General features: G+C 40.9%; 1 protein-coding gene across 1 annotated transcript; it reads right to left on the minus strand.

Moving 5' to 3' along the window:
* Nucleotides 1–29,919: 29,919 nt before the first annotated feature.
* Nucleotides 29,920–56,475, minus strand: LOC147663773 (indolethylamine N-methyltransferase-like). The gene is made up of 3 exons (XM_086950204.1): nucleotides 56,391–56,475; nucleotides 51,843–52,062; nucleotides 29,920–30,364 (listed from the first exon to the last, which is right to left on the minus strand). The coding sequence occupies exons 1-3, from the start codon at nucleotides 56,473–56,475 to the stop codon at nucleotides 29,920–29,922; spliced, it is 750 nt and encodes a 249-aa protein (XP_086806330.1).
* Between the last annotated feature and the right edge of the window lie 15,614 nt (nucleotides 56,476–72,089).

Raw genomic sequence — 72,089 nt, forward strand, 5'->3', positions numbered from 1 at the left:
TTTTTTTTTTTAAATTGGGGTTAGCTCCCGGTTCGCGAACCGGCGAGCGAACCGGAAAGCGAACTAAAAAAAACAGCTTGCCAGAGTGTTACACTTTCTAGCAATTTTTGTAAAAAGGGGAGGTAGTTATGAAAAGAACTTTTTTTTTTTTGTTGTTTTATATTTTTTTTTTCTTTTTTGGACATTATTGTTTTTTTTGTATTTTTTGAACACTTTTTTTTTTTTTTTCAAAGGGAAAGAACAGAAAGAGGCATTGAAAAGGGCTCAACAGGAGCAAAAAAAAATTAAAACTTCTTGCGTTTGGAGCATTGGTGCTTCTCGAAAGCCAGATTAATTAATTTCACACTCATGTTTGCGCATGAAATTAAGGTGCCACAATATAAGCATGTCAGCTTCAGATGGACAACATTTTTTTGTATTTTTGGCACTGTTTCGTTTGCCTCTGCCACTGAGAAAGAGATATCATTAGATGTTCTGGCCACCGAAGTTGGGGGGTTCTGTTGTAGTTCACGCATCTCTGCACGACTATAGTTGATTGGATGCCACCTCTGCATATGTCGGTGCATCGTGTAATTTCCAAAGCTGTATTTTTTATTAGTTCCCCTGGATAACTTATCTTGGCAGATAAGGCAGGAAGCAATGATTGCAGCCGAGATTGCCAGAGACAGTTCTCAGGACAGTCAGAGTTCTGTTTCATTGAGTCAGGATCCACTAGGAGGACCTATTATCGAAAATGAAGCTGCCACTGCTATGAATGAAGTGGAAAGAGCCATGGCACATGCTCAGGAGGATGCGGTTAACTTAGAAGACTTGGAAAAACAACTCAACGTTGAGCAGAGGAAAATATATGACGAAGTTACCAAGCAAATTGATCATGGATTAAGTCATGAGAAGAAAGAGTGCTCATGTACGTCGTTGAAGCCTGTCCGACTGTACGTGAGTGGAGAAGCGGGAACTGGAAAAAGTTTCCTTATTAAAGCAATTTCTTGTTATTTGCAGGAAAGGACTGAGTCATCGCTGTCTTGTGTTGTTACCGCTCCTACTGGACTGGCAGCACATAACATTAAAGGTATTACTTTGCATCGTCTACTGATGCTGCCAGTGGAGCATGACAACAAATTACAATACCACAAGTTATCTGGGGATGCTTGTTGTGAAGTTTCAAGAGTCTTGAGGAAAATGAAACTTCTTATCATTGATGAAGTAAGCATGGTTTCCAATGTCATGCTTGCCTTTGTGCATTTGAGAATGCAAGAAGTTCTTAAAACTGAGTATGATGTGTTATTCGGTGGCAAACACATCATTGTTTTCGGAGATCTTCTGCAGCTGACACCAGTAAAAGGACAACCTGTGTTCAAAAATACTCACGCATGAAGATACCAGGAAGTGCCTAGGGAGCATTGGCAACGTCAATATATGGTTAAACTTCAATTATGCTGAACTGCATGAAAATATGCGTCAGGCAAAGGATGAAGATTACAAGAATATTCTACAAGATATTAGAATTGGAAAAGTGACCGAGCATGGGAAAGAAGCTTTAAATGCACGATTACTGTCAAATTTAAATCCAGAACAAGACGTTGTGCCTGAGAATATTTTTCAGAAAATCACTGAGAAGAAATCCGGAATATGTTTGATGCCAACTCTTGCAGAATGTGCCATCTTCAACAACAAAATGTTGAATTTAGAAAAGCAAGAGATTGTGAAACTTGAAGCTATTGACAGAATAGAGCATATGGGATCAACAATTATTTTGTCTGAGAATTTGAAATCAAAATTGGATTCATTAGAGAAGACTATATCTAAAACAGCGTGTTTTGAAAAGACTTTGAATGTGTGTTTAAATTGCCGAATCATTTTGAGAAGGAATTTACATGTTGAAAGAGGTCTGGTAAATGGATCAATGGGTAATGTTGATTTTGAGAAATACAGAAGTAGAGATGGTATTGAATTTTTAAAAATTAAATTTGATGGCATTGAGGAAATACAGCTAATTGGTCGTTGTTCTGCTAGGTTTTTGCTTGTTAAAGACTTATATGTTCGCCGTAAACAGTTTCCTGTTTGCTTGGCATATGCGGTGACAATCCATAAATCGCAAGGTTTAAGTGTAGATAGTGCATTGATGAATATTGGAAGTTCTGTGTTCAAGGAAGGTATGGCATATGTGGCTTTGTCACGAGTTAGATCTTTATCGGGATTGTACTTGATTGACTGTGATGTCACAAACATTTGTGCGGATCTAGATTGTGTTAAGGAATACAATAGGTTAAGAAAAGAGTATGCGCCACATTTGCCTCAATATCCTTTGTTTGAGAAACGTGTGGTAGGCCGGAAACGAAGAAATATCAGTAATAGTAGGGAGGTTGTAGTAAAAAGCCCAAAAGTCGATGAACCGAAAATTGTAAGCAGAAAGAAAATGGATTCTGTTGAAGATGTTGTCGGTTTTCAATTTGAAAACAGTTCTGGTGTCAACTGCTATGCTAATGTAGTGGTTAATGTTCTCTTTTCACTAGAGACTTTAAAAGAACAGATTGTGAACAATTCGGAACAAAGTTTATGCTGTTTGTTGAATTCTGTGTTAGAGAAATGTAGTGCTGATAGAACGAGAGTAGAAAGTGTGTCTGAAGTCCGTTATGTATTAGACGAATGTTCAGGTCAAACAGACTTCTCTGAAAATATTCAGCAGGATTGTCAGGAGTTTTTAATGTATATGCTTGATGTATTGCAAGATGAGGGTGTAGATGTAGATCACCTGTTTGGGCTTTCTTATCAATGGCAGCATGACTGCGAGAACTGTATGGTATCAAGTACTACTAGTGTAGACTCAGAAAGATTTATATATTTAACTTTGCCAGACAGTAAATCAGTCTCCTTTAATAAGCTAGTAAAAGCAGCTGATCACAACATGGAGTGTAGCCAATGTAAATCTGAAATGATGTCAACATTATTTATACGAAGATATGGCCAGTATGTCATTTTAATGATCCAACGATGTAGGCCTGATGGATCAAAATTGACAACTTTAATAAAAAATGTTGTTGCTTCGCAGTTGTCAATATCAGGAAGGACTTTTGTAACTGCAGCAATTATCTATCACGATGGTCCTTCAACAACATCAGGACATTACACAGCTTATTTAAAGTCTAGAAATGGCTGGTCATTCTGCAACGATTCTGTTGTAACTTTCAAAAAGAAATTGCCGTTTGACCTTAAAAATTCTTACCTGGTGTTTTTAAAACCAAAATTTTAAGGAAAGAATCTCGGGATTTGCTCTGAGGAATTGCAAAAGGTTCATGAAGTAGAGGGAATGTAAGTCTGCAATGCTGTCTAGATTATTGGTCCAAAACTTTTAATTATAATGTCATTTTAAAAATCCAACTATATAAACCTGATGCAAGTAAGTCTGCTTCATAGTAAGCAGTATCAGTGTCATAGGAAAAGTAGAACATGAGTGAGCAAGAAGGGTAAGATATTAGTAGTCCAGGGTTGTTAAAGTAATCTTAAATGTTTTCTTTCTGAAAGTTGCGAAAATAGAAAATGACGGGATTTGATTACAAGAATTACAAGAGTTGTAAATCGCTCCAACATGATTTGGCCATGTGGAAACATGTGGTAGAATGTGAGAAGTCTTTTATTGTATGTAACATATTTTTCAAAACGATGGAGGTTTTCTTTCAGAAAGTGGCGGGCTGAAAATATTAATAGCACAACAGAGTGTACGCTGTTCATAGGACATCCTTTGATGTTATGGAAAGTAAGTTAATTTTAAGGAGTTTTGAATTCAGATTTCTTATGTTGTATGGGTTTTTGAAACACAATCATTTTGATTGTGTTTTTTTTCCCCGCTGTTACATGATGAATACCTTCAAGTCACTGATTTAAGTGAAATTTGATACATTCTGAGAACAGCAAAAATAAACCATTTAACATGTATAATTAATGTTCTACTTTTTGTACTTATGATATACATTTAGAAATGTGAGGTAGATATGGAGAAACTGAGGCTTCTGTAAGTGTCAAAGTTAATGCTTACAGTGCTGCACTTCTGGGTACTGTTTTTTTTGAAAACTGAATAAGCCTCACCTCAAACAAACCTCTTGAAAGGACACATCTTATTTGCATCCTGAAACAATCATTTAAAATGTTAGACACAATTTTATGATGGCTTTACATCTCTTTTGCACTGCTATTGCATCACTATTGTGAGACATCAGCAGTGCAAAAGATGCACCATGTTCCAAAATAGGCCTCACTTCATCAGCATCAAGATACTGTTTGTTTAATATATATATCTTTAGGATTGTGTAGGGGACGTAGAGAAGCAGAGGCTTCTGTAAATGTCAAAGTTGTTGAAAAACTGTTTGTTCTTGAACCTTTTCCCTTGTCTTTTCTAATTTTTAAATACATGTTTTAATATTTTTGAAATGTTTGTTCTCTCTTTCACAGATTGAAAGTATGAAAAAAGAATTGAAAAAGTTAACAAGAATTATAAGGTAAATGTTTTCTACTCTTTTCGTTACATTTCAATCACATTCACCTACTTTAGGGCTTCAGACTATAGAGCTTTAAACAAAGATTATTTAAATGTGCAAATTTGGAGCTGTGCCCCTGGGTTTTGGTTCAATACACAAGTGCATTGACCTAAAATGCATGTGCACATTACCAAATCGCCGTCTGTTTCCTCAGGCGTACTCCTCCCACACCTTTGAAGTGAAGTTTAGCTTCACTATAAACGCCCCGGCTGCTTTACCTTCTCACTCTACTGTCCTCGCTTTGTCCCCTCTCCTGTCTGCCGTGTGCATTTCTCCTCTCTCCCCCCCTCACAGTAACGTCACTCACACACGCAACGCCATTCACACACGCAATGCCATTCACACACGCAACGCCACTCACACACACAACGCCAATTATCCACGCAATGCCTCTCATCCACACAACGCCACTCATCCATTTGCAAAACCAAACGTACAAACTCTTCTATTGTGAAACCTATTGCATTTTCAATGCTTGATTCTTTCATTTCCTTATGTATTTTGTTTTCCACAATTATATCCTCTTCCTTCTTTTCTTAGGTAAATAAATTTATTAAACACCATTTCTGGTTTAGTCCCTATAGCTGTCTTTCTTTTTACATCACTCTCTGTTTTCTTCTCTTGTACTTACTCCTTTTTTTTTTTTTTTTTAAATTGGGGTTAGCTCCCGGTTCGCGAACCGGCGAGCGAACCGGAAAGCGAACTAAAAAAAACAGCTTGCCAGAGTGTTACACTTTCTAGCAATTTTTGTAAAAAGGGGAGGTAGTTATGAAAAGAACTTTTTTTTTTTTGTTGTTTTATATTTTTTTTTCTTTTTTGGACATTATTGTTTTTTTTGTATTTTTTGAACACTTTTTTTTTTTTTTTCAAAGGGAAAGAACAGAAAGAGGCATTGAAAAGGGCTCAACAGGAGCAAAAAAAAATTAAAACTTCTTGCGTTTGGAGCATTGGTGCTTCTCGAAAGCCAGATTAATTAATTTCACACTCATGTTTGCGCATGAAATTAAGGTGCCACAATATAAGCATGTCAGCTTCAGATGGACAACATTTTTTTGTATTTTTGGCACTGTTTCGTTTGCCTCTGCCACTGAGAAAGAGATATCATTAGATGTTCTGGCCACCGAAGTTGGGGGGTTCTGTTGTAGTTCACGCATCTCTGCACGACTATAGTTGATTGGATGCCACCTCTGCATATGTCGGTGCATCGTGTAATTTCCAAAGCTGTATTTTTTATTAGTTCCCCTGGATAACTTATCTTGGCAGATAAGGCACGTAGCATGGCGTGCATTGACTTTTTTCTCTCCTGGTGGAATGGAGAAAAATTGCCAGATAAAGCTTTCTTTGCGATGAGATACCCGGGGTAACTCTTGGACAAATCGTGGTCCCTCTTCTTCCTCTCCGTCTTCTTGTTCCTCTTCCTCCTCTGTGTTTCCAATAAACTGTGCAGGTGGTCCTCTGTTCCTATGAGGAGATGGTGGTGGTGGTGGTGGGGGTGCAGAAGCTGAAGCTACCATTGAAGCCATTTTTTAATTAGAGCAAATGATCAGGTCTTCCTTTCTCAAAGTTGAAAGTCAGAGTGAGAAAAAAGGTGGGGGCTTTCATCATTTGGGGAAAAAAAATAGTTCTAAACCAATGAAAAGTGTTATTTTTAGGTCACATGACCTAGTCTTACATCATTAGGAAACCAAAAGTGAAATGAACCAATGAAAACTTTAATAAACAAGTCACATGACCTGTTCCGCTCACGTTACGCGGAGCGCGCCGCGCCTCAAATCGCTTCCGGTTCGCGTTCCGGAGCACTTCCAGGAGCGCTAACGCGGCGCGTCATAAGACGCATTACGCGACAACGTGATATGTCGCGTTTCCACGACGCGTCACGATGTTGATTTCTGATGCGGTAGTTACGTGAACGGAACGTTTACCGGTTAGCGGACCGGGTCGCGGCATCAATTTGAGCTAACGGAAAGCTTCCCGGTTCGCGAACCAGGAGCGAACCCCAAAAATATTTTTAAAAAAAATGATCATAAACATATAAAATATAATTTGGGATATAAAGAAAAAGACATTTTACAGCTACAGATATTAGCTTTTAAAAAACCATTGAAATTCAATGAAAAAACCATAGGTTATAGACCATATATAGTTAGGAATTAGCATTTACAAAACCATATTTTACTCACACAAAACCATTGAAATTTCATATATAGTTAGTTGCCCTAACTATATATCGCGCACCCGCAATCCACTGCTGATGATGTCACATATTACATCATTCATGACATGCTCAGTGACATCACTGATGACATCACTGATGACATCTCAAATGACATCACTGATGACATCACTGATGACAACATCCAGTGACTGTGTGTTTCTGTAAAGTTAAAATATGTCTTACATATTGAAGAATGAGTGGATGTATAAGTGTCTGGATGAAGGATTTAGTAGGTGCATGACTGACTGTATGAGTGAGTGATTAAATGTGTCTCACTGAGGGCATGAGTTAGTGACTAAACTGTCTTAATTTGTACATCATTATGTCTGTTGTTCTGTAAACTGCTGCATGTGTTGATCAGGAGCTATTTGAGTAACTATATGGGTTATTGATTGGTTGCTCAAGTATTTGTATGGGAGACTGGATGTGTGTGTGGGTGGCTGGGAGGTGTATGACTCTGTGCATAGATGTGTGAGCAGTTGATTAACTAGATGTATGGGTTCAAAAGTGCATGTGGAAACAGTTGTATGGGCGGTTGACTGTGTGCATGAGTGTATTGGTGAGTGAATGGATATCTCAGTGCTACATGTCAAAGTAAGTACATATGTAAAACACAGTACATGTGAGAGTTGACATATATAAATAACTGTGCATAATGTATATATCATTGTGAGCTTGTGTCAGGGATTGTATAAGAGAGTAAATATGTGTTAGTATATGTTTGAACAAGTAAGGTGTGTATAACTGTATAGTTAAGGAAATGGAGGTGTGATTGATTCTTTGCATGATTGACTAGGTGTGTGAGTAACTCCATGGATGAGTGACAGTCTGTGAGTGTCTGTTTACACTGAGTGTATCTAAGGTTATATTAGAGTCTGAAGAGGTTCATCGTATTATCACATGAATGATGTCATCAGTGATGTGATCAGTAATGTCAAATGAGATGTCATAAGTGATGTCATCAGTGATGTCATTTGAGATGTCATCAGTGATGTCATCAGTGATGTCACTGAGCATGTCATGAATGATGTAATATGTGACATCATCAGCAGTGGATTGCGGGTGCGCGATATATAGTTAGGGCAACTAACTATATATGAAATTTCAATGGTTTTGTGTGAGTAAAATATGGTTTTGTAAAAGCTAATTCCTAACTATATATGGTCTATAACCAATGGTTTTTTCATTGAATATATATATATATATATGTATATATATTTTCACTGAAAAAACCATAGGTTATATGTTTTCAGTGAATTTTCAAGGTTTTGTAAATGCTAATCCCTAACTATATATGGTCTATAACCTATGGTTTTTTCAGTGAATTTTTTAGGTTTTGTAAATGCTAATTCCTAACTATATATGGTCTATAACCTATGTTTTTTTCAGTGAATTTCAATGGTTTTTTAATAGCAAATATCAAAAGCTGTAAAATGTATTCTTATTCTGATTCAAAAATATATTTTTTATATTTTTGTATTATAATTTTTTTATTTATATATTTATTTAATTAATTTTTTTGTTGTTTCGCTGCCGGTCCGCGAACCGGGCAGCTTCCCGTTAGCTTCAATTTGTTCCGAGGCCCGGTCCGAGAACCGGTAAACGTTCCGTTAGCGCAAGTACCGCGTTAGAAAGCAACATCGTGACGCGTTGCGTAAGCGCGACGTATTGCGTTACCGCGTAATGCGTCTTATGACGCGCTGTGTTAGCGCACCCGGAAGCGCTCCGCAACGCAAACCGAGGCGCGAAGCGCAGCGCCCTGGAAGCGATCCTGGGCGCATCGCGAAGCGCGTAACGTAAGTATAACAGGTCATGTGACTTGTTAATAAAACTTTTCATTGGTTCATTTTACTTTTGGTTTCCTAATGATGGAAGGCTTGGTCATATGACCTAAAAAGAACACTTTTCATTGGTTTAGAACATTTTTTTTTCCCAAATGATGAAAGCCCCACCTTTTTTTCTCACTCTGACTTTCATTTTTATGAGAGAAAGACCTTTTTTCAATACCAGAGAAATGGCTTCAATGATTGCTGCAGCTGGTGGAACCCCACCACCACCACAACCTCCTAGGAAGAGAGGACCACCTCCTCAGGTCATCCTAGAACAAGAGGTGCAAGAAGAGGAAGAAGAGGAAGAGGAGCAAGGGACAGGGATGTTTTTACCTGAAGAACCAAGGAAGTCCCATGTTAAAGAAAATTTTATTTGGCAATTTTTTTCATTTCCCCCACATCAAAAAAAGGTAAATGCCCGGTATGTTACCTGCCTGATTTGTAAAGATGAACTGTCCAGAGGAACAGAAAAAAATACAGTTATGGTAATTATACCATGCATCGCCATATGGAGAGGTGGCACCCGATAAATTACAGTGCTGCACAAATACGTGATCTGGTGGATAACCCCCGACCTGTGGCCAGTACATCCACCAATGAAGAGGCAGTGACGGGATCAGAGGCAAGGGAGACGGTCCCAAATATACAGATGAACTTTGGCCAAATGAAATTAACCTGTATAATTTGCGGCAAATTATTCTCCTATGGAGAGAGGAGTGTAACTCTAATCAATAGAGCTTTTGAACATCATCAATGTACAAAACGCCCCAGGAAATACATTTTCTTTTTTGTTGTTGCTCCTGTTGAGCCCTTTCTAGTAAATCATTTTTGTTCCCCCCCCAAAAAAAAACAAAAAAAATATAAAACAACAAAAATAATAAAAAAAAAGTTCTTTTCAGAACTACCTCCACTTTATAAGAAATTGCTAGAATGTTTAGCACTCTGGCAACCTCTATTTCTTTTGATTCGCTTCCCGGTTCGCGCGCCGGTACGCGAACCGGAGGCGAACTAATTTTTTTTTTTTTTAAAAAAAAGAAGAGTAAGTAAACAGAGAGTAATGTTAAAAGAAAACAAAAATAGAGGGAGTAACACACAGATACTGTTGAAAGAGGGACTGAGAAAAGGAGTGGAAGGAGTAGAATAGGTAAGTAATAGAAAAAGAAAAAAAGGAAGTAGCAAAGGCAGGAAACTGAGGGTTAAAGAAATGAAGCAGTGGAACTAATAAAAGTTAAATTTGATAGAGATGTAACGTAAAGAGTACTAAACACTTACCTTATAATTGTTGTTCACTTAGTCACTTGTTATTTTTATACATTTAATCTGTGTAAGAAAGAACAAAAATGTTTTAATTAATAGAAGGTAGTAAAAGATGAGTGAGCATGAGACAAGATGAATACATATTAAAAATCACAATTCAAAGTACAAAATTAATTATACATATTTAATGGTTTATTTTTGCTGTTCTCAGAATATATCAAATTTCACTGAAAACAGTGAGTTGAAGGTATTCATCATATAACAGCGGGGAAAAAAAACAGAATCAAAATGATTGTGTTTAAAAAACCCATAAAATATAATTAATCAGAAATAAGAACTCCTCAAAAGTAACTTACTTTCTATGACGTCAAAGGATATCCTATGAACAGCTTATACTCTGTTGTGCTGTTACTATTTTCTGCCCGCCACTTTCTGAAAGATAAACTCCATTGTTTTAAGAAAAATGAGACATACAAAGCAATTTAAAACAGCACACTAAATTACAGCAACACCGAGAATCATTATAGTCCAGTTACCTACCTTAAATTCTCACATCTAAAAACAAGTCAAAAGGCAACATTGCTTCATACTGCAGTTACAAATGTTCTTCCTGAAATCGATGACTGTGTAGCCAAAACATTTTTAATTAGACTTGACAACTTATTGTCATCCAGTTTATGTAGTTGAAATTGTAAAATGACATTTCACCCATAAGTTTCCATAAATAATGTGGACAGCATTGCAGACTTACATTTCCTCTACTCCTTGTTTTGATCTGCTGCTTGAATTAGCTTATAAACAGAAACAGTTTTCGCTCTGTGCTACACTTATCCACTAGGCCATATAGAGTAGGAGCCATTAGAACCTTTTGAAATTCCTCAGAACAAATCCCGAGATTCCTTCCCTAAAATTTTGGTTGTAAGAACACCAGGTAAGAATTTTGAAGGTGGAAAGGCAATCTTTTTTTGAAAGTTAAAACAGAATCATTGCAGAATGACCAGCCGTTTCCAGATTTTAAATAAGCTGTGTAATGTCCTGAAGTTGTTGAAGGACCGTCATGATATATAATTGCTGTAGTTACAAAAGTCCTTCCTGATATTGACATCTGCGAAGCCACAAAATTATTAATTTAAGTTGTCAATTTAGTTCCATCGGACCTACATCGTTGGAACATTAAAATGACATACTGGCCATAACTTCGTATAATTAACGTGGACAGCATTGCAGACTTACATTGGCTACACTCCATGTTTTGATCGGCTGCTTTTACTAGCTTATTGAAGGATACTGATTTACTGTCAGGCAAAGTTAAATATATAAATCTTTCTGAGTCTACACTAGTAGTACTTGATAGCCTACAGTTCTCGCAATCATTCTGCCATTGATAAGAAAGGCCAAACAGATAATCTACATCTACACCTTCATCTTGCAATACATCAAGCATATACATTAAAAACTCCTGACAATCCTGCAGAATATTTTGAGAGAATTGCGTTTGACCTGAACATTTATCTAACAGATTACGAATTTCAGACACACTTTCTACTCTTGTTCTATCAGCGCTACATTTCTCTAACACAGAATTCAATAAACAGCATAAACTTTGTTCCGAATTGATCACAATCTGTTCTTTTAAAGTCTCTAGTGAAAAGACAACATTAACCACTACATTAGCATAGCAGTTGACACCAGAACTATTTTCAAATTGAAAACCAACAACATCTTCAACAGAATTCATTTTCTTTCTGCTTACAATTTTCGGTTCATCAACTTTTGGTCTTTTTGCTACAACCTCCCTACTATTACTGATATTTCTTCATTTCCGGCCTACCACACGTTTCTCAAACAAAGGATATTGAGGCAAATGTGGCGCATACTCTCTTCTTAACCTATTGTATTCCTTAACAAAATCTAGATCCACACAAATGTTTGTGACATCACAGTCAATCAAGTACAATCCCGATAAAGTTCTGACTCGTGACAATGCTATATAAGCCATACCCTCTTTGAACACAGAACTGCCAATATTCACTAAAGCAGTGTCTACACTTAAACCTTGCGATTTATGGATTGTCACCGCATATGCCAAGCAAACAGGAAACTGCTTACGGCGAACATATAAGTCTTTTACAAGCAAAAACCTAGCTGTGCAACAACCAATTAGCTGTACTTCCTCAATGCCATCAAATTTAATTTTTAAAAATTCAATTCCATCTCTATTTCTGTATTTCTCAAAATCAACAACATTACCCATTTACCAGACCTCTTTCAACATGTAAATTCCTTCTCAAAATGATACGGCAATTTAAGCACACATTCAGAGTCTTTTCAAAACCAACAGTTTTAGATATAATCTTCTCTAATGAATCCAATTTTGTTTTTAAATTCTCAGACAAAATAATTGTTGCTCCCATATGCTCTATTCTGTAAATAGCTTCCAGTTTCACAATCTCTTGGTTTTCTAAATTCAACATTTTGTTGTTGAAGATGGAACATTCTGCAAGAGTTGGCATCAAACATATTCCAGATTTCTTCTCAGTAATTTTCTGAAAAATATCCTCTGGCAGAACGTCTTCTTCTGGAAACAAATTTGACAGTAATCGTGCATGTAAAGCTTCTTTCCCACACTCGGTCACTTTCCCGATTCTAACATCTTGTAGAATATTCTTGTAATCTTCGTCCTTCGTCTGACGCATATTTTCACGCAGCTCAGCATAATTGAAGTTTAACCATATGTTAACGTTGCCAATGCTCCCTAGGCACTTCCTGGTATCTTCATGCGTAAGCAGTTTAAACACTGGTTGTCCTTTCACTGGTGTCAGCTGCAGAAGATCACCGAAAACAATGATGTGTTTGCCACCGAATAACACATCATACTCTGTTTTAAGAACTTCCTGCATTCTCAAATGCACAAAGGCAAGCATGACATTGGAAACCATGCTTACTTCGTCAATGATAAGAAGTTTCATCTTCTTCAGGACTTTAGATACTTCACAACAATCATCTCCAGATAACTTGTGGTATTGTAATTTGTTATCATGCTCCACTGGCAGCATCAGTAGACGATGCAAAGTAATACCTTTAATGTTATGTGCTGCCAATTCAGTTGGAGCAGTGACAACACAAGACAGCGATGACTCAGTCCTTTTCTGCAGATAACATGAAATTCCTTTAATGAGGAAACGTTTTCCAGTTCCTGCTTCTCCACTCACGTACAGTCAGACAGGCTTTAACGACGTACATGAGCACTCTTTCTTCTCATGACTTAATCCATGCTCAATTTGTTTGGTAACTTCATCATATATTTTCCTCTGTTCAACGTTGAGTTGTCTTTCCAAATCTTCTAAGTTAACCGCATCCTCCTGAGCATGTACCATGGCTCTTTCCACTTCAATCATGGCAGTGGCAGCTTCATTTTCGATAACTGGTTCTCCTAGTGGATCCTGACTCAATGAAACAGAACTCTGACTGTCCTGAGAACTGTCTCTAGCAATCTCAGCTGCAATTGTTGCTTCCTGCTCGATTTCTGCATTCAACATTTCTAGATATTTTGGAAAAACAGGACATTCTATGGACTCCTTGGCTGCATTAAAAGAGTCTTCGTAACAGAGGAAATCTCCAAGCAGTTCCTCTTCTGCACGCCAAGGCTTGAAAAGTTGCAAAAGAGCTAAATAGAAAAACTCTTTTCTTTCTGGAGATTCGCAATTCAATTTTTGATGATTTACCAATTGAAATGTTCTTTGCTTGACCAGACATCCCTCACTTCCAATTACAGCATACACTCCTTTATCAATATCTTCTTTGATGTTCCTCTTGAAAATGTAATTTTGTAGAACCTCATACAGACAAACATTCTCCAGGTGACTGCTTCTATTTGGATAATATGTATCCAACATGTTGCTCTTCAAAATATCTGTACTGTTTGGCTCCTTCTCCGCCAAATACTCAATCTCCCGTACAGGTTTCAGAACTCGATTACGCGTTGCAATAAGACCAAGACTCGCCCAAACGATACTCCTAGATTTGGCATAGAGACTTGCTGAAGATAACTGGTCAGAAGATTCGTAAGCTCCGATTTCTCGATGCGACAACTTCTTCAGACTGAAACTGTACAACTTCTTAATGAGGCTCTTTTCATGGGAAATATCCTCCCACATATCCTTCAGTTCTGTCTTTTCTTTTTTTGTGATGTAAGACGTCACATACCGAGCCACAGCCATACAGTTATCAGCCACAAACTGTATATCCATGTTAGCATTCCACATGGATAAAATCACTGGGTTGTAGTCGTTAATGTACTTGGACACTTTGTTTCTTTTCAAATTGTATGTGTTTTTGGGTGATTTCCTTGTCACATTATGTTGCAGCGAAGACTTTCAAATTGTTCACTCTTCCTTTAGATATCACCGATCGTGGAAATCCAAAACGACATTTGGTGTTGTAATTGTTCTTGTTTCTGAGTACTTTCCACAACGATGGCTTTGAAACCGTAAAACTTGTTCTCTTAGACTTTTATCTTCCTTTGTCTTTGGAACAGCACATGTAGAATACTGTTCTATGAAACTCATCACTAACTCATCCGGATCTGTTCCAAATTTGGGTGCATCTTTGATCCATAGCAGCATATGTATATGAGGAGCACCTCTTGCTTGATACTCCTTTCTCCAGGAGAAATCCGAAACCTCTCCAAGAGGTGGATTTTTCTTGTTCGTGATGAAAGACATCATAGCTTCAAATCTATGATTGAAGTACCTGCATACATTCACTGGATCCAAAGAGCACAGTTCTCCGGGTGTCTTGAATTCGATATTTTCAATGTTTCCATTTGCCTCTAGTAGAAATTCAAGTAAGTCTTCCCAGCCATACTCAGCACAGCTGAGAGTGAGGAACCATGTGGGAGTTCCTAAGTTCCTCAGCATACATTTTAAGTCACCATGACGGCGGTACCAATACTCATTAGTACCACGCTGACAAGCCATGAGATTAATCAGGTGAGAATCCAAAATACTGTCTTGCACATTGACTTTATCCATAAAGTCCCTTGCCGAGATATTTCACAGTTGTACACCACTTTTCAAGATGTGGTTCACTGCATAAGACAATCCAGAGAGATCACTTTCAAACAGTAGATGAAACAAATAGGGAATGCATTGACGAAACCTAGGATCTTCTGCATACAATCGTAAAGTCCGGTATTCTGAAGCAGGAATTTGATCAGGTCGCTCATCATATCGTCCTCCTCGACCTGTGGGAAATAACTGTGGGAAACACTGAGCTTCCAAACTTTCCTCCCAAACACTAATGAGACTCCCTTTGGCTTGTTTCATTTTAAACAACTCAATAGCATTCCCCATGACTTCCTTGGAATGCAAAGGATGAACACTATAATGTTCATATATTTCTTCATTTTTAGAGGCTTCTACTTTCTCAATTTGTCCAGCACACACATCGCTGTCCTCTTCTTCACTTACTTCCTCTTCTGCAACACATACATTCTTGTAGTACTCATTGTTTTTTATCAAATACAATGTTGCCTTTTTGACTTTCCTAACATCCACTAAATCTTGCCAGATTTTCTTACTCTTTGTCGGAACACCATTAACTAAGATAACCAGAGGTTCCTCTTCCACTTTTTCTACTCCAATTGTATTAATGTTTTTCTTCAAATCTAAAGGCAAATAAACAACTCTTCCCTTTAATCCTCTCTGTAAATCTGATGGAGGCAATTTCCCTGTCTTTGGTTCCATTCGTACAATAGCCTGAAAGGGATGGAGACTTTGAATCAAAATAGATTCATAAGTATTTAAATCCTTCAATTCAGAAGAAATGTCAACCAATTCCAGATTATTATGAACCGCTCTAGCAGGCATCTGGTTTTGGTTTAATTTGTTAAAACAATAAGTACACATACGTTGGTCCGCTCCCAAATCACAATAATTTTCTACCATCAAGTATGTGGGAAAATCCTTCCATTCACTATTGTTTTCCATATCACTTTTTGCATATAAATCCACTAACTTAGTCTGATTCTTATAATAAGTCCGTCGGCAACACTCACAAGTGAAATTAGGCCTCTCACTTGATTTCAACATAAACTTGGAAATTTCCTTGTGAAACTTATCTGTACTGAAAATCTGTACACTCTCTTCCACATTACCTTCTTCTAGTGGGTCAATTTCAACATTGTTCTCTTTACCAGCAAAGTAACAGAACTCAATTTCTTGACAAATATTCTTCACATCTACTTCAGAACCATGCAAAAGAGCACTGCTTAATTGTTTAAGCATAATTGCTGGACTCTTTATTATGATGCACTGCTAGCATCCTGAAATGATGAAATACACTCTGGCATACTCTCCTGGAAAGACAAGCCAGTGAATGACCATGCAAACCTGTCACTTCTCTCACTCTGCAAGGATCTAATTCTTGCAACAACTTTATTTTTTGTTTTAAACTTTTCTTATTAAATGTCCGTACAAAATCACAAAGCAAATTGATGGAATCCTGTCGCACACTGCAAATAGAACTACACTTCCAGATGTACACTGGTCCCTTAGGACGTCTCCCTAAAACCTCATCACTTAACACCTCTTCTGCATCTGCAGACACAAGTTTTTCTTTTTCAACGGGACGACCATCTTTTACCTCATATGCTCGACCACTGGTGTCAACTGCATGCACCAAATCATTGTCCTGAAAATAACTCTCCTCGTTAAAAAATGCCTCACAACTTGAACTATGCATCCATTCTCCTAAGAAAACTTCACAAAAATTACTTCGATTAACTACTCTCTTCCATCTACTATTTGATTTGAAATCAGAAATTACCTTGTTTAGTTTCCTAATTCTATTGATTACCAAAATAAATAACTTTCGCTTAATTTCGAAAGCCTGATCAATAATTTTCTCTACATTTTTCTTTTTCTTATAAAATGCCACTTTCTTAAAAAATTTTAACAAATTGACAATTATCCTGTTGCGGAACATTCGCCTACGAATGTCCCTGAATTGATTTACCCTTCTACTGCCATGCACAGAGTTATCTCCTGCTCTACCAGTAACATTTTTGATTGGCCTTTCCTTTCCGTTTAAATTGGCTCTCTTGTTCTGGACTAAAACTTGTTCTGTAGTTATACTTTTGTTTCTACAAATGTTTCTAAGGAATGATTTTGTTCTCTTACCCGGAGCTTTCTTCCTGATTTGACGAGATTTTATTGTAGAGGACTGCTGCAAGCATTTAGTAATCTGCTGTCTTTGACGTTGTGTAGCATTTCGGATTCTATCCTTAGACGGCATTGTCTCATTTCTAAATAATCTGCAGTTGAATCTGTGGTAAAATATAATAAAAAATGTTATTAACCACTATTACCAAACAGTAAATCAATAACAGTAAGGATTTGATTCAGCAATGCCATAAAGATGATTCAGTGAAATCTTCTTAATTTTACTGTGTTAGTTTACAGGGCTTTCATGCAAATGACTGCCCACCCTGCAACAAAACGCCCACATGAAACCTGACGCACGTTAAATTGTGTATTTACCTGCAATAATCCATATGCCAGTGTTTAGGTCCCTCCACCCTGCCCCTTCCCCTCCCTGCCTCCCTGCCCCACTGTAACTCCCTCCACTGCCCGCGGCTGCTATCTTGCAACATGGTACATCTTGTAAATCACTGCTGCATTATAAAAGTGACGCAACAGCAGCACAAAAGAGGCACACAGCCATCATAAATCTGCCCCTAACACTTTAAATGATTGATTCAGGATGACGAAAAGGTGTGGACACCCTATCAGTACTTAAATTAGCCAAGCACACATGGGGGCGTATTTACAAGGACCTTGCACCAATGGGAAATGTCTTAAATTAAAATGGGAAAAATAACATCAAAGGGACTCAAAAGCCTTGTAAATATGTTATGTTATGTTATGTTATGTTATTATTCATTTATAAAGCGCTATATCACCCCGAGGTATCTAAGCGCTCACAATGGACACATAACACTGGCAAGAACACATAACCTCTCACTACGATGAACCCCAAGCTTCCAAGAAGAGCAGCGTCTTCAGGTGCTTTCTAAAAATGAGGAGATTAGTTTCTTTCCTCAAACTGACTGGAAGCAGATTCCATACTCGGGGGGCCATGCTGGAATAGGCTCTGCCACCCTTGGATACTAAACTGAACTTCGGGCATGTCAAATTACATGCGTCAGCAGACCGAAGGGTCCTATTTGGCACATATTTAGTCAGTCGATCCTTGATATAGATGGGGGCTGAGCCATGGACCGCTTTATGAGCGATGCATAGACTCTTGAATTTCACTCTCTGAGCTATTGGCAGCCAGTGTAGATCCTGAAGTAAAGGCGTTGCCCTAGTGCGCCGAGGCTTATTAAAGATCAGCCTGGCCGCATCGTTCATCACTACTTGGAGTCTGGCTAAAAGATTGTTAGGCAGGCCCAGATACAAGGAGTTACCGTAATCCAGCCGTGCTAGAATATAGAATGCTAGAAATATGCCCCAAACAACCTATGAAACACTAGCAGTACATATCAAGAATCCTAATTGATTTCAAAAAACGTTTTTAAACCTTTTATGTAAAACAATTATATACCTACATTCATGGGGAAGTGACTTAAAATGCCCTAATACACATGAAAACGTTTTTTTAAGGCCCTTGCACCTTTTTTTTCCATCACTTTTAACATGGCTATGTAACTCAAACAATCAAAATCAAAATTTGCCAAGAACACATGGGGGCGTATTTACAAGGACCTTGCACCACAGGGAAAGTGACTAGAAATGGCCAAACACACATGGGGACGTATTTACAAGGCCCTTGCACCAGGGGGAAGTGACTTGAAATGGCCAAGCACACATGGGGACGTATTTACAAGGACCTTGCACCAGGGGGAAGTGACTTGAAATGGCGAAGCACACATGAGGGCGTATTTACAAGGCCCTGGCCTTGCACCAGAGGGAAGTAACTTGAAATGGCCAAGCACACATGACGGCGTATTTACAAAGATATTCCACCAGAGAGAAGTGACTTAAAATTGCAAAGCACACATGAGGACATATTTAGAAGACCCTTTCCCCAGGGGGAAGTGACTTAAAATGACCAAGCACACATAGGGGTGTATTTACAAGGCCCTTGCACCACTTATGCATCTCTTTTAACATGTACACTGTGGAGCACCTTGGGGCAAAAACAACACAAATGCATCATGCATCTGTTCCGCAAAAGCGATGCATTGCAGGAGTCACATCGCAAATAAAGAAATTCTCATAAATTGAAAAAGCATTCCTTTTCCTTAAAAACGATTTTCTGGTCATAATTTGAAAACACAGCACAGCTCCTATGTACTAGCACACCTTCTCAGTACTAATACTTCACATTATCTACAATTACAATTTGTAAAAGCAGCAAAATCTTTTTGGAAATTATAATGCAAACACTTGACACAAAACATCATTTTAAATGCACAGCTGGCTTCCTTATTTTCTCCAAAAAGCATACTAGTCTCTTTCTAAAGTAAAGGAACCATATCTCACCTTAGCAAATGCTTTTTGAATTTCAAAACAGTCTCAGAAACACACCAATTTTTCTTTAGTCCTATTAAATTCTATTAAAAATATTTATATAGCGCACTATCACCGTCGGTTTCTTGGCGCTCTTGATAAAGATAGCGGAGATCCAGGGGGGGGGGATTAATCATATGCAGCTTGAAAGAGCAGAGTTTTTAGAAGAGTACGGAAGCTATCGTACTTAGTACAAAGACGGAGAGTTAGGGGTAAGGCGTTCCAAGTAGAGGGAGCCAAAACAGAGAAGCTCAGGCCTCCGTGCCTTTTTCTTTTAAATCTGGGGACCTCGAGGAGGTTCAGAGAGGCAGAGCGCAGAGCTCTGGCAGGAATATGACGGGACAGGGCAGATGAAATGAACTTAGGGGCTGCGTCATCTAGGGCCTTAAAGGTGGTGCATGCCAGTTTAAAAATACACCGTTTTGAAACAGGGAGCCAATGTAAACTGCGGAGTAGGGGGGTAACGTGTTGGTATCTGGGCTGGCAGAAGATCAAGCGGGCAGCTTGGTTCTGCACCAACTGAAGTCGATGAAGGTGACATGCGGGAATTCCTGCGTACAAGATATTGGCGTAGTCGAGCCTGGAGGTGATGAGGGCAATGACTACTTGAGTCAGGGCTTCTTTGTTCAGAAACCTATTAATCTTGCGAATACGCCTGAGATGGAAGAAGCAGGCAGAAGTTACCGCATTGATGTGGGGTCTCATAGAGAGATCTTGGGAGATGGTCACCCCCAGGCTTTTGACAGAGCTCACAGGAGTTGGTGCCATCCCCAGAGGTGTTGGCCAAAAGGAAGCGTTCCATGGATGATTGGGGCCACCCACCAAGACGAGCTCAGTTTTGGTGGGGTTTAGTTTTAAGTGACTATGGTACATCCACTCAGCTATGGTTAGCATAGTGGACTGAAAGTTGGTGCAAGAGGAGGGGAGGGAGTCAACAGGGAAAATTAACTGCAGATCATCAGCATAATTGTAAGTTGTGACCGGGAAATTGCGGAGAGTGACAAGCAGTGGTTGGAGATATAAATTAAAAAGAAGAGGGGATAGGGATTAGCAGGGCAAAAGGTATGCACTCCAGAGGCTGCAACCGAGAAAGGCACAAAAATGCTGATATTCATGACACATATCTCTCATGTCACCCAATCAAAACTCTTCCCTCACTTTTTTCAAATCAACACCCTTCCCCCCTCTGCCCTTTCTGCCCTTTTTCCATAGCAACTAGCTCCTGACAGACCTCTCATGTTTACAAGTTCACACAACAATGTTTCAAATGAACTCTGAACTCTCAGTACACCTGCTAATCCACTGCAGTGTTTCTTAAAATCATTTTTTATTAACCATTCAAATTACATCTTTCAAAGAACACATCCGTGCACCCTAAATTTCTGTTTTCAGCAATGGAAATCCACCAATCACTGCTAATGAATCATTAGCACTCAAACTCCATCGTTTTTTTTCTTTACAAACTCCTACTGTTTCAACTGCCATTTCATTCACACACTTCATCTGACTGCAACAGAACCTCCTCTCACCATGTTTTCTGTCTGGATCCTTGGACATAGCTACATCCACTGGGCTCACAGGTATGCTGATAACAGAAATTTACACAACCTCAATTTACAAAATGTGGAAATCAAATGGATTGGGCAAAAAGGATTGAGATGTCACCAATTGATACCATTGGTGAAAACCTTTTTTCATTTGCCAAAACCTGACCTCATAATAGTGCACTGTGGAGGAAAAGATTTGGGCACTTTGACTGGGGTAGGTCTGGAAATGCTCTTAAAGGACACCTTTGAGCAATTGATGGCACTTTTTCCTCAAACTGCCTTGGTATATTCCAATATATGCCAAAGACAAAAATGGAGGTGGTCCAATCAATTTTGTCCACAAATTGAGAAATCGAGGAAGCATGTAAATAAGTCTGTTTCAGCTTACATGAGAGACCATGGAATGGGCTGCATCTACAACAATAACTTGCGTTACTACATGCAAGATATCTACAGATGAGATGGCGTGCTCTTCTCAGATGAGGGGAACAGAGTTTTCATACAAAATTTAAGACTGTGTATTGGTACCTACTTATAAGTACCTAGAACTTACACAGAACCCAAAAGCTCTTTTCAGAGCTACCTTAACTATAATTACTCTCTAAAAATTTCAAATGTACCTTTTTTCACTAATTTTCACTTATGTTCGCTTCCCGGTTCGCTACCCGGTTCGCGTACCGGCAGCTAACCGCGTGAAATATTAAAAAAAACATTTCTTTTTTTTCGCACATATGGGCCTCCTCAGCCACCCTCAGAAAACCTAGGGGGTCAGGATACGTCTACCGTGCCCCCTTCTACCCATTCTGAACATTATTTACCCTCCATCTTGTATCTCAATTCTACCGAAACACAAAATGGAGGACTCCCGTAACGCTGCAGGTTCGCGTACCGGGGCACGCACTGAGAAGCGCTCGCTTAAAAAAGGTGGGAAAGTAATTTACAGAAAAACCACTGGAGACACTTTCACCAAATATACATTAGCTCATACTACATACCAATCCCTACCATTTTCACAAATTTGGTTGGACTTCCATTTAGCCATTTAGCATGTAGACCTCTCTAAATTCCCTGACGTAAATTACTTCACAAAACACATCTGAAGTGTTGGAATTGACAACCAATTAAAATGTTACTTTCATTTTCTACTTTTTTTACCTGACATTTGATTGATTATGTACCTGAATATATATAAAGAAAGAGAAAAAACACAGCCATTTTGACTACTACTTCCTGAAGTACATTGCAAGAGCATTTTCACTGACAACTTAAACTTGTTTTCAAAAGGTAAGATGTTATTTTATAAATTTGACAGGAGAACTATGTTATGCTATTTAAATTATTTTGGAAAACATTTTCAGATAGTTATATACTATCCCTCTGTAAGAGTTAGACATTGAGAACAGCTTGTTTATTATAATTATGGATTGATTTACGTTTCTGTGTTATAATTATGAATTTACTTAGGCTTTTTCGCAGGCACTTTTTAATAGTACTACTTCACGCCTGAAACCATACAGTGCCCATAGATAACTTCTCTGTTATAAACTCACAAGTACCTCTCTGAACTAAAACCCAACAGTGCCCTATCTCTACTGATATATTTATTTTTTATGCAAATTTCAGCACAAAAATGGAAGGAGAACAGAACGTTTCCTTTGAAATTGCCCTAGAGATGAACAATGAGGAAATCATTGAACGCATTGACTGGGAATTCATGGACGAATCACGAGACCAAGAACTTCTACAATGTGTAGAATCTGTGGATTTGTTACTTCATTATGAGGACGATAAAATGTGGGAAGTTATGTTCACTCAACAAGAGGACATTTCGGACAGTCAAATGTTAGACAGTCTATTACATTTTGAAAAAGAATCAGAAAAATCAGAAGAATAAATGTATATTTAATAATCAAAAATTGTTCGAGTCTTTAATCATTTTTATATGTAATTCATAAACTAGTACCAAATTGATTATAATGTAAAGTCAGACTTATAGTATACTGTGCAACTTTTTATGTTACACAGTAATTTTGCTCATAGTTACTTCCTTTCTCCAACTATATTATCTCCAATGTGTATTTAACATCTCTTTATCATCTCCTGCCTCCATATTGTTTCGACTTTCCTGACACACTATGGTATGAATTCCATATTCCACAATAACTTCTGAAACAACATGCAAGATATCTACAAAGGAGACGGTGTATATTCATTTTTTGACTCTGCATTGGTACCTACATATTGCTACTTAAATAAAAAACAACAAAAAACAACAAAACGAACAATCAATAAACATACAATATTTAAAAAGTCTATCATTCTTGTTTCCTCATAGTACGCTCCGGGGACCGCTTTCCGGTGCGCGTACCGGGCGCACCCCACGCAAAAAAAAAAGTTTTTTTTTTCTTTGCCCCGCGGGGCCCTTTTAAAGCCTCCACATCAAACCTAGGCCGCTCCGGACTGTTTAGAATGTTGACAGACACCGGAGAGCCAATCAGCTTCGCTTCGCGAAGTTCCGTTACGCGTCAAGTACGCGAACCGGAGCGCTACCCGGAGCGCTGTCACAGATATATCTGTTTTTTAAAACTTTAATTTCTCAAAATCCACTGAAGCACATATATTGAGACATAGCAAAGGCACATCGGGCTAACAGTCCCTACAATTTTGCCAAGTTTCGTGTAAATCCATTCAGCCGTTCGAGCTAAAAGGGAGGCCAACCGCCCTGTGGAAAACTCAATGTTAAAAACGCATTTTGGGACCCCACTTTTTTCTCGGCCCCCCCTTGACGAAACCCCCCCAAATTTTCAGGGGCTGCTCAGAAACAAAATGTGCCATTTTCCTTCAAATTTCAGCCAATTACGTCCACAAACGCCAAAGTTATTAGACATAGAATTTTCAAAAATCCCATAGGGAAAAATCCTAACTATATATACCTACTGGCGACCGCCAGTAGGTTATATATATATATATATATGTATATATATAGTCAACACTTTGTGTAGCAAGAGACTTTCTTCAGACACACTCTGTCAATGCTCTCACAGCTGCTGCATTTAATTAAAAACATGTGTTCCTGTTTTGCCAAATGCCTATTGTCTTTTCATTTTGTTAAGGTAAATTCCTATCTGAGCAACATGGCCAATCACTCACCCATATAGCCATCCATGAACTCAGTCACTCACCTATATACTACTCATTCACTAAATCACACATGTACCTCTATTGCACTCACTCACTTACATATACATGCATTAACTCACTGACCCATACACACACTCATGCACTCAATAATGTACCCATACAACAATCATATACTCAACCACCCATACATACACTCAGGCACTCACTCGATCACCCATAGATGACTCATGCATTCAATCACCCACAAACCACTGATTCACTCATTCACTCACCCATGCATAAGTCATACACTTACTATCTCACCTCCACACACACTCAATCAATCAACCATATACAAACTCATGTACTCACTCACTCACTGACATACATACTAAAGTTCTCTCTTACTCACACATACACCATTCTTGCATTCACTCACTCACCTATACACCACTCATGTACTCAGTCAATCACCCATATACCACTGATGCGCTCACTCATTCACAGATACATGAACTCATGCTCTAACTCACTGACCCATACGTGCATTCATGCTCTCTCTCACTCACTAGTATTAACGTGCCTTTGTGAATACCAAAAAGTAGTAAACGTTGACTTAAGTGTAAATTCTGTACTCTCTGGTATTCACAAATATAAATTAAAACTAGTAACCTTATTACAAGTAAAGTTACTATTAATACAGTAACTAGTATTACAGTTACTACTAGTAGAATAAATAATAGTAAAGTCACCACTAATAAACTTACTATTAGCAAGTACTTGTGGATACCAAAAAGAAGTAAACATACACATACATAATATTTGTTTAATTTTTCAATAAATAATTGTTTGGAAATGTTACCTAAATATAGGGAAGTTCAGAATCCATTTTGCACTGCCAAATTTATAGACATTTATAACCACTTATATGTGTTGTCTTATAGTATTGGTAAAGGTTACATGACCTTATGTTGTTTTTCAAAAATCATTCTTTACTTCAATCTTCCAATACTGTAGTTTAGTTCCTAATTTCCCTATAGGCCCTGCGCATCGGAATAACATAAACAGCAGTGTAGACGTAGGACTGAGGTCCTCTAGGTCTCTACTGACTATGTTAGACTTAATTTAGGTTTGCGGCAGCTAGCTCAGAGGTCACTGGAAACTTTCTTGACTGAATAGGAAGGGATCAGCTTCCCTGGCTCAGACAAGAAGGGATTCAGCTTCTGACAACCATATAACATGACAACTTTGCTCCCTCAGAATAAGAGTAAATCTCTAGAGTCGTGTGAAAACAATAGACAGTTATTTCACTCAGTCAGATGTGTATTCTTAGTTTCACCAGAGTGCAGAGAATAGAGAGACGGGCGTTTTCAATAAAAGGTATTATTTATTGAGCAGTCTTCTTTCTCATGCAAGAGAAATGAATTGGCACAATTGCAATACTTAATATAAAGTAAAGTACGTACAGTAAAAGGAGTATTATGAAATAATACTGTAAAAGCATTGACATGGTTTCTTAGCCATGAGACACTTTAAAATGGATAACATATATATATATACATATATACATTAGCTAACATGCTCAACTGGTGCTTCTAAAATACGCCTACCCCAGTGTACCTGACCTAAGCCTAATACGTGTGGAAGGAGTAAGTAAGTAGCAGTTAAAGTAAAGTAGGTTTTTGCCAAAAATCTGACTCAAGAATTCTCTCTAAGGGTTTAGTCAGCACTGTACCTTGGGAATAGAATGTAGGAGGTCTGGTATCTCTTTCTCAGGACTCGATATCCCAGTCACCCGCAAGGGTAGGCTGGAAACGCCGGAGCTGGATTTTCTCGGCAGGAGAAAAGACAACGTCTTTCTCAGCGCGTCAAAGAGGAGGGGCAGCGTCTGTGGGCTTCTCGCATCTGCTGGGCTCTCGGCAAGTAGATAGCTGCTCTGCTCCAAAACCACCACCGTGTGTTTGCTTAAGGCAACGTTGGTATATTTATACCTGAAAGGTGCCGAGTTTGACATAAGGTTTGGACATAAGACGTCAATAAAGATGTCACTAAGAACTGGCCGTTCTTACAGTGCTCGCAGGAGTTCTATTACAAATCAAAACAAAGCACATGGGGATTTCCCTGGTTGCTGGAGGTTTGGTGTGTCGAAAGAACTCGTTGTGCTTTCTAGGAATCTAAGGAAGTAGCTTTTGCCATGCCTTGGACTGCAAAGGCGATTTACTGAAATATGGATCTGATTCTTATGCCATTATATGGATATTATTGATTATAGCCTTGTAAGGGCATAAAATGGTAATATTGATTCTGGTTCCTAGATAAAAACACAATAATACCAACTCAAGATAAATCAATAAGTAAACTATGAATTGTATTAAACAATAGATTATTTTGTTCAAAAAAGTAAACCTATACAGAAAATATTAAAACATTATGTAACAAATATATTTTCAGACAATGAATTAATATGTATGATGGATTTAAATTATCCGGGTAACGATAGTAGTTTGGAGTCCATGTTTGCAGTAGATCTTTTCACCCAGAGACAATGATGTGGAATACATTTACCCAAGAGTAAATGCTAGTGCCTCACTGAATAAAAGTTGGTATTGCTCTTCTTGGTGGTGGTTTTGTCGGAATCATCTCCCACTGATCCAGCCAAATTACCCCTGCTGAGTGAGACTGTTGAATCCACAGTTTCAAAGTTTGAGGTTATGACAGTTGTCTCCAGGGGTTGAAGAGCCTCCCTCTCTGCGTAGGAACATAGATGAGTGATAGCTCATGTTGAAGGTCTATGGAAAGTGGCACATGAATCTCTAATAGCCATACTGATGCCCTCAAACCATCCTGCACCAGCCAATTAAGGAAGCACAGACTGACATCTATCTCACTATAAGGTCATTGCACTCCCTATACAACTAGTATTTTTGCTCCCCAAGAAACTGATTGTTTGTTTTGAGGATCCCAATTACCTTGTCCACCTGGACTTCATGTCTGGAGACTGGTCCATGATATTGTGTCCCACAGTTTCATGAAAGCAGTCGGCATCAGTGGCCATGCTCTGCTGTCTCAATATTAGCCTAACCCGGTATCACAATACCCTGTGGCCTTTGAGCAGTGTGTACAGTAACAGTGGGTCCTGATTCAAGATGTTTCACCACAGGGAGCAGAGACAGTTATAATATCTGGAGAAGAAGCAGGTTGTAGGAGTTAAAGGGTAAGTGAGGCTCAACCTATCAACCTGCCCGGACATGCCTGACAGACCGGACTGCTCCTTATAATGATCCAGACGAGCAGGAGTTGTGTCTCCACTGAAGGCTTATACAGAAGATTGGGATATTTTGAGCAGATTTTTTAACTTAACTTATGGCTGATTCATACAATGTAAAGAAGAAGAAGAAGAAGTACTATCACTTCTTGAATATTAATTGATTCAAGAACATTTATCAATCTGACCCTTAGTTTTGAATGCTTTTGTATCCATAGTTATATCACAGAATCATGTATGTGTTCCTAATGAAGAAATTAAAAAACATATTTTTCCACTTTAGATAAACACTACTTTAGTGTGACTAAGATGAGGTTCAACAACACAAACATTATATGATTACCAAGAAGTAAGATGGGAAGAATAGATATGACTTCAAACTAGTAAGTCATTAAACAATGCATGTATGCATGCTTAAGTATTCAATGTGAGTACATTAGTTCATTGATTTACCTATGAGTCTTCACTAATGTCCAACACAAAGTCAGATGTATTGTTTGAGTGACACGTTACTCCTTCTTTTAAATCAATATGTTGGACACCTAGATGTTGCTGTTGTTTTCAAATAAAGTTGTGTATATTTAACATAATTGTAAAAATGGCAGATGCATGTGGACCATACTACACACAACAATTTCCATTGCAAAATGTATCCTCAGTATTATTACTTACTTGAACAAAATAACTGATCTGACTAAATTGTGAATTGTGACCTCAAGTAACCTAAGAGTGATTGCATCCTTATAAGGTCACAGAGATAGTTACTAATATGTTAACAACTGTGCTGTGCTTCAGCCAGATAAGAGTGATTAAACATGCATCTTCCCCATTACAATATTACTCCATATTGTCTTAATATTTGTATGACATCAAACATTATCTTGAAAGGCTAGAGAAAACCTGAGAATTCATTGGTAAGTGGATTAACCTATAAACACCATGGAACATTGATTATGTATAAATAAAATTGAGAGACAGAGACAACAGACTAAATTAACATATTGTTCAGTATAGTTATATAGATTAGCACAGTACATGTATGGAGCTGGTGTTAGTGGAAAATGTAGCGTAATGTGGTTTAAAATACAATACAAGCACTTTAACTAGCATGAAGCATTAAGGGAGATGTACTCAATTACCACTAATGCTGTTAAAGTAGTCAATTGCTTGCCAATGCGTTTCATCCCTCTTGGGACTTGTTCAGGGCTTGTTCAAGTTCTGTTTCTGATGTTGATGGTAAGTATGGCTCCAAGCCAATCTTAACTGCAACGTTGGTGAAACTGTGTATTGGTATTGGTCTGAACTTTGTCGATAATATATCATTATTTCTCTCTAGACACCAGAAAGTCGATCCTATATTAAAATGATTATTAAGGTAATCATTATTTGTAATTGTGTGACCACTTATGATTTAGTTTCGATAATCTGAGGTAAAAGACCACACGTATTTCACATACTCCCTATTATAAAAATGATGAAAATTTGCACGTTATCCGTATTACATCTGTGTGTTTAGCGGCTTTTTTCATACAACTGTATCATCATGTGGCCGGGTAATTCAAGTAACCGCAAAGTATTATTAATGCAGTGTTGCATCCTCGGCACAGCCACGATCAACTGGTATCTCCAAACTATGATTATCAAAACAAAATCATAAGTGGTCGCACAATTACATATGTATTATGTGGTAGAAACAGAACTTGAACAAGCCCAGAAGAAACAAGAGGGATGAAACGTATTGGCAAGCAATTGTGTGGTGATTTTAAAAAGGACAAGTTATTTACAATAAAAGAATTACTATAAATACAATCAATATACACTTGAATGAGTTGTGTTAGGTTAATTATTACATTTTTATTTACTCTTCTCGGGTGCAGGGTCAATTTGTAGCTGTGGGTGACGGGGGTTTCTAACAACCTGTTTGGGATGCATGTGGGTCACATGCCAGACATTTTGCACTGAGGTTTAGTGCTAATCTAAGAGGCATATTAAGTAGTTACATCTGGTGCTGCAATGTTCAAAGCTCTAACCCTGTCTCTTTTGGTAATATATTTAAATACTATAAACTACACATTCAGAATTCATAGATAGTGAAAAGAGGGCTATATCCTTTTCTCCAAGGAAAAATAGCCACTATATATCTCAAACATCTATTTATGGGCATTAATGGACACACAAAGATACATAAGAGGTAGAGCATTGCAGAACAAAACACACACGATTTAAATTCTTCGAGAAAATTGACCATCATTTTATTGTAAGATTTAAATAATCGTTACAGCTGCAAATGGAAACAAATGCATTATCAAATCATCACTCCTCCCAGCAGTTATTGACTGAGCAACAATCCATTTGATTTTTCAGTAAAGGACAAGAGGATATTAATTAAATCAGAAACTTGCAGAGCCAAGGGAAAGTGGTCTCAGCAAAAGCATAGGCCTGTGGTCAAGAAGTAAGGAGACAGAGAGAAGAGCATCACTGGTGTCAGCAGCAATAGGTCCAACAAAGGAGGAAACAGAAGGGATTTGATTTCCTATTCCTTTCCTCTCTGTGGATATTATGTCAATCAATTAGGATCCCTAAGTACATTCAACAGGTGTGTTTTTTTTAGCATGAACAAGTATTAAGCTGCTGTAATCTACCACATCATACAATTGATTAAGTGTTCTAGGAAACACCTGCAGCTTCTTGATAACATAGTTAGCATCCCCAAGCGCTTGTCTTATAAAACTCTCATCCATACATACATGGGGAAACTTAAAGCCCCCAACCATGAAATAAGTGGTATCGAGGCCCGCTATCAGGATTAAATGCCCGCCATCCTTTACCAGTGATGATACATTTTGTAAAGCACTGCAGAACCCATCTTTATTTGTCACGTGGGTCTCCAAACAATGAGGCAAAATCAGACAGTCAGCCTGAGGCAGGATGGTGGGAGACAGTGGGTTATTTTTGTTGGCATCATATTTAAGAACATGCCTGATTTTTCTTTGTACCATATTTTGCTTCTCAGGCCATGCGTCACTAAAAAATAAAATACAAAGTTAAATGTATTATTGATTAAAACATGTTATTTTCTCACAAGTTATGGCATATTTTTCAAAACTGTGAAGGACTATATATATATATATATATATTCAATGAAAAAACCATTGGTTTTAGGCCATATATAGTTAGGAATTAGCATTTACAAAACCTTATTTTACTCGCATAAAACCATTGAAATTCCATATATAGTTAGAAGCGCTAACTATATATCGCGCACCCGCAATCCACTGCTGATGATGTCACATATTACATCATTCATGACATGGTCAGTGACATCACTGATGACATCACTGATGACATCTCAAATGACATCACTGATGACATCACTGATCACAACATCCAGTGATTGTATGTGTCTGTAAAGTTTAAATATGTTTCACATATTGAAGAATGAGTGGATGTATAAGTGTCTGGATGAAGAATTTAGTAGGTGCATGACTGACTGTATGAGTGAGTGATTAAATGTGTCTCACTGAGTGCATGGGTTAGTGACTAAACTGTCTTAATTTGTGCATCAGTATGTTTGTTGTTGTGTAAGCTGCTGCATGTGTTGATCAGTAGCTATAAGAGTGGCCATATGGGTTATTGATTGGTTGCCCAAGTATTTGAATAGGAGGCTGAGTGTGTGTGTGGGTGGCTGGGAGGTGCGTGACTCTGTGCATAGATGTGTAAGCAGTTGATTCACTAGGAGTATGAGTTCAAGAGTGCATGTGGAAACAGCTATATGGGCGGTTGACTATGCATGGGTGTGTTGGTGAGTGAATTGATTTCTCATTGCTACATGTGCAAGTAAGTACGTATGTAAAACACAATACATGTGAGAGTTGAGATATATAAATAACTGAACATAAGAGCCAGTGAATGTGTGAGTGGCTGTATCGATCACTGTGAGCTTGTATCAGGGATTATATAAGAGAATAAATATGTGTTATTATATGTTTGAATAAGTAAGATGTGTATAACTTTATAGTTGAGGAAATGGAGGTGTGATTGATTCTTTGCATGACTGACTAGGTGTGTGAGTAACTCCATGGATGAGTGACAGTCTGTGAGTGTCTGTTTATACTGAGTGTATGTAAGGTTATATTAGAGTCTGAAGAGGTTCATTGTATTATCACATGAGTGATGTGATCAGTGATGACAAATGAGATGTCATCAGTGATGTCATTTGAGTTGTCATCAGTGATGTCATCAGTGATGTCATTTGAGATGTCATCAGTGATGTCATTTGAGTTGTCATCAGTGATGTCATTTGAGATGTCATCAGTGATGTCATCAGTGATGTCACTGACCATGTCATGAATGATGTAATATGTGACATCATCAGCAGTGGATTGCGGGTGCGCGATATATAGTTAGCGCTTCTAACTATATATGGAATTTCAATAGTTTTATGCGAGTAAAATAAGGTTTTGTAAATGCTAATTCCTAACTATATATGGCCTAAAACCAATGGTTTTTTCATTGAATTTTCAAGGTTTTGTAAATGCAAATTCCTAACTATATATCCACTATAACCTATGGTTTTTTCTGTGAATTTCATTGGTTTTTTAATAGCAAATATGAAAAGCTTTAAAATGTCAAGTACGTGATAGATAAAAACATTTTCGTATTTATGCACGCTGATGTGCTTTGAACGCTGCACCCCCCCCCCCCTCCCCTCTTTTGTCTTAGTAGTACTCTCTCTTTGCAGATACTGAAGGGTAGTTAACGCAGGCCTTTACCCCCGTTGTAATCCGTCGTGCCTCCTTGTCTCTCCATTTCATTGATTGTTGTCCAAGCATTTCCTGTTTTAGAATTGGTTCTCTTTGGATCATTCTCTATTTACAAACAAGCACAAAGTCGCAATACTCTGTTTAGTCTTTGCAGATAGTGAAAAATCGTGTAAAAAAATAAAAGTAATCGAGCAAAATCAGTAGGCCACTAATTGGATCTCTTTTTGACCTCGCTAAAATAGAAATATTAGGAACAACCCTTCATGAGAAATACGAAAATAGTGAGATGAACTGAGCTCCACACCATGAGGGCTGCAAGACAGCTCGGCTCCATCACCCATCCCGCACAAAATAACGACAAACCCTATGCAAATATTAAAAATATAGACAACACACCAGCAAAGAAACAGGGTAAAACATTTTATTAAAAAACTATTTACATAACGTTGGTTTATAAGATGATGTCAGTAGTGGACCGATGTGTGAATAGATCGAAAACAGCACAAGGCTCCAAGATCCGGATGGCAAGCTCCTGGATGTTGGGTGCCATAGTTTAGAGTTCTGAATTTCAGCCTTTTTCAATGCCTGTGCTTTGTTGAATCAAAATGGCGGCTTGACACAAAGCTGACTCAAGCGTTGCTACTGATGCTATGCAGACCAAAACTGGTTTTCAGTTTGTACATTTTTCTAGATTTTTCAATCCAAGTTTGGTTGACTTTGTAGAACGATGGCTTCAGATTTTCAACATACGGTGTGGTGGCGCTGACTGGGAGGGGGCGCTTCGCTCCTGCCCCCTCCCCAAGTAAGATTTTCATACGTGAAAGTACGTTAATGGTTTTGGTCCCTGAGATGCTTCGATGTCACTACCATTCTCAAATAGCATAAGTTCTGGATGTTGGGTGCCATAGTTAAGAGTTCTGAGCAGTGCTTGTAACACTGTCTGAAGCTTATTTCCACCTACTGCAGCTTCACTATTCTCAAAGTAAGTGAGTGTCGTTTGTGGACCTGACTGCATTAGAAAACAATGTGATATGTTACCTTCCTAAACAGCTTGACGGAGGCCCCTGAGGGGCGGTGTGATGGCCATGGACTCGGAGAAGATGCTTGGCTCCGACACCCTCCCCAAGTCTTATAGCACTGGTGTAGCCTGAGATCGCCCCCGACATAGGCGGCCGGCTCCCGGGGTCCGGCGGAACTTTTTGCCTTTTGATGACTCTTCAATTCTGGACCTTGTCCCACAATCCGTTTGACCTGAAGACAAGCTGTAGTGGGGCGCCCCTTTATCGTTTTAGTTGCCATTCCGCCCGCTTTTGCTACACTGTGCCTCTTCCGCCATTCAGCTGTTTACCGCCTGCTCTTGCGACTACAGCGTCTCGCTCACCATGTAGTTGAGATGCGCCCGCTCTTGCGGTGCAGCGATAGGCGGCTGCCACAGGACTCTCAAAATGGCGGCCGGCTCTTCGGTTTTGGGCCTGGTCCACTAAAATGGCCCTGGGACACCTTGGAACTCGGACGCTTGTCTGCTAGGGCTTGGGTCCCATTCTCGAAAAGCGTCCCCTCAGCCGTGAAGATTCTCCAAAAGTCTTGGGGGCCTCCGACTCCCGCAGGCTTCTGGTGGGGAGCGGCTGCCATGATTGCTCGTGGAATGGCCACGACGGAGCTACGAGATGGTAGTGGTCTCATGCTGACGCCAGCTTTAGTCTGAAACATTCAGAAACACTATAGACTACCAATTCGATCAGTTCCGGTAGCGCCCCAACATGACCCGGAAGAGAAGAACTTGCCCTCCCCTCTTTGACTGATGGTTCTTGTTGCCTGTCCCCTCTGTTGTCATTTAACAGAACTTTTTGGACTGCTGAAAGGGGTTCTGTTCTGAACGCTGGTTGGTGGAGACATTTAGACTATATTCTTGACCTACGTTGTCGCGTAATGCGTTTTATGACACGCCGCGTTAGCGCACCCGGAAGTGATCCGAGGCGCGGCGCGCAGCGCGTAACGTAAGCATAACAGGTCATGTGACTTGTTAATAAAACTTTTCATTGGTTCATTTTACTTTTGTTAATTTAATGATGAAAAGCTTGGTCATATGACCTAAAAATTACGCTTTTTATTATTTTCGAACAATATTTTTTTTTCAAACATATGTTATAATATTCCAGGCTAATGTACTTTCCCGGAAAATTTACAACTGTCTTGCAAGTAAATTATATTCCTTTTTCGAGAAAAAGGGCGTTTCTTCCTTCCATGACGGAGCCGTTGAGTAAAAGAGATTCGGCCTGCTGTCTTAGTCGCCGATACGCCTGATTATCAGATTCTTATCGATCACTTTATGTTGCAGACATGAAAAACACAACTGCCCTTGACCATTTATCTTTACTGCGTTCCTACATATTATACCTTTTATCCGTCATGTAATTGGACTGCTTTATTTCACTTGCCTTTTACTGATTCGAAAACAGTCACTAAAAGTAAAAACTTTACAAATGTAAATACTACTACCGTGTTTTGTTTTAAAAACCTTTATTGTGAAAATGTCAGTATACAAATACGGGCCTATAACCACGTGGGCCGGCCACGGAGCAAACTGAAATCGTATATGATGAGGAGACATTTACACTGTAGAAGAACGTAACGAGCGGGCCATTAGGTGACAAGAACAAAGGTGTCTAACAGTTGCGGAATCGGTGGACGTACATTTTGTAATTAAAATACGACAGGGCCACTTACAATAACATTTTCTAGATATACATTTGCGGGCAAGGAGTTACGAGTCCCATTTATACCGGCGCCATTTTGGGCGAGGCCGGGCAGGTCCAAGATATAGTCAAATTGTCTCCACCAACCATCGGCCAGACCAGAACCCCTTTCGGCCCTTTATGCTACAAGATGGTGTCTTCCATTCAGAAAATATTGGTGGCAGCATTTTGAAAGGAAACAGAAACAGCCGTTCTCCTAGTGAGTTTCACATTGTTACATTTAGGAAGAATGTTGAAGAGTAGTATGTGGAAAATCTGAAGCCATTTTTCTACAAACTCTCAATCAGACTTGGATGGAAAAAAAAAACCTGAAGAATGTACAAACTGAAAACCAATTTTTGTCTGTATAGCACCAACAGTAACGCTTGAGTCAGCTTTGTGTCAAGCCGCCATTTTCATTCAATCAATAGCGTCCCCCTGCACACATTCAGGGACCTGGTCGTGTCTTCAGATGAAACGCATTGTAGGAAAAGAAGCAGAAAGGAAAAGGAAAAAAGTTCCGCCGGACCTAGTGAAGCTGCAGCAGGTGCAAATAAGCTTCAGACAGTCTTACAAGCACTGCTCAGAACTCTCAACTGAGGCACTCAACATCCAGGACTTGCCATTCGGATCTTGGCGCCTTGTGCTGGTTCCGACCTATTCACACATCAGTCCACTACTGACATCACCTCATAAGCCAACGGGGCACCCCACGCCAACTTTCGGCGCAGCATTGTAGGATGGCCACACCAGTGCGGCCACTTGCTGGACACCACCTCGGTGCCATCCGGATCTCGGCGCGTTTGAGTCACTGTGCCGGAAGAGTGACCGGAACTCAGCTGAACACGCCGTCTTTCGGCGCAGCATTGTAGGATGGCCACACCAGTGCAGCAACTTGCTCGACACCAACAAGTGCCATCCGGATCTCGGCGCGCTGTGCTGCCTTCGGCCTATTCGCACATCGGTCCGCTACTGACGCCGCCTCACGTGCCAACGGATTTTCTACGCTTTTTGTAGCCCTATGCCGCATAACAGGTCATGTGACTTGTTTATAAAACTTTTCATTGGTTCATTTTACTTTTGGTTTCCTAAAGATGGAAGGCTTGGTCATATGACCTAAAAATAACACTTTTCATTGGTTTACAACATTTTTTTTTCCCAAACGATGAAAGCCCCACCTTGTTTCTGGATCATTCAGACTGAAGCTGGTGTCAGCATGAGAGCACCACCATCTCGTGGCTCCGTCGTGGTCATTCCGCGAGCAATCATGGCAGCCGCTCCCCACCGGAAGCCTGCGGGAGTCGGGGGCCCCCAAGACTTTTATACAATCTTCACGGCTGAGGGGACGCTTTTCGAGAATGGAGCCCAAGCCCTAGCAGGCAAGCGTCCGAGTTCCAAAGTGTCCCAGGGCCATTTCAGTGGACCAGGCCTAAAACCGAGGAGCTGTCCGCCATTTTAAGAGCCATGTGGCAGCCGCCTATCGCTGCACTGCAAGAGTGGGAGCAACTCAACAACATGGTGAGCGAGACGCTGTGGCCGCAAGAGCGAGCGCAACTCAGCTAGATGGCCGCCACCTGGGGAGGCCCGTTCACGCCGGCTCCCCCACGCCCCCCCCCGGGCCGCCGCACGCCAATTTTCGGAGCAGCATTGTAGGATACCAAAACCAGTGCGGCAGTTTACTGGACATCACCTGGGTGCCTGTCGTACATGTTGTGTCAGCCATGTGACACTGGACACAGACCGCTACTGACGAGGCCTCCCCCCGCACCACCCGGGACGCCCCACGCTGTTTTTCTGTGCTGCATTGTAGGATCCCTAAACCAGTGCGGCACCCAGGCGACATCACCTGGGTGCCGTCCAGAACTCTGCACGTTGTGCTGCCTTGGGACTATTCGCACAACAGACCGCTACTGACGAGGCCTCCCCCCGCCCCACCCGGGACGCCCCACGCCAATTTTCGGAGCAGCATTGTAGGATCCCTAAACCAGTGCGGCACCCAGGCGACATCACCTGGGTGCCGTCCAGAACTCTGCACGTTGTGCTGCCTTGGGACTATTCGCACAAAAGACAGCTTCTAACCATTGTTGCTTTTTGTGTTGAGAAATGTTTAAATGTTTTTAGTTTTTGTTCCGTTCGTTAAAGTTAGTAGTTAATAAAGTTTTATAACCTTACTTTGTTGGAGTGTTATCTATTTTTTTAAAAACGGGTGAATGGGGCCTTGAATCGGGTTATTGTCATGTGTGTGCTTTGGAAGTGTGCTGCTGCAGGATCGGACATTTCAAACTCAAATGCACGTTCTTTTTCTTACCTTTCCGAAGCATGGAGCGCAATAGCAGGCAGAGAAAGGGTGATGCACGTGTTGAACACTACCTGACCTGGCAAGTTGCTGGCAGTGCCCCCCCGCCCGCTCCTGAAAGAGGGCACACACACACCGCCGCCCCGAATACTTCACAAATCTTTAAAAGACCATGCGCTTGTTCATGAGGCTTAAATGGTTTATCACCTCTTCTAGAACCCCTGCATCGACCCTCTGACGTTTCATGGAAAAATTACCATGTAACACAATACCAAGCCCTGTCAGCTGAAACCCCCAAGGAATCGTGGGGCATATTATCAAGGGGGTTTATCTCCGCTTTTTTGGCTTTAAAAGCCATGAAAGCGGAGATAAAATTATTTCCCTATTACCAAGCTGTCGCTAACACCAGTTAGTGACAGCTAAAAGGAGATAGCGACCATCTTGGGCCCCGCTTTGCATGTCAGTGATACTTATCACTAATGACATGCAAAGTGGCGTGCCAAGATGTTAGCGACTGGAAACAGTCCCTAACATCGCTACCTTCTATTACCAACTTTTGGAGATATTCGCGCTAAGCGCGAATATCTCCAAAATCTAACACCTGCCCTGAGCAGTTCTTAGCCATGTTATCCAATGGGAGGTGGATAACATGGCTAAGAGCATTAGGTCGATAATACATGAATATCGCTGACTTTTCTGCGATAATAGCAAGGTTTATCTGCGATAAAAATCGCCGATGTGCGGCGATAATTTTTGTCTCTAAACAAGTTAGAGACAAAAATTATCGCTAGTTGTTCGTAATATGCCCCCGGGTTTTTGCTTGCAGAAATCGGGAGGCGGGAGACTACCACTGAAATCAGTAGTCACACGCCTGAATCAGGAGGATTGGCATGTCTGAATTCTCTACAGCTGGGGCCATAAACTACATCCGCAGGGTTAGGTGATAGCCTGGGACCAGCCTGGCATCTAAAATGGCTGCCGTGCACGACAAAATTGTGGCATTCGAAAAAAGGCAAGATGGCGCAGCCGCTGGAAGAGATGTATCAACATATATCAGCCTCCTCAGCCACCCTCAGGAAACATAGGGCATTAGGATACGTCTCCCGCACCCCCTTATACCTAGTACTTTAATTAACGAAGCACAAAATGGCGAATTCCCGTTTCGCTACCAGTTTGCGGCCCAGTTCGCGGCCCGTGAAGCGCTTCTACCGTGAAAAATCATTTTTTTTTATTTTCCCCACGGGACCCTTTAATAACCCCAACAACATTCCTAGGGGGTCAAGAGGGGGATACCTTGCCCCCTTTCATTAAATTCCCCCTTAGTTTTTCACCTTTTCTTCTCTCTCGATCCTACCGAGAGACAAGATGGCGGCCGCTCCGGACTGTCACGCAGCAAAAAAAAAAAAAAGCTCACGCACAGCCGCTGGAAGAGATGTATCAACATATATCAGCCTCCTCAGCCACCCTCAGGAAACATAGGGGATTAGGATACGTCTCCCGCACCCACTTATAACTAGTAATTTAATTAACGAAGCACAAAATGGCGAATTCCCGTTTCGCTACCTGTTCGCGGCCGCGCTTCTACCGTGAAAAATCATTTTTTTTTTATTTTCCCCACGGGACCCTTTAATAACCCCAACAACATTCCTAGGGGGTCAAGAGGGGGATACCTTGCCCCCTTTCATTAAATTCCCCTTTCGTTTTTCACCTCTTCTTCTCTCTCGATCCTACCGAGAGACAAGATGGCGGCTGCTCCGGACTGTTTAGAATGTTGACAGACACCGGAGAGCCAATCAGCTTTCTGCGCGCAAAGTTCCGTTTCGCGAAAAGTAAGCGGACCGGATCGCTGCCCAGAGCGCTGTTACAGATATATATCTTGATTTGAACATTAATTTCTCAAAATCCACTGAAGCACATATATTGAGACCTAGCAAAGGCACATCGGGCTAACAGTCCCTACAATTTTGCCAAGTTTCGTGCAAATCCATTCAGCCGTTCGAGCTAAAAGTGAGTCCAACCGCCCTATGGAAAACTCAATGCAAAAAACGCGTTTTGGGACCCCCTTTTTTCTCAGCCCCCCCTTGACGAAACCCCACCAAATTTTCAGGGGCTGCTCAGAAACAAAATGTGCCATTTTCCTGAAAATTTCAGCCGATTCCGTCCACAAACGCCAAAGTTATTAGACATAGAATTTTCAGAAATCCCATAGGGAATTAATCCTAACTATATATACCTACTGGCGATAGCCAGTAGGTAATATATATATATATATATACAGCTTTTGAAAAAACAATATTTAAAATATTGTAAAATAGAAAGGACTGCGAGAGGTTCTGTCCCTATAGTGTATTTCACTATAACCAAAATGGGATTTGTATGATATAGACATTAAACAACATTGTGACTGCTCCAGTCTTCATAGCATGTGCTCCAAAAAGACAGGCACAAACACATGCATCATATACATGTGTACACACACACAAAAGCGTTCTGAAAGGTGTTTGTGTTTTACTGACACATTATTTTCTAGGCTTAGCAAATATCAGTTTATAATTGCATTACTGCCCTTCTGCATCTCTATATCTAGATTGTAGTTTTACCCCGGGAACACCATATCTGCTTGTTATGCTCACCTCCCTTTTAAATGATTGCATATCTTCAGCAGATCCACAGTCAAACCTTAGGAACTACCACTTCTCTCTCCTGATCATAGTAATCAATATACAATTTTTGAGTGATCAATATATTTTCCAAACCCTTCTCTCTTGGAGTAACCAGGTATCAACCAGCCTGGTTCCTGCCCAGAAGTCAGAGTAAAGAATCTCCCTTATAGAGAATTATCACAATGAGGTAATACCATCTTCCACATATATGTATGTATTATTTACAGTTAGACTTTCCAGAGGCTGGACTTCCTAAGATATTTGTCTGTTAATTAATTTCTTTCAATTTGACGACTCACTACGAAACTTAGAAGACCTATAGCTTTTACTACAGCAGCAGAGTGTTGTGGTGATTAGTCAACCAGGCGCAAAGAAGAAAGAGGGGGCCCAAAACGTCTTTTTACTTTATTGAACTTTACATAGAAATGTGTATTGCAGGTAGTGTTAAAAAACCAGCTGAACAGATGTTAATGAAACTTGAGAACAATATAGATTATGGTGTGCAGATGATCCTTTTGGGTAGTAGAGGTAAGTCGTATTTTAAAACTCATAAGGCATTTAAACTTGGAGATATCTGTGGCCAAAGTAATGTATTTGTCTGTTTTATGAGTTAGGTGCATAGATTTAGGTACTTTATTAAAGTGATAATAGGAAGGCAAAAATTATATAAAGTTTCTATATATATTTTATCTTTTTTTCTATAAATTCACAGACTACTATGTCTGAAGTAACAAAAAGTTAAATATGCAGAAAAAGGAAAAAAACAATCTAATACACTGACACGTGCTTCGATTTTCTACATATTCAAAAGTATTTTGTACATAGTACTGTGAAACCTGCATCCCATTCTAATACACTTACTTCGCGTTATGGTGTGTATGACACTTTGCCCAACTCTGGGCCACTCTATAACACTCTGCTCCATGCTGCCCTACTCTACAACATTATACTCTACACAACTCCACACTGCAACACTCTACTACACTCTATATCACTATGAGATATTCTACTACGGTATGCCCCATAACACCACTGTATGCCACTGTAGGGCACTCTACTTCACTCTAGGACACACAACAACACAAATCCTTCAATACCTCTACACCCCACTGTACTCTACTATTCCACTGCATGCCACTCCACTAAATCCAGTATTTGCAGAGCGCACAGCCACCCGCAGGCCATCAGGAACATTAAGAGAGCTATTGCCCAGAGTCACATGTTGCTGGGCTGACCTGCCGCCGGTGCCAGGGATCAAACCGTGAGCCCCAGCATCCGGTGTTAGTCACTTCTTCCCTCACACTATATGCCCTCTATGCCAATCATCTCTACAACTTTATACAACACTCTACTCTACCACACTCTTTAACACTGTACTGTTCACTGCTCCTTTCAACAACACTGTTCTGTATGCCACTCCACACTCTGACACTTTCCAAAACTCTATAACCTGCCAATCAACTCTAGAGTACCCCACATCATGGTTGTCTACTCTATAACACTCAACTATACACCACTTAACTCTATACTACTCTACTCTATGCTACTCTGTTCTATGCCATTCCACTCTACCCAACTCCACCCCACACCACACCACTCCCCTCAACTCTACTTCACTTAACAACACTCAAAGCCATTTCACTATACCACCCATGATTCCTCTCTATAGTACTCTACTTTCTTACCTCTGCAATAAGGACTCTTTAGAACTCCACTTTCTAACATTTTCAATAAGGACTCCAATCTACGGGACTCCACTTTCTTACATTTGCAATTCACACTGGGGGACACTGAAGTAAATGGGTGATGTCTGTTTTTCGTTGACATAGTTTTACTCAGGCAAGCAAAGTTTTGTTAGAAAGGCAAACACTGAGCATTAACCACAGATCAGAACACCAGACCTGTGAAGTATGATGGGCAGGTATGTGTAAGGAAAGTATGAAAAGGCAGGAAGGAAATTAAAAAAAAAAGGATCAGGAGTGTATGGAGACAGCAGCCTACAAATAATACAATAGAGCAAACATGAATGTAAAATTCAAGTGCAGCACCCAGGGAACGGGACAACAATACCAAACTATACTGTACTTTAACCACTTTTATAAACCCACTATCCCACACCCTACAACATCTCCCAGATATGTACAATGACAAGAATAAGTGTACAGCAATCAGCCAGAAAATAAGAGACTTCTCAAGTAGCAATACACTGGAAGCTGAGGATCATATAATCAGATTGAAGAATATGAAACAGTCAAAGCAATATAAGACACTCACCAGTAATAAACATAATTGGTGCAAAAGGCTAAGGATGTGTCAAGATGATGCAGTATTTTAAATAGTGCAGCTAGGTTTCGTTAACTCCGCTTGTCATAGGTTGGTTAGCTCCTGTTAAAAATAGGATAGCTACAACCCATTTGTTCAAAGGGCATCTCAAATGTACAGATCTTTAAATATACTCTGGAGCAGATAGACAGCCAATGAGGAGGTTTTAATGCTAGTGAAATTATATATACATACATTTAGAAATATATATTACCTACTGGCGGTCGCCAGTAGGTATATATAGTTAGGATTTTTTTGAATAGGGATTTCTGAAAATTCTATGTTGAATAACTTTGGCGTTGATGTACGGAATTGGCTGAAATTTTCAGGAAAATGGCACATTTTGTTTCTGAGCGTCCCCTGAAAGTTTGGGGGGGTTTTGTCAAGCGGGGGCCGAGAAAAAAGGGGGGTCCCAAAACGTGTTTTTAACATTGAGTTTTCCATAGGGCGGTTGGACTCACTTTTAGCTCGAACGGCTGAATGGATTTCCTCAAAACTTGGCATAATTGTAGGGACTGGTAGCCCGATGTGCCTTTGCTATGTCTCAAGATATATGCTCCAGTGGTTTTTACGAAAATTAACTTTGAAAAATATATATTGGGCTACATTGGGCTATATATATGTTAGAGCCCAAATGTAGCCCAATGTAGCCCAATGTAGCCTAAAGATGGCCACCAGAGACAAAAAAAACCAAATGTAGCCCAAATATCAGCCAGATGTAGCCCAACTATAGCCCAGTGACAGAATGTCCCAGAGTGTTCTAAAGAACAACTAGAGCGCTAAAAGTCTTACTTATGACAAAAGTATGGCACACCTGAAGTCATCTTGATTGGAATAAAGTGTTAACACTTAAAACATTTAATTTGCAAAGGAACAAAATGAGGGGTTTCATTTTGCCAAAGAAATGTTATATATATATATATATGTTGAATAACTTTGGCGTTGATGGATGGAATTGGCTGACACTTTCAGGAAAATGGCACATTTTGTTTCTGAGCGTCCCCTGAAAGTTTGGAGGGGTTTCGTCAAGCGGGGGCCGAGAAAAAAAGGGGGGTCCCAAAACTTTTAGCTCGAACGGCTGAATGGATTTCTATGAAACTTGGCAAAATTGTAGAGACTGTTTGCCCGATGTGCCTTTGCTAGGTCTCAAGATATGTGCTCCAGTGGATTTTGAGAAATTAACTTTCAAAAAAATATATATATCTGTGACAGCGTCCCGGTTAGCGCCCCGGTTCGCGCACCAGACGCGTAACGGAACTTCGCGAGGAGAAGCGGATTGGCTCTCCAGTGACTCTCAACATTCTAAACAGTCCGGAGCAGCCGCCATCTTGTCTCTCGGTAGGATCGAGAGACAAGAGGTGGAAATAAACGAAGGGGGGAATGAATGAAAGGGGCAAGGTAGACCCCTCCTGACCCCCTAGGATTGATGTATGGGCTATTAAAGGGCCCCGCGGGGCAAAAAAATAAAATACATTTTACGCATTTTGTGTGAGTAAAATAAGGTTTTGTAAATGCTAATTCCTAACTATATATGGTCTATAACCTATGGTTTTTTCAGAGAATATATATATATATATATACATTCACACACACACACACATATATAAAAATATATGTATATATTGGACTACCAATCCCAGGATACATTGTTGATACTCACCTGAGTTTGATTGTAAGCAAAAGTAAAGGGTATTTATTGGTAAGTCACGTGTTGGCACTTCTTTGTTGCAGCAAACCTCTGATGAAGGGCGGAGCCAGAAACGCGTCAGGTGCTGCGGGCACAGGTTGTGTGAGAGACCTTCCCTGACCCTATGAACGCCTAATGTGAGTGCACCCTGCAAGTGGCAGTTTGTGGACCTTAATCTATTCCAGCCAGCCAGGTCGGGGGGGAGCACTGCCGCACAACATGCGGTTCTGTGGCTGTCTTTGGTGATAGCACAACAGGACTACCAGGCGAGTGGCAGAATGGGGGAAGCCACCTTTGACACACCCGTGTAAGATAAACTTTATTGAACAAGGAAGTGCTGCCAGCTCACTTGAGTTTGATTTGGACTACCAATCCCAGGATACATTGTTGATACTCACCTGAGTTTGATTGTAAGCAAAAGTAAAGTGTATTTATTGGCAAGTCACGTGTTGGCACTTCTTTGTTGCAGCAAACCTCTGATGAAGGGCGGAGCCAGAAACGCGTCAGGTGCTGCGGGCGCAGGTTGTGTGAAAGACCTACCCTGACCCTATGAACGCCTAATGTGAGTGTACCCTGCAAGTGGCAGTTTGTGGACCTTAATCTATTCCGGCCAGCCAGGTCGGGGGGGAGCACCGCCGCACAACATGCGGTTCTGTGGCTGTCTTTGGTGATAGCACAACGGGACTACCAGGCGAATGGCAGAATGGGGGAAGCCACCTTTGACACACCCGTGTAAGATAAACTTTATTGAACACAGAAGTGCTGCCAGATCACTTGAGTTTGATTTGGACTACCAATCCCAGGATACATTGTTGATACTCACCTGAGTTTGATTGTAAGCAAAAGTAAAGGGTATTTATTTGCAAGTCACGTGTTGGCACTTCTTTGTTGGAGCAAACCTCTGATGAAGGGCGGAGCCAGAAACGCGTCAGGTGCTGCGGGCGCAGGTTGTGTGAAAGACCTTCCCTGACCCTATGAACGCCTAATGTGAGTGCACCCTGCAAGTGGCAGTTTGTGGACCTTAATCTATTCCGGCCAGCCAGGTCGGGGGGGAGCACCGCCGCACAACATGCGGTTCTGTGGCTGTCTTTGGTGATAGCACAACGGGACTACCAGGCGAGTAGCAGAATGGGGGAAGCCACCTTTGACACACCCGTGTAAGATAAACTTTATTGAACAAGAAAGTGCTGCCAGCTCACTTGAGTTTGATTTGGACTACCAATCCCAGGATACATTGTTGATACTCACCTGAGTTTGATTGTAAGCAAAAGTAAAGGGTATTTATTGGCAAGTCACGTGTTGGCACTTCTTTGTTGCAGCAAACCTCTGATGAAGGGCGGAGCCAGAAACGCGTCAGGTGCTGCGGGCGCAGGTTGTGTGAAAGACCTTCCCTGACCCTATGAATGCCTAATGTGAGTGCACCCTGCAAGTGGCAGTTTGTGGACCTTAATATATAGATATGTATACAAATATATATTTATATCTATATAGAGATAGATTTTTTCTAATGTATTCTAGGGTGTCCCAATCCCTGATTTACGTATATGTAGACACATGGTTCCAACGCAGTGGATCCATGAAACCACACTCCAACACAAATGCTGTGATTGGCTGGCTGCAATCTGAGAGGAAAGTTACAGCCGCAATTTTGTGAATTAGGACACAGTTCTCTGGGAGGGGGAAGTAAAGGAAATGATAGGATACAAGTTCTCAGGAAACAGTTTTTCTAACCCCATGGAAATGATTGAGGGGTCTGTGAAGGATATCTTGTGGGCAAGAAAATATTGTCATTTTTTTTGCATGCACAATATAGACTCACACACCTAAACAGTAACTCACACATGCACTCACAGACACAGATAACTACCCATAAACCCACACAGGCCTCACACTGCTATGTACATACCTATACAGCTACTTACACACATGCCCACATACCAACACAGCCACTTATACAAACACTAACACATGTATATATCACAAACCCACTGACACACCCACTCACATACTCTCAGAGTCTCACACAGCCACTTACACGCCCACTCATACACCCACCCATAACACACTAATATGCCTACTTACACATCCACACAACCACTCACACACCAACTCAGACACCCATACAGCCACTGACACACCCAGCAAATCATGCATGCACCAACTCACTTCCTGGTTGAATTGTTGGCAGCCAATCAATTTTCAGTAGTGTTTCCGTATGATTTTGGGCTTCCAGATATCTATATGATTTAAACCTACTGAATAGATCTACACCAAATCACAAACAGCACACTATATGAATCATCATCTAGCTTTCTGACAAATTTGGTATAATTCCGTGGAGCAGTTTGGGCTGTAGTAATGTTGAAAAACTGAAAAATCTCAATAGATATAACTTGGGGAAAACACACTTTGGGACCCCCCTTTTTCTCAGCCCTTACTTGCCAATTTACCACAAAACTTTCAACACAGCAGCTGAACCAAATGTTTTGTGAAACGTTTCCGGATATTCGTCCACTGGTGCCAATTTTATTGGCAAAATAAAAAAAAATGCATCTTCTATTGAATCTTTGGTCCTAACTATAACTATCCACTTTCACCTGTGAATGTTGGAACATTCTTAGACTTATCATGGGTGGTAGACTGTAGAATGCGTCAAAATGCTGCGCCTCACCAGATAAGGCATTACAGGAGAAATATCTTCATTTTTCCTTGTATTTTCTCTTTCCTTGTGTGCTGTATTCTGCAGCACACACAGACAGAGAAATGCCTCTGAAGATTGTGTTTGTGCAGGAAGGTGTGTCTTTCTGCACAAAAATAAATCTGCCTACAGCGCAGGTACCCGTGATGGAAAGGAGCCTTATTTCTCACCAGGCAGCCAAAATTGCAACAGCGCTAGAAAAGGACAAGAATGTGCTAATGAAAAAGTTAAATATGGCCCACATTCATATTTGACCTGTCTAGACGTATAGTATGCATCTCCTCAGAGCAGCAAGCAAAAACGTTGTCACTCTGCCTTGGGCTCTCACCTTGGTGGAAGTCCACAAATGTTCTCTTGAAAGTCCAAAAAAGACTGGAATAGGGTTTTACTCACTCCTTTTTCATGCGGGGCTTGATCTGGTTACACCACGTCCACTACAGTAATGCATCATTTACATTTCATGCAACAGAGCAAGCTGGCTTGTACCCTTGGTATATCTTTTATTGTCATTTAGTCTGAATTATGCAAGTGGCAATAATATGGCCAATCTCTGTCCTCAGTGCTCTTCATTGGCTGCCTATCTGCTCCAGAGTTAGTTTGAAAGCCTGTTAATGTGTCCGTCAGTGCGGTTACTGACATGCACATCTATACCCTATGCTCCAAATTGGTCCTTGTGCTCAGCCAACCAGTTGTGGCTTACTTGCCTTAAGCCTAAACAGAGCTGTGTATTTCTCTCCTATTGACCCTCGGTGCAACTTAGCTATCTTTAGGAAAGTAATGTATAGTTTGACCTTATTTAGATTACAATGGACAGGCAATTTTTGCACTAGGATGATGGAATAAATTAGTCTATCGCTCTGGTGGTGGTACCACACTAAAGATTCATAATTTTCACCGACAGGTGGTCATTCATAAAGCATTGGCAGGAACCACGGTCCTAGCAGTTTCCTTCAAAGTCTTTCGATGTTAAATGCAGACTGTTCCAGTAGCAGGACCAAAGAGTATTTGTCTTTATTTAAAAAAAATCCTTTGCAATTAATCAAATAATGCCTCCCCCTCCATGGGAGTCATTTCCAATGTGGTGGGAATATTTTTTTTTCCTTTACCACCAGGGTGTGCCTGGCAGTGACTTACAGTAAAAAAACAGCTATATGTCCACCAATCCTAATTCGATGGATGGACATATAGCCAATTCTCCACCAACACTTCCTTCTTTGGGCAATTGGAGACATTTGGTCATGCTAGTCATGGTATAATCACTGATGTGGTTAGACTCAATGTCCACCTGCATGTAAATTGAGTGGGGTAGACCACAAGGTTGGTAGGGTGGGAACTCTTTCACCTTTACAACAGAGTTCCTGCCCCACCAACATATAAATCAGGCTCTTTACTTTGTAATCAGTCATTCTTCTTTTTCTAGCACCTACTTGTGATCTATCTTACTCATCTTTTTCAATGTGTTAGTGCAATCTAAATAAAATAGCTTAACTTGACACTTTATCTCGATATATTGACACCGTATCAAACCCCAGTTACCCACAATCCTGCATTTGACATTTGGAATAAGATACTACTGCTGTTTACATTTATTCAAACATGGGCCTAAGGAAGTTTGCTCACAAAACCAATTATGAAACAACTGAAGACATTGAGGTCCTCCTTGTATTCTTTTGTCTAGCATATTTTTTTAGAAGAAATGCAAGTGTCTAAAAATATAGGATTGCTTTTTGTATTTGCAAATCTAATATGTCTGCCATTCTATTCTTGACTGTCTTTCTCTTCTAGCATTCAGCTTGGTAAATAAGAAATCAGCTTTTGTTAATCTTCTCCTGACCATCAATTAGTTTGACATTAAGTAATCAGGGCCTGATTAGAATTGGTTAAATGGAATATTCTGTCTGTCGTATTACAAGGATATATTATACTGCGATAATGGGGACAGGATACTCTGTCATATTTGTGAAAGAACATTCATCTGCCAGAGTCTAAATCAGACTCCAAGTCATAGAATTATTCACAAGAACTGATTGAGCCTGCAGCCCTTTCTCTGAAACTGTGGAATTCCGAACTGCGATAGCCGACTTAGATTTTAGACTCATTGTTGCTTTGTAAATGTCCTCAAGTGTATCTTTTCACAAAGGGTCTATTCACAATGGTAAAGTTACATGTGAGAAAATCTGCATAGGAAAGCTTACTCATACACTATTGAGTAACTTTGCTACTTTTGGATATCACCATTCACTTAATAATTATTAAAAATTATGTATAGAATTAATTAAAACAATTAATTAAAAATAATTGGATTATAATTGTACAAAACGTAATAATGTTACATTCATTTCTCATTTAAAAAACATATAAGAACATATTAAAATGTGATAAAAATATATTTACTTTTAGATACATTTTTAAACAATAAAATACTTGTGTTCCTATATTCAAATAATTTAAATATTTAGTTCCATTTCATTTTATTTTCCATGGGGGTTTATTTGAAGTTATTAGCTGGATTATTTTCCATGGGAGGGTCGTACATTATCAGTTGTTAGCCATGTGTGGGCTGGACTTACACTACCTCTGATGAGGAGTACATATCCAATTATAACTTTAGAATTGCACTTTGTGAAAGGTAATGTTGGTACTCCTTCATTAACCCCTCCCCTTCAGCAGTTAATATTTCCCTTTGCAACAACTCCTCCCTGTCTCACCCATATTTGCAAAACAAATGCATTCTGGAGACTCCATAGCAGGGGTGGAGACCTCTGCACAAACACATATTTGGGAGGCACAGATGGAACCATCGCATGAATGTTTGTGAATAGCATTTTGTAGTTTGTTCGTAGTACTATTGAAGTAGAAATAAACATACTACAAAAGCATTTTGTGAATAGGCACCTGAACATTTACATTTGTAATATATCATCAGGTGCAGAATACATACTAAGTATGGGCGAATTTTGCGAATTTGCGGTCCGCGAAATCTCGCGAAATGGCAAAAAAATCATCGAGTTTGCGGAAAAATCAGTGAACTCGCGGATTTGCACAAATATACTAGAACACTATTTCTACTGGCTAATCAGTAAGTGCTAGCTCGTTGGTTAAATGTATAGTGCTTTTCCTACACTACAGCTGCGTAAAGGACCAGAAGATTTTTCTCCAGTGACCATGTGTGGCTTTAACTTTGCCACAGCGGCAAAAGGTGCAGAGGTCCCCTGAGTGAGCTGTCCATCATAGTTGGGAAAGGGTGGGAAGACGTTTCATAGCGCTAATGAGTGGTGAGCGGGGCCAAACGGGCGGGACTTCTATGCAAGTTCACATGCCTCTTGTTTATAAAGGGTCAGAAACCTAGCAGGGCAGCAGATGAGGAGAAAGCAGCCTCCTGGTCACAGAAACTACAGGGGTGGCGCTCGAGAAACTCATGGATGCAAAGACCACCCTCAATGATTACAGCTAATTTTCAATGGCAGATATGAGGATAAAGCACACTTGCCCAGCCTCGACCTTGCTCACTAAAACAGGGGGGTGGCGCTCGATAAAATCATTGATGCAAAGACCTCCCTCAAGGATTACAGCTAATTTTCTATGGCTGATATGGGGATAAAGCACACTTGCCCAGCCTCTACCTTGCTCGCTAATTTTTAGGGCTGACTAATACATTACTGCATTTGAGTTTTAACTCGGGCACCTGCTTTATTTATATCTGTAAGTGCTTCCTTTTGAGGTTTAATTTTTGTGACAGGAGCATCGTGCCAGAATGAATCCTGCCCTGCATATTTGTTCACGAAGATGCCACTGTTTTGATCAATACCTCTACTCAACTGGAGTACTTTTTACTGGATAATCAGTAAGTGCTACCACGTTGGGTAAATGTATAGTGCTTTTCCCACACTGCAGCTGCGTAAAGGGCCAGAAGATTTGTCTCCAGTGACCATGTGTGCCTGTCCTTTGAGTGAGCTGTCCATCATAGTGGGGAAAGGGCGGGGAGACTTTTCAAACCGCTAGTGTGTGGTGGGCGAGGCCAAACGGGCGGGACTTCTATGCGAGTTCACATGCCTCTTGTTTATAAAGGGTCAGAGACCAAGCAGAGAAGCAGATGAGGAGAAATCAGCCTCCTGGTGACAGCACTGCAGGGGGATGGCGCTCAAGAAACTCATGGATGCAAAGACCTACCTCAAGGATTACAGCTAATTTTTGAAGGCAGATATGGGGATAAAGGACACTTGCCCAGCCTCAACCGTGCTCACTAATTTTTAGCGGTACAAAAGGGGGTGGTGATGGACGGAGCATCTGAATCAATCAAAGACTCACACCCAGTTAAAAGATCTGGGTTTAATCCATTGCATATAGCCATGTCTGAACTGAGGTGGCAGAGTGGGCTAAAGAACGGTGATGGATTAAACCCAGATCTTTTGACTTGGTGTGAGTGTTTGATTGGTTCAGATGCTCCGTCCATTACCACCCCCTTTTGTACCACTTTTGGCCGCCATAAGTGTGGCAAGGTTATGCTCAGACGTGAGTCCCTTGCTCACTTTGCCACTGGATTCAAGCAAGCTGGGCTGAAGACGGCTGGAATGCCAGAAACCGGTCCTTGGAAACTTGTTTCCGGTCCAGGGAAGGCATGGCGTGGTAGTTCGGGCTGGACTGTTCCCATGGGGCACAGGGTCAGACTGATTTGCATATAGCCATGTCTGAACTGGGGTGGCAGAGTGGGCTAAAGAACGGTGATGGAATAAACCCAGATCTTTTTACTTGGTGTGAGTGTTTGATTGGTTCAGATGCTCCATCCATTACCACCCCCTTTTGTACCGCGTTTGGCCACCATAAGTGTGGCTGGGTATGCTCAGACGTGAGTCCCTTGCTCACATTGCCTCTGGATTCAAGCAAGCCGGGCTGAAGATGGCTGGAATGACAGAAACCGGTCCTCGGAAGCTTGTTTCGGTCCAGGGAAGGCAAGGCTTGGCAGTTCGGGCTGGACTGTTCCCATGAGGCACAGGGTCAGACTGATTTGCATATAGCCATGTCTGAACTGGGGTGGCAGAGTGGGCTAAAGAACAGTGATGGATTAAACCCAGATCTTTTGACTTGGTGTGAGTGTTAGATTGGTTCAGATGCTCCATCCATTACCACCCCCTTTTGTACCACACTAATTTTTTGGGCTGATTAAAACTGTACTGAATTTGAGCTTCAACTCGGGCATGTGCAAAACAAAATTAAAAATCCGCCTGCAAGTGGATTTGCGCATTTTTGGGCAATTTCTCAAGATCGCAGATCGCGAAATTGCCAAAAATTTTCAAATTCCGCGAGCGAAACAGATTTTCCACCCACACTTAATTCATACCTGTTGCCCTGGTGCTCACATACTGCCTTTGCTACATGACTCCAGTCCAGAGCTCCAGGTTCATTTCTCCACCACTTCTCTATCACTTCAACACATTGATCAGTTGAGCCACCAAGAACGATGTCTGAAAAATAGTCGCAGGCTGGAAAGGTCCAATGGAAGTAAGGACCGTAGGACAGCTCCATCAGGTGCTCCCCTTTCACAGCACCTGGTGAAAAAAATGTACAGAAATGGACTATTGATTACGATTTTAGAAGTCAATAGATTATATTAACCTCTGCTCCCCTGGTAACTTGGCACATATCAATCAGGTTTATTTTTAGAGGCAGCGTGCAAATTATTTGTGCAACACCTCAAACAGTAATCAGTGAAAACACCACACCAAAAGATACCACACCTGTTTAGACAAATATAGTTTGATTTCATGAACTAAATTAGACAACAGCTACACTAATCCAAAAAGGAGAAATTGAGTCATGAATTTTTAAATAATAAACTGAAATGTAGTGCTTAAAAGCATACTTTGCCAACCAGGGCTATCTGGTCATACTTCACAGAAATGATCAGTGGATGGTGATATGTAAAAACTGTGTTGTAAGTGCATGCGTTGTAAATGTATGCATTGTAACATCATACATTCATCCTTGAGCAGCACATCAATTCTTATTCCTGCCAGACTATCCACAGGTCAAGAAATATACTGAGTTGGTGAGGTCAGAAGTCTAGTTCTTATACCCAGTGGTGACTTTGAAGTAGGCAAGTGTTGGACTTGGACCTTTTTGCAGGTTCATTCCTGAACTTTTTTTGCCTTCCTCCTATATTTTTTCTGACCTGTTCCTGGCTGTTGTATGACTGTAGGCACTTTACTACTGTTGATCAGTGCTAAAGTGCATATGCTCTCTATTGTAAATTGATGTATGGATTAGTGACTTGTTTGGTGTATTTGGCTTACTTGTCAGACCCCAGTACAGTGTACTGCATGTGCCCATGTGCCTAGGGCTTGTAAATCAAATGCTGCTGGGGTGAATATTTTGCCATTGTGCAATATTCCGTCCATCATCTTGTGTTTTTTGCTGTTCACCCTATGTGGGAGGGTATGCCCAGATGAGGGTCCCGTGCTCACTAAGTCACTGGAGTCAAGCTATCCTGGCTCAAGACGGCTGATAGCCAGAAACTGGTCCTAGGATGCTTGATTCCGGTCCAGGGTAGACAGGGCTTGGCAGTTCGGGCTGGAATGTTCCCATGAGGCACAGGGTCAAGACTGATTTGCATATGGCCGGGTCTGAACTGGGGTGGCTTGGTGAGCAAAATAACAATGGATTAAACCCAGATCTGTGACTGGGGGGTGAATGTTTTCACATTGTGCAACATTCCATCCATCATCTTGTGTGTTTTGTAGGTGGGCTTGCAGCACTGATTGTGCCACCCACCGGAGCAACTTGTAAAGTGTGTCTTAGGCCTGCCATTGCTGAACCTGTGTGCAGTCTGGCACTGCCATGTTGACTTGGCAAGTGCACCAATTTGCCACTCCCTAAACCATCCCTTTTCTATGTATTAGTCATCCCTAAGGTAGGCCCAAGGGCAGGGTACATTGTTTGTAAAAGGTAGGACATGCCCTGATGAGTGTGGCATGTCCTGATAGCGAGTGATACTATTGACTGCTATTGACTGCCTGTCAACCCAGAAACACTTCTCAAGTTGCCTCATTTCATTCTGAATACAACCTAGCAAGACGGAAATAGGAGAGTCCTGAGGGAGGAGATTTGGGCTAAACTCGGGCGATAGCAGAGAGTTCTGGGAGATAATCAACTCACCCTATTTTAAAACTAACCAGGACCCTTCTTTAGACACTAATGTGAAGAGGAATGGGTGGATCACTTTGTAAACATCTCTTACCCCTCCATTTCCCCTCGTTCACCTCCCGCTATTATCCATTCCAGCAATCAGGATACATTATTCTGCTAGCTTGCAGAAGTGAGAAGTGGCTTAACGGCAGGTAGTATCGGGAAGGCCCCAGGCCCCGATCAGGTGCTGATTGACTTTTTTCAAAACAGTGTAGATATCTGGTTCCCTTTATTGACCAAAGTTTTTAATAACATATCCTTAGTAGGTCCCCCTCCCTCCTGGAAAACATGTAATCTTCCCGATACATACAAAAGGTGATCCTAGGGAATCTCGCTTTTAGATACAATAGTCAAACTGATGGGCCAACTTCTCTTATCTAGGCTGGAGTCCTGGGCGCAGGAGAGAAACATCCTAATGTAGCCACAATACGTGTTTCAGAGGGGAGAAAATACAGTAGATGATTGTTTGAACATTCTCATTAATTATCAACAAATATACAAGAGCGAATGGTGGGAAAATCTATCTTGCATTCATGGATCTCTCAGCAGCATTGCACTGCGTGTCCCACTCCAAGCTCTGGTGTATAATGGAAGAGATGGGGTTCAAAACGGCCATAATTGATTTTATTCACCAATGTTTCCTCATGCTCCCGCAACGGGAAAAATGGGAAAGGCACCTGCCCCTTTAAGTGCTCAAGAGGGTGTAAGGTGGGTTGCGTTCTCACCCCTTTTCTTTTGTCTATTTATATGAATGGCAATGAAAAGACGCTCAGGCTAAATCCTGGATGGTCCTGTGTCCGATTCCCAACAGCTACCTATTCTGGCCTATGCTGACGATGCCGTAATGATCTCCATATAGCATAGGGATACAGTGACCCTAACCCAAATATAATAAGAGACTGCCTAAGATTGGAGGACTATAGCAGGATCAGATGGCTGAACTATGTAGAACAGGAGCTGACTCCAATGGGAAAGGCAAAAGTTCTTAAGGACCCAACAGCCAAGGCAGAGCCTGGTTGACATATTTATGCAGAGGGCCCAATATATCCGAAGGGAGATGAATTATAATAAACAGTTGGTCCTTGCCTATCAATTAACTCCACTCATGCTAGAGGGAGGGTACTTTTACACAGCAGATATCCCAACAATTCATCACAAAATTTATTTTATTGAGATTCCACTTGAACTCGCTACCACTGATATTAGGGTTTATGGGGAAAAGAGTTTAAGCACTCAGAACTGTCACAGTGTCCATGTGACACACAATCTCCCGAGACTCATCTTCACCTATAATTTTTTTGCGGGTTATATCAGAAGGAAAGAAAGGAATATATTGCTCTGATTTTAAAGCAGTATAATTTTAAATATTGTCTGGATGCACTATATTGCCTAAAATCATTGTGTGACCCTTTAGTCTGTTTTGCGGTAATGACATTTTTGTGGGCATGTATGAAAAAAAGAAAGCAGTTGTGCTCATAATTGGCTATGGTGCTTCTTGCAAATTTGCAGCCATAATTTTAATATTAGATACATTATATTTAACCTTATATTCTAAGTGGTTGTGTGTGCATATGTATCTGGAATTTATATAATGAACTTTTGACTTGGGCTTTCTTGAATCAACATGAATCAGGATTGTATGAGGACTGCTGCAGTCTTTTGGCAGTTTTCTGTTTTTATGTACTTTCATGATCTTAAGTGGAAAGATTAAATAACGTTTCTAAAGTAAATTAAAGACCAACTGTTTGCTTACCTGCTTACCTGCATCACCTGCACCACCTATATTACTTATTATTATTAGACTGTCTGAACAGAAGGCGGGCCAGACTAGGGCCAGTCTAGAGGAACCTTCGTAGCCATGTATGTTATTAGAAATTTGAACAAGGGAACTTGAGGTCGTCCCACAGCAGACTCAGACTTGGATTGACTTTTTCATTTTAAACACATTTTTTTCTGGCCCTTTTATGATATGATATGATATGGCTTTTATAGAGCGCGACTTACACTCCACGGAGCATCTTGGCACTAGTAGTAGAGTGTCACAGAGGAGGGGAGAAAAGGGAAATGTACGAAGCGACCAGAAGGGGGGAGGGATTGGTGGACCTGATAATGAATTGAGATAAATTAAATTAATGCTAGAACGAGGGTGTCAGAGGCATTAAAGATCCAGGTTTTGAGGGCCTTACGAAACAGGTTTTCTGAGGGGATCAGGCGCATCTGGGTGGGGAGCCTGTTCCAGGCTCTGGCTCCCAAAAATCCTAGGGATTTTCCTCCTTTCGTTGAGAGTCTGAATCTAGGGACCACCAGTAGGTTAAGGTTGGAGGACCTGAGTGAACGAGAGGGGGTGTATCTTCCAAACCTTTGGGACAGATAGGTGGGACCCGACTGGTGATAGGCTCTGAAAGTGATAAGTAGGATTTTAAATAGCACTCTCTTGTGGATAGGCAGCCAGTGCAGGGTTCTGAGTGCTGCTGAGGCAGATGACTTCCTGGGCAGTCTCAGTACTAGGCGGGCTGTGGCGTTCTGCACCATCTGTAGTTTGTGCAGAACACTTTTATTGGAGCCTGCGTAGATGCTGTTGCAGTAATCCAGGCGGGATGTGATGAGGGCCACTGCTACTGTCTTCCTAGCTGTCAGGGGGAGGAGGTCGAAAAACCTTCTCAAGCCCTTGATGATGTTAAAGCAGGACCCTGCCACAGTGCCTGCTTGTTGCTTGAAGGATAGAGCTTCATCAAACCTGATCCCGAGGTTGCGGGCTGATTTGATGGTGTTTGGCAGGACCTCAGCATCTTGGGGCCACCACTGTTTGGGGCAGAAAAGGTTGTCCTGACCAAAAGGAAGGATTTCCGTTTTCCCTGAATTACACTTGAGGTGGTGAGTTCTCATCCAAGTGTCTGGGATGGATTATTAACTGGCTGTATGGATTGTCAGTTACGTATAGTGTAATTCTAACATTGAGTATTGTAGGATTCAAAATGGGGAAGAAAAACTCAGTAAAAAAGGTAATGTCCAACACCCTAACTTTCAAATGTACCTCTGGAGATAGCAATGCTCAAAAGGGCAATAGGGCACGTTAGGACTGAGATAGTATGATCCGAGAGGAGGGTTGTCACTAAATTTAAGATCCCTCCTCTGGTCTCAAATCCCTCCTTAGAACACCTAGAACTTCACTTGGACCTTGATCCAGAAGTTGTTTCATCCCAGGGTTTGTGCTTAGCTCTAGCCCAGAAATACTAACTCAGCCACAAAAGTGCAACGATTGATAACAACTCTGGGATTCACTACCACCCACTCCAAAATTATTAGTTACCCAAATCAGACCACTAGGAGTGGGAAATGTCTAGTCCCTGAGTCTCCCAAACACCCAACTCCACAACTGGATAAATGTTCACAGTGTAGTGATCTGGTTTCCAAGTCACAGCCCTTAGTGGCAATCAAGGTTTCTCAATAGCTGCAATCACAGCTTTTATCTAAACTGCTGGAAAGTTATGTAGATATATGGCAGAGCTATCCCCTTAGTGGCACACCTTGGTGTGCTGGATGCCAAAAAAGAGGCCCCCTAACTTTGTTCCCTCCAACTAATGTATTTCAAACCCACATTGTGGAACCATCTCCCCACTGGCCAAATCCACATCGGTTGATGCAATTAAAATACGTTCATTGAACATTATAGAAGCTGCAGCGGACTGGATGGAATATATAGACCAATTCAAAATATACCTGTTTCAGGAGCCCTAGGCAATATGACCTTTGTATAAGCCTGGATATGTCACCTATTTCGTTAAAGCCTTGCTATCTGTTTGTGTTAGGGCATCAGGAGGTATTATAATTTAGGTTAAAATAGACTTAAACCTACAAATTGAAACTTTAAGCATTGACTCTCAGGAAATTGAAGGGTTAAAATTTGAATTGTGGAGGGAAATTGGATGTATTTGTTCAATGTCTATTGTAGACCCAGAAGTAGGAGTGTGAAATCAACCACTCGGACCATCTTGTAAAATGTTGTTCATTTGATTATTTGAAATGAATTCGTCATTATTGGTGGTGGTTTTAAACGTAAATACAGCAATGATTTGAAGGTGGAGGATGAGGATGAAAGCCGGGTCACCAACATTTGGGAAGGGCCCAATAATATAAAAAAATGTATTACAACTTGATTAAGGCTGATTTGGGATAACATGAAGGATTTCAAAAGAGTGATTGTACATCAACCTCTATGTCTTAACTTCTTTGGCTACCGTTTGAATATGCATTCCATCAGTAAGGCACGCCAAATCTTGCCAATAATGGGAAACAATTGCAGGTCAAATAAGTGGCCTTCAATAGTGGGGAATGTGGGCACAATTACCAAAATATGCGATCTATTTGTGAAGGTCTTGTCCCCAGTAAATGCTTTGAAAACCCCACAGATCTCCATCTGTGAAATCCACTCAAATTTGGTAGCACTACTAGAACCAATCTTGACCCACCCATCAAAAGGAAACCTCCTATTAACATGCAGCTTCAGAAGGACCACGACCCACCATCACCAGCAACAGGTTGCACGCAGAAGCTGGAACAAGATCACAGCCGACCAGGTCGCGACCGCCCTGAGCAAGAACCCACCCACCAGCGCAACGAACCCCAGCCAAGTGGCCACCAACCTCATGAAGTGGATCAGCGACTGCGCAGACAACCTCACCCCTCTGAAGACCCCGCCTAGCAGACCCGGTAGCAAGAAAGCCCCATGGTTCACCAACGAACTCAAGAGCTCCAAGAAGAACTGCCGAGCCCTCGAGAGAACCTGGCGCAGAGACCCAACACCGGACAACATGACTGCCCTCGAGCTCGCCACCCGTAAACACCACCAACTCATCTGCACCACCAAGAAAACCGCATTCAAGGAACGACTGGACAACAACGCACACAACAGCAAGGAAATCTTCAACATTGTTAAAGAGCTCTCCAACCCCAACGCCGGAAACAACGACATCACCCCTTCGCAAGACCTCTGCAACTCCCTCGCCTCCTACTTCCACAACAAGATCGCGGACATACACAACAGCTTCAGCTCCCAACCAACGCACGCCACGACCGAACCACCGGCCCCCACCACCACCCTCCGCGCCTGGACCCCGATCAGCACCGAAGACACCGTCGGCACAATGAACTCCATCCACTCCGGATCTCCTACCGACCCCTGCCCTCACCACGTCTTCAACAAGGCCGAAGCTGTCATCGCACCCCACCTGCGGGACATCATCAACACCTCCTTCGACACCACTGCCTTCCCGGAGAGCTGGAAGCACACCGAACTCAGCGCTCTACTAAAGAAGCCATCAGCCGACCCCACCGACCTCAAGAACTACCGCCCCATCTCGCTGCTCCTGTTTCCTGCAAAAGTCATCGAGAAGACCGTCAACAAGCAGATGGCCGCCTTCCTCGAGACGAACGGATCCCTCAACCTCTCGCAGTCTGGCTTCCGGGCCAACCACAGCACCGAGACCGCCCTGATCGCAGCCACCGATGACATCCGAGCTCTGCTTGACAACGGAGAAACAGCGGCCCTCATCCTCCTAGACCTCTCCGCGGCCTTCGACACTGTCTGCCACCGTACACTAGTGCAGCGACTCAGCAATGTCGGAATCCGGGAGAAGGCACTGGAGTGGATCATCTCCTTCCTCGCCGGTAGGACACAGAGAGTCCGCCTCCCCCCGTTCAGATCTGAAGCCACCGAAGTCATCTGCGGCGTCCCTCAAGGCTCCTCGCTCAGCCCAACCCTCTTCAACGTGTACATGAGCCCCCTCGCAGACATTGCACGCCAGCACAACCTCAACATCATCTCCTACGCCGACGACACCCAGCTGATTCTCTCCCTCACCAACGACCCCGCCACCGCCAGAGCCAACCTCCACGAAGGGATGAAAGAGGTAGCCGAATGGATGAAGAACAGCCGCCTGAAACTGAATTCGGACAAGACGGAAGTCCTCATCCTGGGAGCCTCACCCTCCGCCTGGGACGACTCCTGGTGGCCCCCCGCCCTAGGCAACGCACCCAAACCAACAGACCACGCACGCAACCTGGGCTTCATCCTGGACTCCTCCCTCTCCATGACCAGACAAGTCAGCGCCGTCTCCTCGTCGTGCTTCAACATCCAGCGCATGCTACGAAAGATCTACCGGTGGATCCCCACCGAGACCAGGAAGACGGTCACCCAGGCCCTCGTCACCAGCCGTCTGGACTACGGCAACTCCCTCTTAGCCGGCACCATCGCCAAACTCCAGAAAAGACTTCAGCGGATCCAGAACGCCTCAGCACGACTCATCCTGGACATCCCCCGCCGCAGCCACATCTCCGGACACCTGAGAGACCTGCAATGGCTCCCGGTCAACAAAAGAATCACCTTCCGACTCCTCACCCACGCACACAAAGCCCTACACAACCAAGGACCAGGATACCTCAACAGCCGCCTGAACTTCTACGCTCCCAAACGCCAGCTTCGATCGACCGGCCAACCCCTCGCCACCGTCCCCCGCATCCGAAGAGCCACCACAGGGGGACAATCCTTCTCCTACCTCGCCGCCAAGACATGGAACTCCCTCCCGACCCACCTCCGCCTGACCCAGGACCACCTCGCCTTCAGGAAGCAACTCAAGACCTGGCTGTTCGAGCAGTAGCGGACCCCCCTCCCCTAGCGCCTTGAGACCCTCTGGGTGAGTAGTACGCTATATAAATGCTTTGATTGATTGATTGATTGATTGATTGATTGCATAGTGCAGATAGTATTCGCTGGTTCTCATAGGATTGTAGAATGGCAAAAAAGGTCCTGATAAATACAATAAAAAGTGAAAAGTCCCCTACGATTCATACAGCAAGAGAACTGTATAAAACAACACTAAAAAGAGAATGAGACAACTGTGGGAAGCCAGCTGCTGTGATCCTGTAGTAGCTGAATGGTCCAGCAAAAAAAGGTCATTTTGATAAAGAATTTCCCATGGGTGCAGGTGTACTAACTTGATTATAGCAAACACAAGGAGATGATGGATGGAGTGCCATGTCCTGGAACCCTATCCCAACAAATCTATCCCTCCTCCTCCCTTCTTTAATTCCACAAGATGCTGAAGACGTGGCAATATAATTAGTCAGGACCATCATGGTGGTCTGTATTCAGGCCCAGCATTACCACATGACTACACTCACCTCAGCACCGGGATACCCTCACGGATGACAGGCAGCACAGTACAAATCGACCTTACATGTTTAGCGTATTATCAATAATCTTTAAAGTAGTCCACCTGGTAATGGCATTGAGGAATAAACGGAGTTCAAGCAGACTTAAACATTGCTAGGAGAAATATCTGAGCAATATCTTCATTGCTTCTGATGATGTCCTCTTTCCACATGTCATTCATTTAAAAGCTTGTGTAGGAAGTGGTAAATGCCTGTAGAGTTAAAATGTGTGCATGTCGGTATTCATTCATTATTCTAAAGCAACCCAGACCCATAGCACAAGCACCCTATCAATATGAAGCAAGGGTGCATGCATTGGTGCTAGGCTGAGCACAGTGAGCCAGTGCAGGGAGAGACATATTATGGAACAAATATTTAACAATATTAAGTATGTTATGTCTCTACCTTTGATCCATTCTACACAGTTTAATGACTTGCTGCCCTCCGTGTATAAAATGTGTTTTAGGTGCCTATTTATGTAATATTCATCAAGAGACATCCCAGCATGATGAGATAGCAATGTATTTCACGTTATCAGGTATATTGATGTGTGGCCCACCAATCATATGAAAATAGCAGTGGATACAGCAAATGCTGGCTTCACATAAGTAAATGGTATGCACACACATTCATACACCATTTGGCCAATATGTATGTATTGATATTTGATGATGCTCAATGCTAGCAAGGCCCCGAAAGTTCCACGTATGTAGCTCACCTATGAGTTGCTAGTAGACGTGGACAACCATTACCACTATGTAATATTTTAGGTCCTGATTCACAACAGTTATCTGAGACAATATCTTAACTTTATGACTTTCAGTAATCACAAAGAGCATTTATTAGTACTATAGTTAAGATTCCTAACTTTAGTACTCCTAAAAGCATGTTGTGAATACCAAAAGTTGTAGAGTTAGGATTTTGTCTCAGATTCCTTTTGTGAATTGGGGCCTTTGTGTTTATGAAACTCCAAAACAAATGTAGATTACTATAATCAATATATAAACTTTTACAATGTCTTTTGTACAGCTGTTATGAATGTGGATGAAAGGAATATGTCTGCTTCCTGCAAAGCATGATATGGAAGTCTTAAGAATGTGGCAAGAGGGTTTAGAAAGATCACATGGGCAACATTTGCTACACCAAAACTGCCTATAAAATCAACTGGCACAGCCAAAACCCATGGCCATCTCCCAACCTCAACAGGCACCAGCCCAAAAACTGGATTGAACAAAAACCCACAAAAATTTGGGCAAGAAGCGGCTCTCACTAGTCGACATTATATCAAAGTACCAACGCAGTGTGGACACCATTACTGCCCAGATTAACAAGATCAATCACCTTACGTTGGACAACAAATGATTGCTTCATGATTGCACAGATGTCATTTCCCTGGACACTCCCTCCTTTTCCTCCCTGTCACCAGGTGAATAGCAATTTATATTTTTCTTTTTATTTAGATAGTTAATTGTATTTTGTTATTAGATTTATCTTACGTGTAGGGTAAGATATAGTTACTGTTATGTTTTACATTAATACTGTGTAAGATAAGTTAGTTAGTGGGGGTTGATGTTAGGATTGTAGATTATATGTGTTGGAATATATGTTTACATCTGTTGATGTTTAACATTCAGTATATGTATGTGTTATTTTTTTTATATATATTACAGGGATTGGGGACTGATTTTTAAGATATGTTGTGTTAGATATAGATAAGTAGTAGTACATTTTAGTACAGACAGAGCTATTAAAATAAGTAGATATGTTTTAGATAGTCATAGTCAGGATTTTAATAATGTGATATGATTTTGTTTTATTTTTTAATTTTTTACCTTGAGTGCTTGATGTGCTATGGTGCAACCTACGCAATACCCATATCATTAGATTATCATGTTTATTGAAACAAATAATTTAGCAGTTCTATATTTATTTATCTACCTATTTATTTAAAAAGTTTTATAGAGCGCAATTTTCTTCAGTGTGTTGAGTTTGAAATTTGCTCTCCTAATAGTAATAATGATGTGTGTCTGCATGTTTTGATGTTTATCCAATTGGATATCTAAAGATTTGGCAGGGTCTATAATGTGAGAGGTGCAGTTCAGAGCAGTTAAGTGTTTAAACCAGTCAATGGTAGGAGCTGAGAGATTAGGGGGGGTGATCAAAGGACATTTTGTTGTGAGTGTATTTAATATAAGATGGTTCTTTGCTAGCCATTGTTGAATTTGGGCTAGTGTGGCATTTAAAGTTGTTATGTCCTATTGCAAGGAGATCTTCAGGTACATTTGCGTGTCATCTGCATACATGTGGGATTGGATGTTTTCTCTGTTCAGAATGACCGCAAGAGGCTCCATGAATAGGTTGAAGAGAGTGGGAATGGGTTCTGAACGCCAGTGTATGATAAACTTTGATCCTTTGCGTGGGGTTGTTAAGGAAGGAGGCAAATCAATTTAGGACCAGGCCCAACAATCCCATCCTATGTTGTAGGAGATCAATCGCGTTTTCGTGTTTGATGGTATCGAAGGCTTAGGACAGATAGGATCAGAAGACAAGTGACATTTTTGTCAAGGGCTCTCAAGGCGTCACCAACGATGTGAGTTAGTGCCATTTCAGTGCTGTGTCCTGCTCTGAACCCTGACTGATGAGGATCCAGGAGTTGATATTTTTCAATTTGTTTGCAGAGTTGCGAGTGAACGTATTGCAATTAATTTCGCTTGAGTCATGCTGCTGGTAATGGGACAGAAGTTTTTTGGATCTGATAGGTCAGTTTTGGGCTTCCTAGGAATGGGAGTAACTTGCCTAACTTTTAGGTAGTCTGGAATCTTTCCCTGTGAGAGGGATTCATGAATGATCCTGGACCAGATAGGTATAATGGATGAGATTAAATCTTTACATAGCTTGGCGGGTAGATGATCACCAAAGTGGTTGGATGGTTTGATGGATGTCATGTTGCTACGTATCTCAGTGCAGTCTGGTAGGAGAGACCTGCTCCAAGAGGCATTGTTTTTGAGTCCCAGAGGTGAGTGCATTGTCGTGGATTCTGCCGCTTCCCTAATCCTGCGGGTTGACTCTTGGATAGCAGAGTTATGGTGCTGGGTAATAGCTCCAGCTCTATTTTCATTGTTTTTTCAGCCAAGGGAGCTGTACAATCATCACTAATAGGGAGCAGGGATAATGGAGTAGAGATTTGGTTAGAAGATGGGCTATCTGTTATATTGCTGCTCAACATGATGTTTACATATGGATGAACTCACTCTGACATTGGACACATTCCCGTACATATTATTAATGTAGGGTAAAATAGTGTTAGTGTTAAGATTTACATTTATATTTAGTAAGATACATTCGTTAGTGGGGGGTGATGTTAAGATTGTAGATTATATGTGTAGGAATATATGTATAAATTAGTTGATGTTTACCATTCAGTATGTGCATGTGTTGTATTTGGGGATTGATGTTCGAGATATGTTGTGTTAGATATTGATACGTACATTTGACACATGTCCATACTATGCAGATTGTTATACATCACCGTCTCAGGGTGATGTGCAGCAATGTGTGAATGGTAGAAGGGAACACATAGACTTACAATATAGACATGTTTAAATCTAAATTCTACTTCCATTCCGCTGACTCATTATATGATGTTCTTACTACAGTTCCACATCAGTTTTCACAGTAAAACTGCTGGTTAATAGGTCTGCAAACTGGAGTATGAGGAGGGGCTACCCTTTACTTTCAAACCTCTCTCTCAAATAACAACTATGCATAGTAGGGCATGCACAGAGACTGAAGTATTTGCTGAGACCCCTCTCTTGCAAGCCCAGTGTATATAGCAGGGTGTATCTTGGGGCTGTCCTTTCCTTTCAGGACTCTCTCTTAGATGACAGGTGTTCACTGTTGGATATGTGGATGAAGTAAACTCTCCTTGAAACTTCTTTCATATAATGCTGGTGTGCGTAGTAGTGAGTGGGGGGACTGCAATTCCCTCCAAGACCTCTTTCTGAGGTGACAGATGTATGTAATAGTGAGTGGAGAGGGACAGCTATCTCCTACTAGACCTCTCTCTCAGATTAGAGGTATGTGTGGTACAGTATATGGAGAGAGACTGGCCTTTCTATTGAGACCTCTCTCTCAGATGATAGGTATGCATAGTAGGTTGTGTGAATGGACTTGCAATTCTTTACAGAGCTCTGTCTCAGATGACGGAAGTGAATGGTAGTGTGTGGGGAATAACGGTCTGCCCTTTCATACCATTCTCTCAGATGACAGCTGTGCATAGTAGTGCATGGAAAGGGATTGGCCTCTCCTGTCAGACCTCTCACTCAGATGGCGGATGTCTATAGTAGGGTGAGGGAATTGCTTGGCTACTCTTTTCTGACCTCTCTCTCAGATGACAGGTATGCATGTTAGGATGTGTGATGGACAGGCCGTTCCTGTCAGACCTCTATCTCAAATTATGTGTGTGGGTAGAAGTGTGCAGACAATGACTAGGAAATCCATCTAAACCTCTCTCAGTTGATGTGTGTGCTGTCACACCTCTCTCGGGTATGTATAGTAGGGTGTATTACGAGAGACTGGCCTCGCTGCTGGTTCCTCTCTCAGATGACAGGTGTGTGGAGTAGTAGGCAGAGAGAGATTGTTCAGCTTGCTAACACCCCACTCTCTGATAATAGGTGTGCATAGTAAAGTGTGGAAAGAGATTGTACTTTACTCACAACTTTTACCAAGCCAATGGGTATAAACAGTGGATACTGATTAACATCATATCCAGTAAGACTCCTTCCTACAGTAATAACTGTACCAGAGTGCAATCAAACATCACGCTATTCCTTCCTGCTTTTCACTTTCCCACAGGAGTCTTGCACGATTTTAACTCATTTTTCTCATCATCACAGTACTTATCTCTTACTCACTTCCTCTCAAAACAAGGACCACAAAAAGCAGTCCTACTAATAGTGTATTGAGAACTCATGTACTCATTTTTACCATTCATAATCCTGTAAGATGTCCTCTGAGATTGTAAAAATTAAAATATACATTTATTTTTTTCACAGTAGTTATCCATTAGACACCTCTTCTATACATCTATAGGGGGGTGAGCATAACTTTCTGCTGGGTTGGTCTATTGCTTTTTTAACTTAATTTTCTCAACAATTCTACTGTTTCATTTTTGTAAAACGTTTTTTAAAGTAATAAAATATTTAATTACCAAATGTTAATCCAACCACCACCGTGCAAGGTCTCCGGGTTTGTGTGGTGGGGCATTGGCCGCAGGGCCTGGCCTATGACCATGCCATGCAGCCACAAAGCTCTGTGGCCAACCGACTGAAGGAAGACAACACACATGCCCCGTTGCAAGGCTGCTTTTGGTCACAGGGACCCCAACCCTTAGGTCCTAGCAACATTTGTAAAAGGGAGTGGGCACTTGGTCCTTTGCCCTGGAAGATTTTAGCCCCATCTACGCCATTCCCCAGACCGGGCTTCCGATGTGAGAGGAAGCAGGGCACACAGTGTATTCCCATGCAGCTCAAATGGTTTTGGACACATTCTCACATTTACCAACAGTGTTACACCTGGCCATGGACCAACAGATATGCTTCCTCAGGGGAGGCGTTGAGGAGAACTATATTTATTTATCCCTGTTACTTCCCATTTCTATGTGTGTAGCAATTTGAGGATTGCTTTTGTGCATGAAGGTACCATTTCCTGCACAAAAGCAATCCTGCATGCAACACAGGCACCCTGGTTTAATGGTGACTGCAAAGGCACTAGCTAACCAAAATGCCACCAATATGACATATTCTTGCCATTTCCCTATAATGTAGCCCTAAGTGGCTAAGGGGCACTTGCTCACTGTGCCCCTGGAACCAACCCACACCCAACTGACAAGGCCCAATCTGGCTGAACCCCTTCTTGGATGTTCATGTTTCATTGCTGGGAGGGCTTGTCTTGGCAATTTGGCATGAACTTTTCATTTTGAAGCAGTGCCAAGAATAATTTGCAGATAGCTAAGACTGGACTGATCTGAGGTGGCATGGTAAGCAAAAGAGCAAAGGCTCAGAATAGTACCCTGAGTGATTGCCAGTGGGTACACTAACTGCAAAACTCCTCTCATTGTCTTTTGTGTGTCTGCTGAGTCATTATTGTGCCTGCAGCCTTTTGGGAGAACTTGATCCATTGCTCAGTGTCCACAGGTCCCATGAATGCCAGAATCTTCAGAGCATCATACACAGCGGTGTCCCTGGAGCATAGCAAAAACACTTAACCCTGTATCCAGGGAGTGTTTCTACTGGGTGTGAGGTCAATATTTCTATCCACACCAGGTTTTACCTGGATGTGGGAAACAGAATAAGGACTCAGGCAGTATGCTCTAAGTTTGACGGGCTGTGTAAGGTGCTACCTGAAACAGCTCCAATTACATTGGGTGATCAGAGGTTGCTTTCCATCAATGTAGGGCTTGGTCAACAGAAATCTGGTAGTCCTCCCGACACTTAATAGGGTAGGCAGGCAATCAGATAGTCAAATATATTCAAATACATGAGCATTATGTTTCTGAAGTATACAGGACAAAAAAAAATTCTCACACCGAATAAATATTGTATTTATTATTATGTCACCTTAAAAATAAAATGATAAAATGCTGTTAAAATAATTTATCATAAATGATGTTTTTTTGATAATTTTTAACCATTAAACAAGATTATTTAAATGTTACTTTTATTTTAAGTAAATATGTTTTTTTAAAGTTACAACTATCATTATTTTTTATGGGAAGGTATTCAGTTTCAGTGGTGGGCCATGTATGGTGCTGGACTTACTACTGTTCCTTTCTGACTGTATTAACTTTTCACTTATAAATGTGTCTCTTCCCCCTGTTTCAAGGGTGATGGAAAAGTAAGACTATATTTTTGAATAACTTTACAGTCCGATTTTGTTATTACCCAAAAACAATAAATACAGAAAATTGTAGGAATATGTTCTACTAGTAGTTAATTTACCTTTCTGAACAGTGCCAAAGGTTCCCAATATATCGGCTGAAGAGCGGAGTGATTCGATTGTGGACTGTCTAGGCTGGAATAAGTACGTACAAAATCAAAATAGGAATGGTGCCTCCCAGACCATCAATCAAAATTCACTCTTGTAGAAGAAACCAAAAAGTTGTTCCTTCTATGGACTTTGATTTGACCCACTATTATTTAAATATTCAGCCCAAGTTATACACTCATATGTATCACACCTTTATATGTGACTTGTCTATTATTGGTTTGTCATGATTCACTGAAGCTTTTCATAAATCATAGCATTTTTTCCTTGCTTAATTTGGGTAGAAACAGACATTTGTAAGGAAAACATCATAACATTTACAGACATAATAACAAGAGACAAAACTTATATGAATAACTGCCATCACAACATTTCTTGGATACATGTACAGGGTTAATTCTAAAGATACTTAATATCTTAAATCTTTAATTTAAATACAGTTCATGACTTGATTGATTGGTGGGTATTTGCACGGGCACTGAAAGGTAACACTTTAAGGAGGGTGATTTCTACGCGACCCTATTCTGCAGCCCTGCATGTTTGTTGCGACACAATGTATGTTATAAGGTGTCATCTCTAACTCATTTTGTGTGGTAGATTCAATGTGATGGTACTATTAACATTAGCTCAACACGTTTACCTTCAATTCAACTTAGAAGAGGTTTAATGCCCAATCTAACACAGTATCCAAATATAACACAACATGTAAATATGTTTAAAACCACTGCCACCTCCAGAAAGGTGGCAGGCTGAGATACCTTTGAATGCCTGTGATGTTGAGTCTAGTTTACATAATCTATGGAGAGAGTCCGACTAGCATTAAATCAGAAACAGGACCGCCGGACTAGGAGTCGGTAGTCCTCCTTCCACTATTATGATGCTGCCACCTTAACACTGGTCTGAGAGCATATCATTTCTTTTGAGGCCTAAGTTGCAAGTTGCAGCACAGGCCTCAATAGAACATATACACTTTTATACCATCCATGGACCATATGGCAGACACCATGCAGTGCCTGCCATATGCTGGAGGATGTATGGTGCCCCCCAGACCTCATAGCAGAGAGCTATGAAAGGGCAGGTACAAAGTGACATCATAATCCCAACGGCAGAGCCAAAGCCTGCTCCACTGTCATTTTGGGTTTACTGTTCCTCCCGCCGCCCCAACAGGCTCTGTGAGCCCTTCAGAAGCAGAGTGAAATCCCCCTGTGGACGGAAAGCCTGCGACAACCTGTTTGATGGCTTTCTGCTCGACATAACTATCGCGCCCTTAAAGTATAACCTTTTGCGTGATATCTTATTCACACAAAATCTGATAAATGTGCCAAGTCGGGAATCATTACATTGTGAATATTTATTTAAAAATAGGGTTACTAATTGGGAAGGGTTACTCATACCAACACAAAAAACTCTCTTTGGGTATATCAAAACAGCGTTCTGTGAGAATTTCCAATAAGCCCCTTGTAGCTATAGTACACACAGCCAGCTGGCTTATATGAAATGTGTGCTATGTTGAAGCAGCACCAACAATTTTAAAGCAAAAAACAAATCCAGTCAAACTTTTTACCTTTTCACATTGTCCATTAGGCTTCTTCAAAGTTTTTTGCAACTTCATCAAGATGTGCTGTCGTGGGGCTGAGCCTTACACTCACACAGTGTTAAGTTAGCATTGCTTTATTAGAAGCTTAAACACCATTTTTACTTTCCTGCTCTGCTTTGCACACGACACACACTTGCGATATTGTTTAGAGAAGGCTGAATATATTGCTTCACATGAGAAGAGCTTGTTATGCTACATTTCTAAACTGCCTTGCTAGTTTAGTCTGTACAGTGAACGCCTGGGCCGTCAACGTTATCATGGACACTGTGTCTGTTATTCGGAATGATCAGCGCACGTTCTAGCCATAACACATATGCAGGTGTGGCCACCCCTGATACTGGCCCGTTTAATAAGGCACTGTGCAGGCATGATCAGACACACTTGGAGAACATTCGTATGCAGACAGCTTGTGCAGAACTCGATGTAATTTGGACTGGTGTAAGATTGTAACAAAAGAGTGCTCTTGTTTTCCACCTTACCTGAGGTAACCTAAGTCGCATGTTCTGGGTTGACTAATCATTGGTGTTTTTGCTATAGGACGAAGAACCAATGAGTCACTAATTGCTAGTCTGTTAGGGGGTTTGCGTACTAATGGGGGTTTTGGTACACCCTAATTCACTGAGGTCCTAAGTCTCTATGCACAGTTCTGTGTAGGAGCAGAAACCCTGCAACATGGCGCCCAACGTGGTTTGGTCGTATTTACAAGTCGCTTGAGTAGTGCTTATATCAGTCCATAACCCCCTCACTATCATTTCCAGATAACAGTGGTGACGGATACGGATCACTGAAATAATATCGAGGGACAAGATATCGACTTGCAAAAATATCGTTGCCAAAATATCGACAGACAGAATATCGAGTTTGTATCTACAAACAGGTAAGTACAAAAATAAAGAGTACAAAATATCGTTTACCAAAATATAGTTGTTAAAAATATCGACTTTATTAAAAACAGTGTAAAATTAAATTAATATTAACATTTAATTACTAAAATATACTTAAAAATACTTAAATTAACTTATAATTATTAAATAATAAATTAAATTATTAAATATATTTTTTTACAATCATATTTGTTAATACATATATATATAGTAACATACTATAATTATTTAACAAACTTAAATAAATTTAAGAAAAAACTGACCCAGAACCCTAAAAATACCCCTTTACCCAAGAACTGAAAACTGACCCTGAACCCTAAAAATACCCCTTTACCCAAAAACTGAAAACTGACCCTGAACCCTAAAAATACCCCTTTACCCAAAAACTGAAAACTGACCCTGAACCCTAAAAATACCCCTTTACCCAAAAACTGAAAACTGACCCTGAACCCTAAAAATACCCCTTTACCCAAAAACTGAAAACTGACCCTGAACCCTAAAAATATCCCTTTACCCAAGAACTGAAAACTGACCCTGAACCCTAAAAATACCCATTTACCCAAAAACCCAAAACTGATCCTGAATCCTAAAAATACCCCTTTACCCAAATACCCAAAACTGACCCTGAACCCTAAAAATACTCCTTTACCCAAAATGTATTAATATTATTTAATTACCAATTAATTATTAATGACAATAAAGTAAATATATTAGCACATTAGCTGTAATTAATTTAATTTAATAATTAATATTAGTTTTTCCCAATTAATTAATTAATTAACTATAACAAAAAATTATATATATAAAAAATTTACTCTAATTAATGAAATGAACACATTAATATTATTAATTACCAATTAATTACTAATTAAAAATATGTACAAAATTATATTAATTAATTAACTAATTAATATTAATTATTTACCAATTAATTAATAATTAAAAAATTTTACAAACATATATTAATTAATTAATTATTATTAAATTACTCCCCACCCTTATCCCCTATTAACCCAACATCCCGCTCCTAAACATTAACTACAATGTAAATGTAAATGTAAATGTATAGGCATTTATATAGCGCACTACTTACCCGTAGGGTCCCAAGGCGCTTCGACCGCTGCGAAACCCTTCCTGGCTTCCCTGAGAGATGGTCCCTTAATGGGTATCTCCAGGGTGAGACCAGGCATCCCCGGCGGTCTGGTGGGGCCGTTAGTGAAGATGAGGCAAGCTAATGCCCAGAGTTGCCGAGTGTGATCGCTGATCAGAGTGGGCACCGAGGCGAGAGAATTATCGAGTCCACTGACCCTGGTCCAGAAACCTGCCGCGCCGGGAATCGAACCCTGGTCCCGGGCCGTCCTCTGCTCTCGGGTCTGCCGCCTCTAACCAGTGAGCCACACTACTTCACTAGCAATTTATATTACTATTATTGAATTTCAATGTTTTTGAGTCGATATTTTTGTACTCGATATTTTTTTATCATTATTTTATTCGATATTTTGATCAACGATATTTTTGTTGTCGATATTTTATTATTGTCGATATTTTTAACTCGATATTTTGTCCATTCGATATTGTGGAGTCGATATTATGTCTAGTTACCGACGGATACACCTACCTATCGTTACTTAGGTCTTTGCAAGCTTGAATCTATGAAAATAGTTTCCTT

Source organism: Lissotriton vulgaris, unplaced genomic scaffold, assembly GCF_964263255.1.
Source record: "Lissotriton vulgaris unplaced genomic scaffold, aLisVul1.2 SCAFFOLD_2359, whole genome shotgun sequence".
Lineage (NCBI taxonomy): Eukaryota > Metazoa > Chordata > Amphibia > Caudata > Salamandridae > Lissotriton > Lissotriton vulgaris.

Bases quoted from the DNA above. Each gene is read 5' to 3' on its own strand.
- LOC147663773 (XM_086950204.1), bottom strand. From the start codon at position 56,475: ATGCTGAGGTCCTGCCAAACACCATCAAATCAGCCCGCAACCTCGGGA. The intron at 52,063-56,390 runs AGGCACTGTGGC...ATTTCTGTACAT, and splicing joins CTATCCTTCAAGCAACAAGC to TTTTTTCACCAGGTGCTGTG. The intron at 30,365-51,842 runs GTATGAATTAAG...TTTATTTTTTAG, and splicing joins TGTGAGCACCAGGGCAACAG to TGACGCATGGCCTGAGAAGC.